Raw genomic sequence first — 72089 nt, 5'->3', positions numbered from 1 at the left:
GTGTTTAGCAGGAATAACGACACGCATACCAAGAACGAGACGTCCTAGCTGTGACGAAAGTTCACAGCGTCTGTGAAAAAACTGTTTCATTTCTTCACTGTCAACGCGCTCAGGCCACCCGTTCATTACGTGCTGCATGACTAGTCTAAGGATCGGATCTCTGGCCGTTTCGCGTGCAACGTCACGATAGTTGATTGGCAAGGACTGCAAGCGTAGGAGATAAAATTGATCATCCGAGCATTCTTCGCTTTCACGTTGCAGAGGCAGTCGAGATAAGCAGTCTGCGTCGGCGTTTTGACACGATGGCTTATACTTCAGAGTGAAGTTGTAAGCTGACAAAACTGAAGCCCAGCGTTGCGGTCGTGCTGCGGCGATAGTTGGTATGCCCGTTTTGGGACCAAAAATTGTCTGCAAGGGCTTGTGGTCCGTAACTAATACAAAAGAACGACCAAAGAGGTAATAGTGGAAGCGTTTCACGCCAAAAACTAAAGCTAGTGCCTCTTTCTCTAGCTGACTATAATTGACTTCTGCTGCAGATAAGGTGCGAGATGCGTACGCCACAGGATGACACTGACCGTTTGGCTGTACATGAGAGATGACAGCTCCTATACCGTATGCCGATGCATCACACGACAGCTGCAGGGGCGCACCGGGGTCGTAGTGAGTGAGAACTGGTGGCTGGGACAGCAGCTCCTTGATGTTCGAGAACGCTTCTTCGCACTCGTCATTCCAGGACCAGGGAACATTGAGGCGTAGCAACCTGTTGAGGGGCAAAACAACTCTTGACAGGTTAGGAACAAACTTCCCATAGTAGTTGATCAAGCCCAGCAGCGAACGCAATTGCTGCTTGTCAGTAGGACGCGGAGCCTGTGCTATAGCTTCTAGTTTGTCAGTAGCCGGCTGAATTCCGTGCGCGCTGATGACATGTCCCAAGTACTGCAGCTTGTCTTTAAAAAATTCGCATTTTTCCTTCTTTATTTTGATGCCTCTCTCAGACAATCTTTTCAATACTGCCTCTAAATTTCTTAGATGCTCCTCTTCCGTCTTTCCGGTGACCATTATGTCGTCGATGTAGCAAGTAACGCCTTCAAGTCCTTTTAATATATTGTCCATGATTTTCTGAAAAATCGCCGGTGCTGAGGCGATGCCAAAAGGCAACCGGTTAACAACATACAGGCCCTTGTGCGTGTTCAAGGTTAGGTAGGCTTTTGACTCTTCGTCCATCTCGACTTGTTGATAAGCCCGATTAAGATCAATTTTCGAGAATTTCTCACCTCCGGCTAATGCTGCCAAAAGCTCATCCAACTTAGGAAGCGGGTATGTCTCGACGTCTAGAATCGGATTCAAAGTGAGCTTGTAATCGCCACAAATTCTAATTGATCCGTCACGCTTTATCACAGGAACAATTGGTGTAGCGTACCTGCTACTGGCGACGCGAGAAATGATTCTCAACCTTTCGAGCTTTTCTAGCTCTGCCTCTACCCGTTCCACAAGAGCGAAAGGTACACTTCGTGCTTTCAGAAAACGTGGTATTTGGTCATCTTTGAACTGGAGACTTGCCTTTTCTCCCTGTATGGTTCCTAGCTCGTCACTGAACAAGTCTGCGTTTCTCCGTAGCAGCGCTTCCAATGCTGCCGGCGGACTGCCTGGTGTAGCGGACACCTTACAAAGACCTTGAATTCCACTCCAGTCTAGTCTGATATGCTGTAGCCAATTGCGACCTAAGAGCGGTGTCCCTTTTTGCGGAAGAATGTACAGCGGCAGACGTGCCTCTTGGTTGTTGTGGCGGACGAGCACATCCATTACGCCAACAGGTTTTACAGTTTCCCCTGTATATGTTTTCAATTGCATTGTTGTACGTTGCAAACGGATACCGGGAAAGCACTCTTTAGCCTGATGGTGCGACATAACTGACACTGCTGCTCCTGTGTCAAGCTCCATACGTATGGTAGTTCCTTCTACATTCACTCCAACCATTATGGGTGACGTTCTGGACACGTCGACACTATTTAGCTTAGTTAGGTCGAGCTGAGCCTTGCACTCAAGCGTGCGCATGCACTGCTTCTGTTTCTTCTGTTCCTTTCTAGCTTTGCACATTCTTCGTATGTGCCCTTGTCGGTTGCATTCGAAGCAAGTAGCTCGTACGTGCGGGCATGCTTGTGCATCATGCTTGAAAGAACCACAACGATAACACGGCTGCGATTTGCCACTTTTGCTAGCGTACTTAGGCTTCTGTTTCCCACCCTGCATTCGGTGAACGTTTTCAGCGCTATCCGATAAGTCATGTGCTGTCGCTACATTGCTCATTGCTGCCTCGGCGGCCAAAGCACGGTCAATTGCCTTCTGAAATGTTAGGTGCTTGTCCTCAACAAACAGCTGCCTCTGAATGTCAATTCGCCGCAAGCCACAGACAAATTTGTCGCGAAGCGCATCGTCCAGAAAAGTGTCGAATTCGCAAGTTTGAGCCAGCCTGCGTATATCTTCCACAAACTGGGCTATCGTCTGCGTTTCACGCTGCACGGCGCGATAAAACTTCGCTCTCTCAGCAATAACGGATGGCTTCGGTGACAGATGCTTGCTCAAAATTTCCCTCAACTCGGTTAGTGACTTCAAAGTAGGCTTGTCAGGAGCAGTCAAAGACTTTAAGAGTTGGTAAGTTTTGGGACCGATGAGACTCACGAATACGTCGACTTGAAGGTCGTCCGGAACCTTGTTCGCCTTCAAGTACGATGCGAGGCGTTCGTCGTATGACGTCCAGTCACTTGTCGAGTCGTCAAAAGGTTCCATTAGTCCGAGCTGGGAGGCCATCTTGCAGTATCAGCACCAGGGCTTAGCTCCAGGGTCCCGCAGTGGATGCGTTGATTCTCGTCGCCATTATGTGGTGTTTTTCCGTGCAGGCAGGAAACGAAGACAGCAGCCGTGAAGCACGCGGTGGGAATTTCTTTATTCCCGGAAACAAGTTACTGGCGAGCGCCAGCAGAGCTGGGTGCGGTCCGTGATAAGCCAGGGCGAAGTGCGCAGCAGCACGCGGCGCGGCGGCATATATAGCCGTTATCACTGAGGGGCGTGGCGCACAAGACAAGTAGGCGCGCAACTACTACACTGGAGCTGTTGACAAGAATGATCTGGGAAGGTATTCAAGTGCAGCTAGCTTTAAGTGATAGCTTATAAAGATCGTTTGGTTGAAACGCCATCGGCGTCATGATAGTAGTTGTCGGCACCCCGTGTCTGGAAGAACTGACGCTGGGTAAAAAAAAATTGTTTCATGGTAATTTTGGTTCTGTTGAATGATTGGAGTGTGATAGGCAATCACGAGTTAATGAAATCATTGTTTTGATAATATTAAGAAATAAGATACGAAAAAGTTGAGAAAAAATGTTCAAAGGTGTCAAAATGCTCAGAATTAAAAGCAACTGCTTCATGATGCTAATTGAAAATATTTAGTGCATAACTGATCATTCATCATCATCATCATCAGCCTGATTATACCCACTGCAGGGCGAAGGCCTCTCCCATATTTCTTCACTTCACCCGGTTCTGTGCTAGCTGCATCCACCTGCTTCTTAATCTTAACTTCTTAATTCTTAATCTCATCCGCTTCTTAACTTCTTAATCTCATCCGCCCACCTAACTTTCTGCCGCCCCCTGCTACGCTTTCCTTCCCTTGGAATCCAGTTTGTTACCCTCAGCGACCATCGGTTATCCTCTCTTCGCACTACATGTCCTGCCCATGTCCATTTCTTCTTCTTAATTTCCACTAGAATGTCGGTAACTTGAGTTATTTCTCTGACCAAATCTGCACGCTTCCTATCTCTTAATGTTACCCCTACCATTTTTCGTTCCATAGCCCTCTGGGTTGTCCTCAACTTAAGTAGAACTCTCTTGGTTAGCCTCCACGTTTCAGCCCCATAGGTGAGTACAGGCAAGACGCAACTGTTGTATACTTTCCTCTTGAGCGATACCGGTAAGCTGCTAGTCATAATCTGCGAGTGCTTGCCAAATGCGCTCCATCCCAATCTTATTCTTCTTGTTATTTCCTTTTCATGGTCTGGATCTGCGGTTACTACCTGTCCTAAGTAGACATATTCGCCTACTACTTCCAGTATTTCGCTACCTAATGCAAACTGCTGTTCCTTCCCGAGGCTGTTGAACATTACCTTGGTCTTCTGCATATTGATTTTCAAGCCTACCTTTCTACTTTTTCTGTCTACGTCATCAATCATTATTTGCAGTTCATCCCCCGAGTTGCTTAGCAAAGAAATGTCATCTGATCATTATTTATCTGAAATAATTGAAAAAAAGGGGTTTTAATGTGGCAAAATGCTCATAATGAAGAGCCTGTTAATTGATCAATTGACATAATTAAAATGAAAAATTGGAAAAGCGAGATCAAAGGTGTCAAATACTCAGAATGAAAAACTATTGCTTGATGAGGCAAATTAAGTTCAGATTGTAATTCATCAATTAATTGAGAAAATGAGAAATCCACTCAAAGGTGTCAGACTGCTCAGAATGGAAAGTGTATGTGTGCTGACTCTAATTATCGGTGTATAAAAAAATTAAAAGCAAGATTTAAAAGTCGAGAAACATTGTCCGTGAGTGTGAAACGTGATCGCACCATAACCCTTAACTGCAAAGCTGGGGTGTCCCACAAATCTTTTTTTTCCAGCTATGCAGGCCCATATCCAACCTAAGTTTCATATGTCTCTTTTGAGTGGATCTGATTGGCTGAAATGGCAAAAATGCATGCAGCAGGTCATCCATTTTTGGTGCTTCGGCCAGTTAGGTGTTACCAAAAGGGACATTTTCAGCAGGGATGCAAGTGAGCATATGATGCTTGGTGGGTCCTTGTCTCATTTAGTATCATGCTACACTGTCATTCGAATATATTTGAACTGATTCGAATATGTGGTTGTGAAATGTGGACTAGTATTAATGCTTGTTGGTTTGAAGTTACAGACAGGCTGTACAACTAAGCTTTGCAAATATATAGAAGCATCATTTTCAGATCCACAAATATGCCTGGAAGCTTTTGACAAAGACTGGGTACCCAATTTGCATTGCAAAGGCATCAGTAGTAGCGTTCTTGCAGTGACGTATGTTGCATTGGCAGACCACATGAAGCCTGTACATGCAGACACTTGCAAATGATCCTAAAAAGGCAACTAGGGCAATGTGAAGTTGGCCTGTATCGATAGACTGCAACACCCTAATCACAAAGAGCGCACTGTTATTAACCCTTTCACTGCCAAGTTTTTTTTTTTTTGTGACTGCTCCTCACTTCCTTCCAGGTTCTTTTTTCTTCTGTGTTACTTTCACCTGATTCAGAATTCGGTTTGGTTTGGTCAGGAATTCAGGAACTGTTGATTCAGAATTCATAAACATTTTCTGAATTCTTTCATCTATCATAGCATGGATGAACCTGGCACACTGACTCGCCATGACTCGCTGCTGAAGCAACAAAGCGACGTGGTGATGATAATGATGCAGGTCTAAAAATACCTAATCTATTTGTAGGCCCCGCCTTCTAAAGAATGGGTCTGCGAGTCAGGGCCTCGCCCGACTACTAGTCACAAATTCACATGAATTCCATTCTGCTCCAAAATACCAATTGGTGAAATATGAGAGAGGCCTTCACCCTGCAGTGGGTATAGTCTGGCTGATGATGATGATAAAAATGCCAGTTTATTTCCGGGTCAGCAGAGAAGCACTTTGCAAAGATACAACACTGCACGCCGCTGCAATGCGAAGCATGTGGTCGAGGCTCGTGACAGGACTATGCTTTGCTACAAAAGTAAGGGGCCAGTGCTTTTACATGGCAAGACAAAACATAGTGGGGTGTAAAGATGGCCTATGTGACATGGCAAAAGAGGCTCCGAGCAGTACAAAATACATTGCTCCTCGTCTGGTTGCAACTCAAGCAAAAAACCCAGCTCAGGAGGCATCGCTTCAGTCTTCATCCTGGTATTGCTCTGCTCCACAGTCCATTACATCAGGATGCTTCGTGCTGCTCGCCAACAGCTAACAACGTGATCGCTCCCCAAGCAGGGCTCCTGCTAGACTCCCCCGATTCTTCCATTCTGTCCCTTTATCTACACTTTCTGCCGCGTCAAGCACAATTCGCGCGCCGCGATAACTTTTGCACATGCACAGTTCAGCTGCCCCTCCATGTGCTCAGACAGAGAGAAAAGAGCACGTGCAGTTTAATTAAAAGACGAATTGAGGCGTTGGAGCCGCACATATATTTACGCTAAATGTTTTATGAATTTGTGAAGCCTCTTCGTAGACAATACGACATGTCAGCAATATTTCTTTTTAGTGGCAGGGAGTTACGAGTATACTCAAGAGGAGAGATGAAATGCTGGTGTCACCGTTGGCGACAGATTTCTCAAGTGAAATGTACATGTCAGTATTGATTTTGCGAGTGCAGATCCCAAAAGTTGTGCTGCTCGGCCATTAATTTCAGAGTGGCGGCAAACTGGCCATTTTAATGAGGTCATTGCAAGTCTGGTTCAACTGGTGGGAAGATTTTTTTTAATGCAGTTTTTTATGTGATAAAGGAGCCCTCTGTTGCAATACGGTTTTTCTTTGTCCATAGCTCATCATCATTATCATCATTAGCTGGACTATACCCACTGTAGAACGAAGGCTTCTCTCATAATCCTTTAGTTAACCCGGTCTTGTGCTAGCTGCACCCATTTGACCCCTGAAAACTTACTAACCTTGTCCACCCACCTGACTTTCTGCTGCCCCCTGCCACGCTTGCCTTCACTTGGAATTCAATTTGTTGCTCTTAGCGACCATCAGTTATCCTCTCTTTGCAATACATGTCCTGCTTGTGACCATTTCTTCTTTTTTTCGACTAGAATGCCATTATTTAGAGTTGATTTCTTGGACCCACTCTGCATACTTCCTATCTCTAGGCTACACTTACCATTTTCCATTCCTCAGCTCTATGCATCTACTTCAACTTAAGTATAACCCCTTTAATTAGCCTTCACATTTGAGCCCTATAGATGAGTACTCGTAAGATGCAACTGTTGTTTACCTTTTTCCTGAGGTATACCGGTAAGCTGCTAGTCATGGCCTGCAAGAACTTGCCAAATGCGCTCCATCCTAGACTTGTTCTACAGGTTTTCCTTCTGAACTTAATCCTAGTGCCAGCGGAAATAATCTGAGCGCCAACTGATACAATCTGCGCACCGCGTAATTTATTTTAGTGCCAAGCATTTAATAAAAGCGGCAGTGTATTTAATCCGAACACCAACTCGAATGATGACAGCGCCAAACAATTGAATCAGAGTGCCAACGCAATTAATACAAGCGCCAGCGGATATAATTCATATGTGGAAAATGAATGCGATAGAGGGCTCTAAAGCACGAAGCATGAATTCCCGAAATAAATCGAAATTGAGATCACTTCGCAGACCATGCGACGCTTAAGCATCACATCTGCATTCACTATTTTGCTTTGTTCTTGTATCTTGCAAAAACCAAGAACCACGCGCAACTGAAAAACTGCAGTTTATGACACGCCTCTTGTAGCTTTTAGTTTTAGACGCATGACAAGTGAATAAATATGACTGTCATCTTCTAATTGGCTGGTTAAGCGCTGCTTATTATGAGTGGTCATATGCACTGAATCTGCATGCTGATGGCATTTCGGCCTTCACACAACAGCCTGCTCTTTTTACGAAATGGCAACCGGTGCAGAAATGTATTTGTGTTTCTAATAATGATTCAACACCACTAGCAGAAAAGAAGGATTAGTGTAAAGCAGAGTTGGTTCAGGCGAGAAGACATGGAGCCAGAGAAACATATCTCATTTTACCGCTTTCTCAATTTTACACGGCCACTACCACGGAAAGAGAGAGCGCGTGCCGTTGCATTCAGTCTGGCTCTGACATGGCAAAGTGGCTGAAACTATGTACAGCAGAGCTTGTAACCCAAACAGCAGTGCTTAATTTGCCTGGGCTGTAATTGTAGCGGCGTAGGAAATTACAGGCTTGTAAAAGCACAGAAGCGGGAGTCTTTAAAATGCAATTTTATTTTCTGGGAGACATTAGGTTTAAAACACTTGCATCAAGGCAATGTTTGTCATAATACTGATGAAGGCTATCCTATACATTGACACTTCGCTGATTCGGCGCATTGTCTGAAAGATGATCTCAATTTTGATTTATTTCTGGAATTCATGTTTCGTGCTTTGGAGCCCTCTATTGCATTCATTTTCCACATATGGATTAAATTGGTTGGCACACGGATTAAATTTGCCGGCGCTTGTATTAATTTCTTTGGCACTCAAATTAAATTAGTTGGCGCTGGCATTATTTGAGCTCGCGCTTGAAATAGATATGCTGGCGTTTTAATTAAATGCTTGGCACTCGAATTAAATTACATGGCACGCAGATTATATCAGTCAGCGCTCAGATTATTTGCACTAGCACTAGGATTAAATTCGGGGGGAAACCTGTAGTTATCGCTCTTTCATGGTCCGGATCTGCGGTTGCTACCTATCCTAAGGAGACACATTTGCCAACAACATCCAGTGCTTTGTTACCTGCAGGGTGGAAGTACTGCTCCATTCACTCCGTTTGCTTTATTCTACTCCAAGCTGCTTTGCCTGCGCCATCCTGCCCCAAAACACAACATTGTTCCAAAACTCCAAAACTTGATGCTTTGCCATGATGTTTTGATGCCTTGGTATTTTGCCATGAAATTTAGCGAAACATGATTTTTGCTTAACAATAATTGTATTGGGCCATTAATTGCGCCAGGTACAAGAAATGCGGTTCGATGCAATTTGATTAGGTGGCTGAGAAGTGCAGCAGGGCAGTGGCATGTTGTGCTATAGACCTTTTCACGAGCCTCGGCGAAACCGGTTTGACTGGGCTGTGGGGTGGCTTTGGGAGAGATAATTCTCAACTTTTTTTATGCTAGCAGCACAGCCCAGTATTCAATATGGCAGCGCCCACGACCACTTTTCGAAAAGGTCTATAGACCAGAACAAGGAGGGTAAATTGAACACTGCCATTTTGAGAGCGTTCTAGCACCATCTATAGTTGCCGCAGCGAAACTATGCCTCTGGATTGTCAAACGAGGCAGCCGTGGGTGTCTAGCTTTTGCACTTTTATGTTACTTTGAAGTTTTCACAACTGGTTGCTGATAAAAGTGTCAAAAGTTAATTTCTGCCTCACAGCAAGACTATTCTTTACATCTTGCGAGGGCAGAGGCAAGTACAGTGTCCACAAGTGAAGTGAGTGGTTCCTATAAGCGCAAGGTACCGTTGCATGCACTGTGGCTGTGACTTTTCTGATTTGATTTGCACCCCCAAGTAATGTCCCATGTACCAGCAAAACCTTTGCAGTCTGCTATATGTTTTACCTTTGCGTGGTGACTGCAAAAAATCTGCCGCAGCCCACACCTCACATAACAGACCGCATGCCGCTACTGCGAGTGAATGCTTCTCATTGGCGATGATTCTCCGGTGTCTCTTGTGTTTTTTCCTTTCCAGCAGGGTTGAAGAATGAATCAGCATCACATCAACCAAACAGGAGATATCAAGGTCTTATTTTTGTGACTCGTTGGCGTTGCTTATCATGGCTGTTAAAAAAACAAAAAAGGCACTTCCTTGCTGAAATGAAAACGGAGACATCAGGTTTACTCGCACTTGCGGCATGCCACCTGTTTGTGCGGTGCGGACTGCAACAAATTTTTGCAGACAGAGGGTAAGATATATTGCGTACTGCAAGAGTTTTGGTAATATGTGGCATATCATTGGGGATGCAAATCAAAGTGGAAAAGTCACAACCGTAATATTTTTCGCATAGATAGGTACCATGCACTTAACCGAACCACTCGCTCCACTTGTGGACGCTGTGCTTGCCTCTGCCATTGCGAGATGTGTAGAACAGCCTTGCCATGAGGCAGAAATGCAATTTTGACGATTTTGTGAGCAGCAAGTTGTGAAAACTTCAAAGAAACGTAAAGGCGTAAGCGCTATGAATAGCCATGGCCACCTCGTTTGGTAGTGTAGAGCAGTCATTTCGCTGCAGCACCTCTAGGTAGCCTTACAGCGCCCTCAATATGGCGGCGATCAATTTACCCTCTGTATTCTGGTCTATAAGGGTCGTCATAGTTTAAACGATGGCAGCACACCGGTGGTGGAGGTACAATGCACCTTGGCTGGGCCTAGCTAACACATATAAAATTTTAATAAACTAGAAAAGCGAGCATAAGAAATATTTTGATGTCGAGTTATTCTAAAACGAGTCGCAAACGACTGGGAAGAATTAATTGCGAGAAAAATGTGTTGTGCACATGACAGCAACTTCTCCCAGCCTTTTGAATCGCTGGTGGTGAAAGAACTGAGGGCAAGGAGCAAAGCAATTGCCACAGACTACCACGAGCTGTTGAGGAAACTTTTCTGGTTACAAAGAACTACACGAGTTGTTCCAACAGTTCTGCTGTGAAAATGAGTGTGTACTTCACTATAGAATCGTTGTTAACAACAAACCTGTCAAGTCTACATAGACAAAAGCATACTTGAAGCATTATGGGGGTGATGCCAGGACGGTGTTAATTGCAAGAAATGCTTTCAAGAGTGTTGGAAGGGCATAGAAAGCCTGTTGCCGACGTGTAGCCCCAGTGTTATTTAAAAGAAAACATGAGTCACTGGGAGACAACCATGAAGTAAAGAAGCTTAAGGAAGAAAAGGCTACCCTTCAGTGCCATCGATCCTTCCTGAAGGTACTACTGAGCAGTGCCCAGGAATTTATCAGCACAGCTGCGGAATCAAAAAGTGGCGATGTGCAGCTTGTTTATTTTAATTCCAAGGTAGTGGTGGTGCTTGAGCGTGGACATGTCTAAAGCTGTCAAGTCAGAATAGGCAAAAGCTTTTGGTCAGCTGTGTTACTTTAAACATCTTTACATGTTGAGATATGCGTGCATAGGTAGTACAGCATTGAATCTTGAATAAAAAGTAATCAAATTGGATTTTTTTGTATATCAGAAAAAAAATTGCAGTTATTAAAAGTGCTTGACCCTAGAAATATGTTCCAAAGCATAATTTAAGTGCTTCAAAACACTCGTTTTACTGCTCCAAAGTGGCATTACCACTGCTCCCTGAGCTGTTCCAAAATGCTCGAGCCTGCTTCCACCCGTGTACCTATTAAGGCGCAAGCCTTCAATGGCTCATACTGTTGCTGTTTGTTCGTCCGGTCACACACAGCTGTCAATCCAATGACGCCATCACCCAAAACCGAAAGTAACGTCATCAGGAAAATGAACTTCAGTAGAGCAAGTTGTTGGGCTAGTTGGTATTCTATATTTAAGGACATAGTTTTCAGCGCAAAGGCACGTGGCCAAAAAAAAAACTATAGGGACGAACACAGCACTGTGTTCGTCCCTGTAGTCTTCCTTCTTCTTCTTTCCTTTGGCCGCACGCCTTTGCGCTCAAAACTTTGTCCTTAAATCTAGAAAAATGAAATTCCGATCTCCACCGGGAATCGAACCTCCATACCTCGGATCCCCTGCCGAGCGCTTTAACCTACTGCGCCATGCCCGGAATTGTGAAACACATCATAATTCTTCTTGTCTACAGTGAGGATGATAGTAGCGATAACAATAATGCTGCAATTAGTGACAATGACAGTGATGGAATTAACAATGATGATGCAATTAGTTGGTAATGATAATGAGAGCAAATGTGATGCACCTTGTGCACCAACAACACTCAGGCTGTCGCATTTCTGCAGTGTAGATTCCACAGTGCTCTCGGAATTTTTGTAAACTGCTGTTCTTATCCGAGGCTATTGACCATTACCGTAGGCTTCCGCATATTAATTTTTAGGCCTATGTTTTTGCTTTGCTTGCCTAGGTCATGAAGCATTCTTTGCAATTTGTCTGCTGAGTTAATTAACAAGGCAATGTATTAAATCAGCCCTTATTCATAATTGTTCCCACTCCAGGTTTCTGAATACTTCCTCTAAGCAAGTGGCAAATAGTACTGGGGTGATCGTGTCTGCTTGCCTAGCGCCTTTCCTTATGGGAATTTTATTACTTTCTTTATGGAGGACTATAGTTGCTATGCGGCCACTATTGATATCTTCCAATACTTTCACATACGGCTCATATACACCCTTAGGCAATGAATGCTGACGTTTCGACTCAGTCAAATGCTTATTCTAATCAACGAATGCTATTTATAGAGGCTGGTTATATCCCGAACATCCTTCTATCACCTCATTGATAGCATGAATATGATCAATGGTAGATTATCCTTTCCGAAAACCTGCCTGATCTTGGTTGATTAAAGTCTAAGGTTGTCCTGATTCTGTATTTGATCCCGGATATATCAAATGCACATATATCATATTCCTATATCGAACTCTCAAATCATCCCCCTGAAAATCCCACATTAAAGTTTAGCAGCGTTGTTCATGTCCATCGAATTGCGCGTCGTGCCCTGCAAAGGATTGTTTTAACAGCTCACCGGCGATCATTTTTCCTGCATAGAGCCGGGTTGTGCAGTCATGGCAGCTGCTGCCTGCCAGGATTTCTGGCGCCTGCGAAGCGGCATTTGGAAGTGTTCCCAATGTACTCTCCTTTTCGGCACTAGGTGGCAGGTGACATTCAGTGCGCGTGTACACCTTGCGGGTCATCGCCACACCCTTGGTGAGCAGTGTGTTGCCGGCAGGCAACGCACCACTGCCATACATGTACCATATTCATGCTTCTGGGTTATAGAGAGCCTCATCTGTTGGTTTGCCTTATATATGAAATTGCCTTTGTATCTAACTATTCGGTGATCCACTTCGAGTTCAATATATATATAACTGTAGTAGCAATGACTTAGTAAATTCCGTATACGCAACAGGTAGTGTGTTGATTGGTCTGTAATTTTTCAAGTCCTTAGCATCCCCTTTCTTAAGGATTAAAATAATGTCAGCATTCTTCCAAAACTCCGGTGACGATGTCCAGACATTGCATGTGCAGGGTGGCCATTTTTCAAGCACAATATCCCTACTGTCCTTCAACAAATCTGCAGTTACCTGAGCCTCTCCAGCTGCTTTTCCCCTTTTCATAGCTTCTAAAGCTTCACTGTTGCTAATCTCATTATCAGCCTAGTTAAGTGTAGAACTCGGCTACCTTGGTATGCATACATTGGATTTTCACCTACTTAATTTCCCCTTCACCTCTTTCAGGCTAGCATTGTATTTTAGAGCATGCTCGATTCTCTCCGTAATATACCCCCTTGCGTCGAACAAATTACGTTCACTGAGTACCTTTAACATCTCTGCCAGTTCTATTCTGACCCATCAGATGGAGGTTTTCATGCCTTGCCATTTCATAATCAGATATTTCGTCTGCTTAGATAGTTTACTGGTAGCCTGTCTAATTGTCCTACTGCCTACCTCTGCCATGCACTCATTATCAATGGCTCTGAAATTATCGCTCATTGCTTCTAGACTAAGATCGCCTTCGTCGCTTAAAGCTGAATATCTGTTCTGTTCAGAGATCCTGAATTCATGCACCATCCCTCATGTGGCAAACCTTATTCGTTGCCTCCCAAGTGTAGCTTGCTGCCAGGCTAGTTGATTCATGAAGTCAAGAATTTAGCGCAAAAATAAAGAGCGGGCGAAGAAGGACATATAAAATGATTGAACAGCGCTAGTCAATCGCCTTATGTGTTCTTCTTCTTCCATTGCTCTTTATTTTTGCGCTACATTCTTGACTTCGTGTAGCAAGGGGCAGCAGAAAATGAAGTGTGTGAATGAGATGAAGTTTTCAAGGATTAGGTCGCCACAGCTGGCTAAACATTAAGATAGGCATGTAGGGACCTTGATGTCGATAGTGGGACCTGGCCATTTTCAATGGGTTCAATGACCAAGATACATAGGATTGGCTTACCTCTTACAAGCGGTTAAGCGTCCACAACCAGGGAGACGACGCTGTGAAGCTGAATGACATGGTGTTTTACGTGACAGGCATTGCCAGTTTGTAGAGCAGAAACCGCAAAGCAAACTTCACCACCTAGTCTGCTTTTAAACGCGCCTTTTCTTAGATCTTTGGCTGCCCTTGCATACAAAAGCTGTGTTCGAAACAGTACTTGTGAGCCTAAGCCCAGCTGCAAGGATCCTTCACCAGTTATGCTGAAGACATTGTGAACCTGTGTACACATCTAGAAGTCTCCAGCCAGAGATGGATCGGATAAAGCACATTCTCAAAAACATCGGGGCTGACGCAGTTGTCCTAAACCCTATCACTGTTGCCAATATATTCATGCTTTGCCAGGGGCAAAGCAGCGCATTCTGGTTCAGCCACCTTCTGTGCACTTTGAATCACTTTTTCCAGCTTAGTTCCGTCAGCAGCTTGCTGCTGGACCAGTTTAAAGACTGCGATTGGGGAGGTGATATAACAGCTACTCCTAATTGAGGATATTTGGGGATCTCCATCTAGCCTGGCCATGACCCTTCAGGCTGATTTGAGAGGAAGTGACTGAAGTGCTGCCATTCATTCATCTGCAGGTTCCTGCTGCAATAACGCTCATGTATGGCAACGTCAGATCTGGTCAGACATGTTTATCCCGTTCCGCCTTCCACTGTAGCCTGCCACCTTCATTCCTACGTAACTGTCCCCTCTTTGTGTGGACTCCTGGCGCATATATGACAACCTTCTTATTTGTTATGCGTGCAGAGTTTCTGGTCACATTGTGCGTCATTGCCGCCACCTGCAGATGTGCCTGCCTTTACGCGCCCCTGAGCCTTGGCCATGTCTGTCCTGCGGACAACTTTGACACCTCCACTCACCACCTGCCTACTCGCCTCCATCCTCATAATGCCACTTGGTTTCTTTGCTGCATCTCTGCCCCAGGAAAACTAGTTACTGCCTGAGGCAAGAACTGCGAATACGTCAACAAATGTAGGGCCGTTCCTTGTTGATACTGGGGCTACTGTATCTGTGATGTGTAGGAAACTGCACAAGCTAATAAAAGTGTGGACATCATTATCTGATCTTTCGCCTTTGACTGCCTGCACGGCCAGGGCCACCATTCACAGCTCATTATGTACCATAGAATTTGTTCTCTCGTCGTTCTGCTGTGACACCATTTCAGGTTTTGACTTTCTCTCTGACCATGGCACCATCATCATCATCATCATCTGCGATAATGCTTAATTAGAACTTCTCCCATGCAGTTTGTTGATTTGTCTCCCACTTTGAGCAAACTGGCTGTGGCTGCCGACATTGAGCTCCCTGGATGCTCATCTTCCTCCTCACAAGAGAATTAAAGGAGACTTATCCTGCAGTGGGCGTAGTCAGGCTGGTTATGATGATGATGAGGAACTTGTTCGGCTATGCTCTTGCCATTGTTTTTTGCTTTGCTGTTGCACACTATTGCATCCTCTTCTACCTAAAAAAAAGCGCAAGACACCCCTACATAAAAACGTACACAATATTCATGGAAACCTACTTGTTGTGAGATGCTAGTCATTGTTGCATGGCTAGTGTTTTGTACTTGCCAATGTGCAGAAAGTGCTGAGTATTATTTTCATCAAGTCACTCTAGCTTCATTTTTTATTTATGGATTTAATTATACACTCTATCGATCCAACCTGGACGAAGATAGGAGTGGACACAATGTCAAACTTCAAATAGAGCAGCCATTTCGTATCTAAAAAAGAAAAACAACTTTACCAAAAAAATAAAAATGGACACTGCTGAGTTCTATGGTGCAGCTAGGAAGTGTTGTATGGTGCTTCATTTGTTTCTTTTCTGACATGATGGGAAGTTTTACTGAAGAGCCAAGATTTTGTTGGGAAAGCAGTTTCAGATAACAGAAATAAGCAGTTGGTCATATATGTGCTTGGTAGAAGAACATTGGTGCTATTCTGCGAGGATGAAACTGTGCGGCTTGTGTGAGTTCCTAATGTCTTTTAGTCGCCCCAGTTTTTGTGAAATAGGGGTTTGTTTCTAACTAGACACGCAAGGTTTCAGACATTTCTTGACAGATGAACATAACGCATGCCTGCAAGACCTGAAAGGCACTCTGTTCTGTTGTACCCGAGTGCATATTTGGCAAATATGGTAAGTGCAGCACATGCCCTCTCATTTTGGAGATGCAAGTTCAGGGGCTAACCGGATGGGTAGTAAGGACCTTGTAATAGTTGTAAACGTGGTGAGTACACTGAATTCTCATTTGAGGCGGAAAAAGATTGCTAGATCAAAGCAGTGCATCTTACTGTTGCATTTCATATTGCTTCCCCACAGTGGCGGCAAGTTTTAGATGCATAGGTGCGGATGTCCTGCTGATGACAGGAAAGGTGCTTGCATTACAGAACATATTTTATAAGCGTTGTGTTCATCCAGAAAAAAAAGGATTGTAGTATAAGATTATTTCAATTTGAGAGTTTCTATAGGCTCTTCAAGCGCATTATGTGCCTTTATTTGGGCAAATGCTGCATCATTGGTCATTCCTCGTTCATATCCATACAGGTGCATAACCTACAGGATTTTCATCCTGTAGTGTGTGGGCGCTCATGCATGAAGGAAAAAATGAGTGCGAGACAAAACAAACGTATCGCTTGTTTCTATGCTTGGGCCGCTTCGTTTAGTGCACTTATAAAAGATCTGTATAGCATGAGTCACTGTAAAAAGTAAAAAAAAATCATCACGGGTGAGTTGTGGTCTAGTTGATGCCAGTAGTTAGGCTGCTTGCTGTCAGTTGAGCACATCAACAAAACTGCCAGGCTCAAATCAGCCACTCGTTTTCCAACATGTCAATCCAGTTGGATTCGTAATGGGACTGCTCAGCGTCAGTGTATTCTTCCTTTTGGGTTCGGCAAAGTATTTTCATAGTCACTTCTATTTGTGCTTGGAATATTGCTTGCGAGAAGAAAAAGGAGCAAGGGAACATCTTCACATTTGCACTGGTTCCTCACAGGTCTGCGCGGATGTGCCTTGCAATCACTGCTACATGTCGTGCGTCAAATGCTTCGATGGAGCAAAGCGGCCCTTGCGAGGTCTATCTGCGCAAACATGCGCTCGTTTAAAATAGTTATTTCAAATAGGGCGCCGAACCTGCATTTGCGAGCGGTGCAGATGGCGGCACTTACCAAATTGTAACGAATCATTTTTTTTTCTCTTTAGGATGCAACATGCTCAGCTTTCTCATCAAGAATACAGTTCTAAATGTTGGTCATGTTGTTAGATGTCATTCAGAAGGGAACTTTTTTCTGTTACTGATATCTTCCATGAAGTTGTAATTTCCAGTAGTGGCGCTGCATTCGCTTTTGCATTTTTCTTCATGGCGCCGTGCTTGAAGAATTTAACGTTCGGCGTTAGAGGCAGAAATATGCGCTGTTATTATGCTGTTACATTTCCTCTTTACCGCTGTGGTTGTCATATGCTTTCCCAGTTTTTATAAGTCGGCAACCAGACCCTTAAACGCTGTGCTAGAACATTGTTGTCCTACACTTGCAACGTCGGCGAACCGAGACCACCGACCGATACGAGCAATTCACCTCATCTTGGTAAGTTCGCTCCTATTTAAAAAATGTCCGTGCATCGGAAACGAGCTTAGGAGAGTACAATGATTTCAGCGGCTTCTGCGAGGTTAAAATGGTTCAGTGCCATTTATAATGTCAATGCGTGGGGGCAAGTACAGAACTTGGGCGAGCGCACTAAAAGCATGTTCGGAATGTATCGGCAGAAAGAAAATTTATTGTTTCCGATGTAAAAAGTGCCAGTTATTCTCTGAAAAACGACAGGACCATACAGAGACGTGCACGCAAGATTTGAAGTGATCGATGGTGTGATCAGCTTTCTTTAGTTCGCGTTCTTTGACACGTCGCTCTTCGCACTACATTACCGGAGTGAAATAGATTGTTTACTAGGTGGAGGGTTTTTGCTGTGGCAAAAGCCTATTTCATTTACTTCACATACTTTACCACAAGAATCAATCTATTTTGCAGCCCTTTCTTGTACTGCTCCAGCCTTGAAAAGAACAAAGTACATAAAAACAGTTCTGTTGGCAGATAAAGATATGTATTCTGCGGCAAGTTCATGAACAAAAACAAAATGGTAATACACCCCAAGAAACTGAAGCTCCTTCTTGGCTAGAAGCAGCTGTGTCTGCACAACCTTTCAATGAACTGCCTATCGACATTACTAGAATAAACTCGTTTGTTCTAGAAATGCCTTGATACAAGACTTCGTGTGGAGATTGTGGCCCATGCAGCTTTCACTTCTGGAGCCTTGCTCTTTGCAGATCACAAGAACACTGAAGGAAGGATGGCTGCCATTCACTTGTAGCTGTTATCAGTCGGAACCGTTTCAACTCATCTTGTGGTGAGTATACAGTTCAAAATCTACAAAATGTTTCATGCATGGTAAGCAAATGATAGTAGCTTACTGATTGAAATAATAAAGATAATTTTGTTTGAAAGTGTGTTGTCGACTAATTATTTTAATTAATGAAATGCTCCGACCAGAAAACAGTTGGTTTGCTCAACTGAGAACATTCTGGCTGAGCTACATGCGTTACAGCAATATGATTAGCAGCAGGTGCACTGCTCATCTCAGGCAGAGTGCTGAATTATGCGATGTGTATCAAAGAAAGCAGTACCACGCATTGGCTGCTAGATCAGTCAAATGTATACTTAGTGGAAACAAGATAAAGTAGACTTCAAATAGAGGCTACTTACTCATTAGCACCCATATAAGTGCAGCCATACAGGTAAAAAGAAAAGCTATACAAGTTTTCCAGAAGCTTCAGTAGTGAAAAATTTGACGTGGTCCAAGGAGTGAACCCTGGACTGTTATTCATGTGGGGCAGTTTGTCTACCAAGTCATCTAACCAGGACAACCAGTGGATGGTGGGGCTAGGCTGAATTTATCAACAATGCACAGGACTATAACTTATGTTTCGATCCCATAGACACCAAAAAGGCCTTCAAGAACTGGACCTTTATGTCTGACAGTGCACAGCTACACAGTACTAGTGCTGCACTATTGTTACTAAGGGCCTTGCACTTGAATGTGCCCATTGGACCTGTAAAGGGACAAAACATCGACTAAAATGTAACAATATGTACTAAATTAGATTATGGTGTAAAGAAAAATGTCTAATTTAGTATAGATCGAGCACTACAATATCCAAGAATTGAGAATTTATTTTAATTTGGCACTGAAATTGCATAAAAACGACTGAAGGAATCTCTTGCTGTGAAAGACTGTCATCATCCCTGTAACCAAGTAACCACGTCTCGGGAAAATGTCTGATTTTTTTAATTGCACGTGCTCTCTGTTCTTTAACAAGCGCTCACCTTGTTTTATTGTATTGTTACATACGTGATCTCACTAGCGACATAACAATATTTTGAGTGCTGTCCAGTGTGCCTGTCAATAAACTGAATCCAGCTTCAGCAGAGAGTGGCCTGGACTAAATTTGGAAGTCACCATCATGCTTGACATAGCTGAACATTAGCTTGACATTAGCCTGAACGTCGGTTTTGGTCCAAATCGGACGAAGTCAAATTTTGAGGGTGGTTTGGCCCAAATTTGGGGATCATCATTGTGTTTGCCATTGCCAAATTTTGTCGGTGGGACAGCTCGATAAAAGCTTTGTCCGAGTTGGCTGACAGTGGCGTTGGCTGCTCACTTTGAAACAGTGGGCGTGTATGCTTCATTGATTCGAAATTAAAAAAAAAGAGGGCTTTCCGGATTTTCAGTGTGGGCGGAAGCCACATACTCATGAAGAGGATTCTGTCATCTTTCATGCAAGATAAAACCTGAATTCGGATAATTCAAACTTTAGCAAAGCAAGACCGTAGTCATGTGGTATTTTCTTTTCCTTTCATATTTACGCACTTTGTTTAAATGCTGGAAAAAACAATTATGCAGGAAGTATGTTAGTAGAAAGGACTGGGTCATTTGTACTTGAACCCCCTCTAAAACTTAAGGGTACTTGGGCCTAAACTGAATATAAAAAATAGAATTAATCTCAACTAATTAACTAACTAGATAAAATATAAGGAATACTCCAAACAGAACTACACGAAGACTAATAATATGTCATCGGTTGCAGTGCTCCGCCTTTTTTTTTTAAATCCTTGGTTTACATTACATAAAACTGTGCGTGCGAGTTTGGTCTATTCACCAACATCACAGTGGCCACCAATTTGCTGTTCATGGAGCGTTGCAAAAAACTGCTATGCATGTCTCATCGGCTCACAATTTACTCCGGATTTCTTAGCAAAAGCTATCTTCTGGGCAATAAAACGGCACGTGTGTAAATACCCCTCTGTAAGCTTGTCATGAATAGCAAAAAAAAGAATAAAAAACAGACAAATTATGAATAACCAAATTTATTGCTATACACAACAGCACTTGCAGTCTTAAAATGTGAAAGTGCTCAGAAAGACAAGGACAAATGCTTTTGTCTCGTCCACTTCTCTTGTCCTTGTCTTTCCAAGCACTTTCAAATTTTAGAATGCTATACTAGTTAACCCAGCAAACAACTTTGTTAAGCACATGCAATGTAGCTCTGTTATGGACCTTTTTCTAGTCACGCCTCCTCTTGCAGACGTCAGGCAAAGTATGTTTGACAGGGCGGGTGACCGGGTCTCCCTCACGTATTTTCTGCAGAAATTCTTTCACAATAGCAGGGTGGGTTTATTTTCCAAGCGGCACTTGATCTCTTAGATGGCAAGCCTGGCAGAGTCTTTTCGTTTATTGCAATAGCAGGCAGGGACAATGCATGCGGTCCTGAGAGCAGAGTACATGCTAGCAATGCATGTAATTATTGCGCAACAGCATGGTTTTCACACACGCAGTGAACTGCTGCCCTACTATGTAGAAATAGAGAAGAAGGCTTCGCACATGTGCAGTTGCATTACTGAAAATAAGTCAATTGGACTTTTTTCCATTTTATCCTGTCTCCTGCAGCCACCAATATCCTGTGCAGCCACCACTTCTGCAGCAATGAACTAGGGTCACTCAGGATTGGAGTGCCTACTGAAGAGATCAGAAGTGAATGGCCCACATACTAGGGGCAATGCCTGACACCTCCGAGTGCTGGGAACGGTTCATGAAGAGCATTTTCATAGGAAGTTTTGTTGTAGGAAAAACAAATTTAAGGACGGTTAGTTCGACTGACTGCAGACGAAATTCACTCACCAATGTATTACTACTCTCATTGTGCACTGTGGTGGCTTGGTCATTGGGTGTTTGACTACAGAGCCTGGAAACCCGGATTCGATCCTTGCCATGTTACAATGGCAAGGATCCCACGTGCTGTGCGATTTCAGAGTACATACATTCAAGAACCTCACTTAGTCATAATTATCTGCATCCCTCCACTACAGCGTCCCTCATAGCCAGAGTCAATTTGGAATGTTTCAACCAATCCAATTTTAATTCCATCGTTTTTTCACTCTCCAATTATTCCAATCACGATTATTCCAATTATTCCAATCACGAGTCGTGGCTTTTGGTTCAACTTTGCTGTATCTTTCGTGTCCAAATATCTCCCTCCTCTCCCATAAATGGAGGGCGGGAAATACCTCTTAACACCACCTGCCACAGTTAGTAGGCGAAGGCTTCGCATGGACACTGACGCCGAATGCCTGACATTCTTGACGGTCAGCAAATGCTGTCGCATCAGTACTCGTATAGTTCATTGCATTAGACGGATGGGCGCAGAGATGCCAAGTAGTGAGGAGTAGTGCAGTAGCATGCCAAGAGAGGGTGTGCATGTTCTGCCCCTTGAACGATCACCACCGCTAGCCAGACCGCAGTATTGTGACTGGCATGATTGTAAATGAAATGCTAACCTCCATTTCTTCAGCTTCTCACGGCTAAGACATTGAAGTTGAGCCCATGTCCTCTGTGGCAACAGAGGCACCATGTGTCAAATAGGTATGACTGCACAGGGCAGTAATGCTTTGTCACTGCCATTTTAATGCGTTAGCATTATGTAGGTATATCGGCAGTTTCATGTCACCAGAATTGTCATCACAATTACATTTGAACGAAACAAGTTATAAGAAAAAGAATGGTTGCATTAGATAGAGGGCCAAAAAATCTTGATGGGTAAATAATTTGATGCATGTGGGTTAACTAGGTAATTAATTAGAGGGGTAATGGCGACATCTAAACGGGTCACGTGGTACTAACTTCCAGTGGCGGGAAATTTGAAATGTTTGAAACGTGAACAAGCGGGAAAGGGCGTGATTTGCGTGCACAAATGGTAGGAATGGTTAGAAAGTGTGTAAAGAGAGGTAATCAGCCAACTGCAATCTGAAAAATTCCGAGCGCTGCAGGATCTGCAGTGGAGAAATGCGAAAGCCTGAGCATTGCTGCTGTACACAGTACATCGCATGCCCCTTGTTGAACACAACCAGTGTTCCATTGAACGCATCACAGTTCACCACCCTTCTATAATTGGTTTACAGGAAAGGAAAGGCGCAGTATCTGTTACTTTCGGAATCCCGCTGACACATCTTGCGGGCAACACAGCAATGAGCATGCTTACGCATTTCTCCAGTGCAGATCCTGCAGTGTTCTCGAAAATGTTCTGCTAAAAGGAGTGAAACAGCAATTATGCAGTGTTTTTGATGTCAGGCGACGTCCTTCAAACTTGTGTTTGAAGTGCAGCCTGGACTGCTCTTGACTGTTCTTGGTGCTAAGAAACTGCACTAGTTCTATCGCTGGATGAAAGTGTTCCAACCCTAGTTCTCCCATTCAGCACCATGAAAGGCTTCATCCCCCAGAAAAGCCATTGTCCGCATTATGAGCAAAAAATCATGGGCATGGCTCTGGCAAGTGGTAGCTGGCAGACGACATGGTCATGCATGACTAGTCATTGAGTTGTGTGATGTCATGAGATGTGGCATGGCCGAATTGGTAGGCGCTGCCAACACAGGTGTGACATGGAAGGGTGAAATCGGAATCCAGCCCTTCAGGACCCCTAGGCCACGAAGATACCTTTATGTGGCTTGGTTAAAATGGTGCTTTAGATCTTTGTCGCGGTGGTTTTATAATGTAGTATCTTGCGACTATGTATGGGACAATGCAGCCGCAAGTTAAAAGCTTCTGAACAAGTGAGTGGCAAAATGTGTCTACAAGGTCCACAAGGAAAACCGGCAACTGGTGCCATTAACGCTGGCATGCCATGACCTTAAAGGAAGAGTTTAAGTCCCCCCCCCCCTCCCCCAATATTTTTGTGAGCTCAGTATTCATTTGCAAGTTAGCGCTTTGCCCTGTGTTTCTTTCACGTCACTCTGTTTTGCACTTCAGACCTCACCAAAATGAGTAAACCCCACTAACTAGTCCAAGAAATAGCCCTGAGGAGTTATGTCTTCATTTCCTTTTTTTATATAAATTTGTCTTGTTCATGCAGAGAATACAGAACTGTAATAAAAGAATTTGTTGAATGCTGCGACAGTTATAGTACTCTCCGCTGAGTTCCAGAAATTTCACAGAGTACAGAAGCTCAACATAAAATGTGAGAAAAAATAAACTGGAATAATTGGTTAGAAAAACTACCCTTGCAGCATCCTTCTTTGGCTGTGCCTTAAGCGCGGCTGCACAAGAGGAGGACAACAAAGAATGCACTGGGCCGGAGGCACGTGCTGCCACAGCTCAGTAGTTTGGTTATGCCTTAAAATGTGTGGGAAGCTTATATTTCCCTCCGACCTAGAGCACCACATCTACAACTGATTATCTAGGACTAGAGGATGACTGAAGCCGGCACCTGCTCTACAGAGCCGCCCTTACTCTCGCAGAACGTTTCATCGTTGCAACTTTGCCTTTCACCCTTCTGACCCCAGAACCCGCAAATGTGGTTTCTCCAGATTGAGGCACAATTCGGCCCTTACCGTTAGAGGTGTGCGAAGGCTCGGTTTAGCCCAAAAGCTCGTACTCTGGCCGCTCAGAAGCCCTGTGCCTCAAGCTTGAGCGGGGCCAGGCCAGACACACCAACCCAGAGTATTCACAACTTTTTTAAAGGCACGAATATGGTTGTGGTGTGCTAGGTGTCACAATACAGCAGTGTTTTGCAGCATCCTTCCCACACAAGAGTGTGTGAATTCTCTATACAGATGTTTATGCACCTTTACACCACACACCCCTGGCATGAACAGATCTTTGCTAGCTGTCAACGACCAAGCAAAAGGGCTGCTTGTGGGCTATCGAATTTTGACTTTTGTCTCTTCCTCTTCGGCAGATGTTTAGGTATCAGTTTCCAGATTCACGGTATGGTGTCAGCTCTTCCACGTCTGTAGTGCCAGGCCTCAACAAGCCTCAGTAGAAATGGGCCGTAACACCTAGTCAAAGCATCTGCGGTCCACGACCTTGTCGGTGCCATGAAAGACACACAGTGAGCAAGATAAGCTTACCGAGTACTTGGCCACAGAATCAACCCCTTGCTCAGAGGCCGCGTGTTTTTGGTGAAGTGAGGAAACCATGTACCTAAATCTTTCCTTTCTTGCTAAGAACACATTATTCATTGCAGCCACAAGTTACAGCAGTGAAAAGAACTTCAGCGTTGCGGGATTCACAATCCAGGAGTGCCACAAATGTCTTAAGCATTCATCAATGCATAAATTGTTCTTGCATAACAACATAAAAAAATAATAATTCTATGTTGTCCTGTGCCTCTATATATTCCACAAATTTCAATCTTAAACGTGACAACCGAGCATTTCAAGGTCTTTCAAGGTCAACTCATTATTTGGAAATTATTTCTTTCAGTATCATTCTGGGCCAGACCAGGGCCTTAAAGGGCCATTAAAACGATATTTGCTCTAATATTCTAGTGAAAGAAATCCATAGACATGGTCTTTGTGAGTATTTGAGTCAAATTTAAACACTTTGCGTGGAGACAATTGACAACTAATTTTTAAAAAGTGCTCCTGGTTAAAGCTCTCGACTGATTAGGGCGACATGTTCCCCTGCGCAAACCTCCATCGGGGCTTGCTGGTTGTGCCCGCTCACTGGATGCTCCCAGGTGACCCGGGCAGAATGGAACGTGGTGGGGTGCCGTCGCAGCTTGTTTTCATTTTTTTTTCTTCCGTGCCGCCGTGCGTCAGGTTAAACGTGCAGAGGACGAGCGTCATTTTCAGTCGCCAATATTTTCGGTATTACTGACACTAGCATAAAAATTTGCGTGTTGCAAAGAGGACTGATAGGATACCTTTATCTAGAGTGCGTTTTCTAGTTTTCGTAAATAGCTCTTTGTGGGCCCTTTAAGTCTGAACACGTTGCCATGCCAGACTCGGGTCTGTAACACAGATTCCAAGCTAGTTCGGGCTCAAAATTTCCGCCCGTGCACATCTCTACTGACCACATCACCTCACAAGATGATTTAGTACAATCATGTCGTATCCGCGCTCTCTCCTGACATGATCAGTGACCTGTAGGATATTCTTATGAACTCATGGGAGATGCCCTCATCAGCACCTCAAGACCGAAATACCCAAGAGAGCTCTCAAGACCAAAGTACCCGAGAGAACTATGGCGTAAGAACGCTCTCACCTACAGCAGCTCCTTACTGGCGGACCTTGGCGACTGTCTCCTTTCACAACTGCTTCACCGGATTTGGCAGCTATTCGGTGAGGACTCACCACCCATGTTCCACTGCTTCGAGAGCTCTTCTTCAGCTCTTGCTGATGCCCAAGCATCTGCATCTTGCCTTCCCAGTGGCCAGTGACACAACCATGGAGCTGACCAACCAGGTTCATGAGGTGGCCTTCCAGCTAGGCACAGCTGTCTCACCACTGGCAGACTCTGCAATTTCCTGCCTCGAGGCATGTACTGATGAGCTTACTACCTTAGTTGACACTCAGAAGCCTGTCCCAAGAGACCATTCACCATATTCCAGTAACCACTTTCCATCGCGCACAAAGAGCCATAACTTAACACTGCTGGTATGACTGGCAATTCCTACATCCTGCCATGGAGTGCATGTCTCGTGATTGGGAAAAGTCCCTCAAGACCATTAATGGCAACTCGTGGCTCCCCAATGCGGCCATCGTTTGTGGTAATTGACAAGACCTGTCGTAATCCGTTCCTTGTCAACAATGGTGCAGAGGTCAGCGTGATCCTTCAAAAAAAGCCATCGTGCCTAGCTGGCGGGGCAATCGCAACGGGCTGCCATCTCTTCGACCATATTGACATACAGACTTCGCTCCCTCACCCTTAACTTGGTACTCTGCCACACTTTTTGATGAGTGTTCGTCATCGCTGACGTTGACCCAATCATCAGCGCAGATCTCCCATCAGGAAGACCGTTAGGGATTTTACCAGGGCTAACGATGAATCTGTTCTTGATTACCTCGAAATGGCCCTAGATAACTTTTCTGAGTGCGATGTGAATGACCTATGGAACAAATTTAAGTCCCATTGCCATTTTTGCATAGATAACTTCATCCCAAGTAAAACTAAAACTGTTCGCCGAAAAACTCCGTGGATTACACGCAAAATAATTCATTTAATTCGCAAAGTCAGACGGCTTAGAAAACGCAAGGCTAGTAATTGTGTACTTCAAAACCTAAGGCGTGCATTGGCAGAAAAACTTCGTGTCAGCAAACAATATTTTTATTCCAATACATTAGCTGAATTCATCAAAAGTAACCCTGCCAAATTTTGGCGCCACCTTAATCATGAAGGACGCAGAACCGTCGATCGTGTCAAGGTCGGCGAAAACGTTGTTCGCGACAGGTTACAAATAGCCAAGGAGTTCAATCATTTCTTTCAGTCAGTTTTTTCGAATCCCCGTCCCCACCCTAGTTCTTACAATAACACGACCAGCGTTAGCCCGGAATTCATAACATATGAAGGAATTTTTTCAATGCTCCTCAATTTGAAGCCAAAATCGTCTTGTGGCCCTGATGGCATCCCAAACGTATTCCTGCGACGTTACGCTGAATCACTAGCACACTTTCTTGTTATTATATTTCGTTCATCACTTTCTACTGGCGATGTTCCATCTGACTGGAGGCTTGCCCGTGTTGTGCCTGTTTTCAAGAAAGGCAACCGCGATCAGTTAACCAACTACCGCCCGATATCTCTCACCAGCACTGCATGCAAACTTATGGAACATATTATTTCGAACTACATATCTGACTTCCTAGATAAGAACAACGTTCTCTCCCCATTTCAGCATGGTTTTCGCAAAGGGTTGTCGACAACTACTCAACTGGTTTCCACAATACATTCCTTTTCTTCGGTACTCGATAATGCTGGCCAAATTGATGGAATATTTCTCGATTTTAGTAAAGCATTCGACATGGTTACGCATTCCGGTCTATTATATAAACTTGACGAGCTGGGTATACCTCAAACTGTGCTTAATTGGATTTCATCATATCTAGACATGCGCCAGCAGTTTGTCGATTTTGAAGGCCATTATTCAGACTGCCTTTCCGTAACCTCCGGTGTTCCGCAAGGAAGCGTGATAGGTCCTCTTCTTTTTTTATTTTATGTGAATGACTTGACTGCCTCTATCCATGAAAGTGTGAATATTCGTTTATTTGCGGACGACTGCCTGCTCTTCAGGGCTATTAATAATACAAGTGATCAAGTGGTTTTAAATAAAAGTATTAACGCTGTTTCTGACTGGTGTGAAAAGTGGGATATGAAACTTAACGTCAATAAAACCGTGTTCATGCGCATCACGAACAAAAAATCGTACCATTCTTACCGATACACTATCAAAGACACCCTTATAACTGAAACCGACAGCTTCAAATATTTAGGAGTTACAATTAACAATCACTTGAACTGGTCCCCCCATATTCAGAACATCTGCTCATCTGCCCGTCGCAAACTAGGCCAACTGAGACATACCCAGGTAGCACAGAATGTGGGGCCCCAGTAGGTCCGATGTAGGCAAGTGGGGCTGGGGCAACCATCATAAAACCTGCATCGGTCCCCGATGGGGCAAATGTGGGCAAGCCCCATTTGGGCTTGCCCCTGCTCCTCCTGCATGGGTCCCATAGCGGCGTTTCTTGGGCTAATGCAGAGCACATTCTTGCATCCAGACCACAAGGGTCCCTTGCCGGATATTTGAGGGCAATCCAACCTAAATGTGGGCTTTTTATGGGAAAGCCCTCATAGATCCGAAGTGAGGCCGCCCCCATTAAATCTTTGTGGGACCAACATCGGCCGTAGTGGGGCAAGAAAACGCACATACCCACATGCTGCCCAAATCGGCCCCTTGTAGGTTACTTGAGGGCAGGTGAAATATGAATAAGGGCTCAATTTGGGCAAGCCCTCGTGAGGCCCAAATGAGGCAGCCTTAGCTAAACCGCTTTAGGTCCCACATAGGCTGTAATGGGGCTGGAAGGCGGGCGTGCCCGCATGGTACCAAAATCGGTCCTTTGTGGGGGCTTTGAAGGCCCGTGCAACAGCAGGTGGGCTCTAGGTTCAAAAACAACGTCCAGCCCTATTGGGGCTGCCCACATAAAACTGCTTTATATCCCACATGGGCCGTAATGGGGCTGGAAGGTGGGAGGGCCCGCATGATACCAAAATTGGTCCCTTGTGGGGAATTTGAAGGCACGTGCATAGCAAGTGGGCTTTAGGTTCAAAACAGCCCAATTGGGGCTGCCCACACAAAACCGCTGTAGGTCCCACATCGGCCGTAATGGGGCTAGAAGGCGTGCGTGCAATTGCGTAATCATTGTTTCCAACTTTTATTTGCATTAGATGTTGCCCTAAATTACTGTTATAGATGATTTGTATAACAGTTGTGGCCATGTTTAGTCGATTAGAAATTTACATGACTTTAGTTCTCGCGCTCGTGCAAATTGCGCTACATATACTAAAACAAACTGATTGCTAACTGTTGCCTCTTATGTGGTTGCTTTGGACAGCCTGCAACTCGCAGTACAATATTACTGTTCAGAACACACATCTCCATAGCCTGAACTAGATGTACATGAAGTCATTTCGGCTAGATGAATGTTATGAATTATTGTAAAAATTAATATTGTGGCTGTTTAGAAAGTGCAGAAATGTATAAAGTAATTACTTAATTATGTGCCTAAATATTGATTGGGAAAACTTGGACTAGGGCTTTCCATCAATTTCCTACGTCGGACCCCTATGAGAATAATGTGGGCAAGCCCAAGTGTGGCTAGCGCTATAGAACCCGCATTGGTCCTATGTCATTTTCTGAGGGGCTAACTGAAATAAAAAAAAAAAATGTTCCTCCAAACCGGCTGCCCAAATCGGTCCAAAGTAGGACCATCGCGGGGAGTTGGCGGGATGTGCCCTTTTAACAATGCCGGAAAAATGTGGGCAGCCCCGCAAGGGCTGCCTGCATCGGCCCCTAGTGGGGCCAATTGGGGCTTTGTCGACAGCCCGCTTCGGGCCTACGTCGGCCCCTCTTGCAGCACCCACATTGAGCCCACCGGGGCTGTCCTGCATTGCCTACATCGGGCCCACCGGGGCCCACCCTTCACAGCCCACTTTGTGCTACCTGGGTAGGCTCAAGCACTGCACCTCCGATGTAAAGCGTCCAGCATACAATTGTTTAGTCCGTTCCAAGCTAGAATATGCCTGCGAAGTCTGGCATCCTTATACAAAGCAGGATATTAATAAGTTAGAGCAAGTACAAAGATCAGCAGTACGCTTCATATATAACCGCTTCCGCAGACATGATTCACCATCACAGTTGATAAGAATAAATGAAATCGAATCATTAGCATCTCGGAGAAGGCTAGCAAGAATAAAATTGCTCTTCAGCATCTATTATCGCACGCTCCGTATGAATCCTTCGTTGTATTTTCAACCCTCATCGTCCAGAGTTACGAGGCGTCATCATCCTCATAAACTAACTCCTGTATTTGCCCGCACAAACCAATTCAAATATTCATTTTTCCCAAGGACTTTAACCGAGTGGAATGGATTGCCTTCGCATGTGTTTGAAGGTCCAAATGTCCTCTCCGCAATTCAACAACTTTTGAAGCAATAACGTCTATTTTTTGTAATATATCAAAATGTGTTCTTGTTCTTTCCTTCTGCTCTCTTCTTTCCACGGAAAAATGTACTGTACATAGGTGTGTATAACGATGCTCGATTGTGCCCCGTCCCTGCCAGGGCCTTTTTATGGCCTGCAGTATTGTATAAATAAATAAATACTTTGACTTGGGCTTCATTCAGCATGTAGCCCGACAGACAGCTTCACTCGGCTATCTATATCTGGTGTCGAGTCTAACCTTGTCCCCCACTGGCATTGGCATGCTGATACCGTCACCTTCTTTGAGAACATCCTGGTGTAATTTCAGTAACTGGCGAAGCGTTGCAATCTCACCAGCCGCCAAAGCATATGGTGTGACCACCACCAGCAGCACGATCACACCTCTTGTTTGGTGGTCACCTGCTAAACGGGAGTTCAATCATGATGCAGCTCTACATTATACACCCATCATCCAGCGCATGGGCTCTGTCATTCCATCTCATATCTAAAAAAGATCCAAGTGACTGGCGTCCGTGCGGTGACTATAAAGTGTTGAATGCCAAGACTATCCATGACAGCTATCCACTGCTTCACATCACATCTGAATGGCTGCACCATTTTTAACAAAGTGGACCTGGTTAGGCACATCACCAGATACCCACTGTGTTTGCCAGCATACCTAAAACAGCCATCACAACTGCCCTTTGGACTTCAGAACCCAGCTCAAACCTTTCAGCAGTTCATTGCTAAGGTCACAAAAGGCCTCCCAGCTGTGTTCGCATACATCGATCACTGATGTATGCAAACACAGTCAGCAATATGTCTATAGATAACGAGAACTACCTTCGTGCAGTTTACAGCGCCTCCAACGGCACGGGCTGGTTGTGAATTCCGACAAGTGCGTATTCGCCATTTCCATGCTCACTTTTTGGGCCATCACAACTTATAGCTTATTTGCCAATTGCTAATATTTACTTATTTGTCAACTTTTGCAAGAGTGAAATTCTCGCGGGGACAAAACAAAACAAAAATTCCTTTGCAGAAAGTTTCTTTATTGCGGGGTTCGACTGCATGTGCTCTACATTTTGACAGGGTTGAAAATGAAACTTGCAGTGCTCCGCAACCATTACGGTCTGCTGAAGTGAACTAAAGCATAAGTCAATGCAATGGGTGCCAGAGAGGTTTATATGTGAAATACCCCTTTTTTACTTTCAAATGAGGAGTTTGACGCAGAGAGAGATGCGTGCAGACTGGTCTGGGCTTTGGGCCGTTTGCAAGCAGCCTTCATTATTCAAACGTTCACCTCTATTAAACCTATTTCATCCGCTACATTTGGTGGAGGTGCTGGGTAAAACATCCTGGATTCGCCAGTACCTCGTCGCAGCCGCCGTGTGGCAGGTTTGCCACCTTTATCTTCTCCAGAGTACCTTTTAATGGCTACCATCCAAGCGACGCAGACTTGGGAACAGTGAGCTGAAGAGACGACGACCTAGAGATAGGCAAAGTGGCTCACTTTAGTGAGTGGCTCAGAACGGCTCAGCTCACTGAAGTGAGCCGGCTCATTTGAACGGTTCATTGGCTCACTTAAGCCTGGGGCGCTCAGGAGCGAACAGTGGTCTATTGGAGAGAAAGACAACTCTGCCTCTCTCTCGTTCACTGATCCGCACCCGTTCGACCTCCCAAAACTAAACGAAAGCGTGGAAATATTTGTGTGTCCATCCTAACTCCCCTCATGATGACTACAAAATCCCAGTGAACAGCAAAATCCATATTTCTTTAGACGCGATTCTTTCTATTTAAGTCCACTATATTTACTGGAGGTGCACCCATTCCCCAAGAGAGGACTTCATTCTTTTGGTACCCTATCGTTTCAAAATTATCTGAATAACATTGACCATCATTAAACACACTGAGAATTATCCTTAATAAATACTTCGGGCCATCAATCTCTAGCCCAAAATCTCGTGTGGACTGACTGTTAATAAATACTGATAGTGACAATGTAGACAGATATAGATAGTGAATTATAAATATAGAGAAAGCAGATTACCCGATTCAAGGTCCCTCTTATATTCCCGGAGACAGTGAACTCAGGAGCCTGAAGTATAATGTAAATGCATCATTTTTTTTTAATGCAGTGTGCGCTTTGTAACTCGAGTCCGCGTTAGTCCTTTTTCACTTTCTAAATCCCCCCCTCCCCCCACATGCTTTCTCTAGCTGATTCGTTTTTCGTATATTCTTATAACCCCGTTCAACTTTGCGACAGTTTTTCTCAATGCCCACAGCTCTCAGCGCCCCGGCTTCTCCCATTGCTTCCTTTATTCCTGGCAACAGGTTTTTGGCCCAGTACCCTAACCCAAACTTGTTCAACCTTCCTGTTTTTGCCGCCACATACATACACCGAACGTATTTAATTCATTCATTCATTTTGTATCTACTTCAAGCCGAATCGCTCGCCATTCATGCTCTGAAGTGTGGTTTTAATTTTCTCAAAGCATCTGTTCCCGTTTTGAGCACACGACGCGCTGCAGTCGGTGCTGTTCATAACTGAACCAGATATTTTTTTTCTGCTGGGCTGGCTGCGGAAGGGGCTATGCATTCCACATTCGCCCTGTTGTAATGCAGCTTGAGAAAACTATGCATAGCAATCATTGAAAGCAAAACAAAAGACGCACAAAAACAGCGGCGACCACCCGAAGCATACACACATTGCGGCTGCCAGGTCACCGGCGCGGAGCCTCGACACGGCGCCGAAACAGCCGACCAACTACGTGCGAAGGATTGTGCAGACAGCGCACCTTTTTCTTTTCTTTATATGCCGGCCCAATCCACCTGTGCCTGCCCACTGGAGTTTCTTTCTCGTACTGCTAATAGATGGCGCTAAAGTAGCAACAAGCAGAAGACCTAACTCTGGCAGAACGGTTCCTAACAGCACTCCAAAAGAAACGCCGCTCACGGTTCCTGATGGCTCACTGAACCAGCGGCTCTCCAAAAGAACCACTGCTCACTAAGCGACGGCTCTCCAAAAGAGTGGCCGCTCAGTGAGTCGCCACTTATTCTCGCTCTTTTAAAAAAGTGGCTCGGTCAAAAGACAGTCGAAGGCGAGGAGATGTTTGCGAGGAAGGGCGGGAAGCATGGCCTCAGAGATCAGCCCTGCAAGCGTGGGGATGATCTCGGAAACAATATGGGACAGCAGACGCTTTCTCACAACACTAATAGTAGATGGCGCCGAATTCAGAGGATAGGGAGCCTACATGTTGCGCCGCGGCGCCCGGCTTAGGGTGGTGACATCTTATGCTAGGGTTCCCTATTTTGGCTAAAAACGGCAGTCAGGCTTGGTGGGCCGCCATGTTGGTTCCCAGTTAGTGCGGAAGCACTTAAGCAGGTATGACAGCGATACCACATCTATAAAGGATGATCATGCACAATGAAGAAAAAACACAGGACTCCGTCGCGCCGCAAAGGAGTCCTTTGTTCCCCTTACTTTTTCTTCCGTGTCAGTGACGAGACTTCCAGTGCAACAATATCAGTATTTGGTTTCTAGGGAGCTTCGCAGGACAAAGGCTATCGATCGAACGGAGCTTCAAAGCAGTGGAGAGACTGCTAGAGGTTTTGAAGGATATGCAGGAGGTGCGCCTGCCAAAGACACCCTAAATCTGCGTACCAAGCTATTAACGGAAGGCTGAAAAGAGTTGGTATACTGAATAGGGTTAATAAAATCTGTCGTGCCCCAAGCAGTTAAAAAGGCAAAGACAACATACCTCTCCCAGGCCTCAAAGAGCAGAAGCGGCTTGGTGCCTGAATATCCAAGAATGATGAGCGGACAGCACACAGGGGTGCAACAGCTGCACCAATTGCATATTTTGATACGGCCACACATTTCTGCACCAAGCTGTGCATTAAGCGTGAAATTTGCGCCATGCTGTGCCAAAATGCCCCGACTATCCGCAAAAGTTTGCCATACTCAGTGACAACTTTCTGCGGCCGTGATATAACCAATCACGATGCTTCAGACACTGTAGCATGCGTCACTGGCATTTTAGTTTTATTTTGAGATGGCGGCATGGCATTCTAATGCCTACTCATATTTTCTTTGCATCCATGTGCTTTCACCGCTTTCCAGTTCAGTCACTGTCTCTGCGCTGAAGGAACCCTATAACGCAAATGGGCTGTTTGTGCAAGGCACCACTGCTATTGCTTCCGTGGTGGGCCGTGGTGGTACTTGTGATTTTGGAGCAATACTTCAACACTGCATTTTAAGTGCTGCATGTTTTTATTGGATGTATCTTAGTTTTTTATGCGGCTCATGGAAGTTTTCGATATCCTGTTGGTTCATTCATGTACAGCAAGGTTATTTTTATACTGTCTTGTCGATAGACTCACTTTCCCATCATCAGATAGTGCAGGAGGTGGCTTTTGTGTTTCATCATCAGCCTGACTATACCCACTGCAGGGCAAAGGCCTCTCCCATCCACTTGACCTTTGTGAACTTTTCAACCTCATCCGCTGCCCCCTGCTACGCTTTCCTTCCCTTGGAATCCAGTTTGTTACCCTAAGCAACCATCGGTTATCCTCTCTTCGAACTACAAGTCCTGCCCATGCCCATTTCTTCCTAATTTCCACTAGAATGTCAGTAACTTGAGTTATTTCTCTGACCCACTCTGCACGCTTCCCATCTCTTAATGTTACCCTCTCCCTTTTTCGTTCCATAGCCCTCTGAGTTATCCTCAACTTAAGTAGAACCCTCTTGGTTAGCCTCCACGTTTCAGCCCCATAGGTGAGTACAGGTAAGATGCAACTGTTGTATACTTTCCTCTTGAGCGATACCGGTAAGCTGCTAGTCATAATTTGCGAGTGCTTCCCAAATGCGCTCCATCCCAATCTTATTCTTCTTGTTATTTCCTTTTCATGGTCCGGATCTGCGGTTACTACCTGTCCTAAGTATACATATTCGCCTACTACTTCCAGTGCTTCGCTACCTAACGTAAACTGCTGTTCCTTCCCGAGGCAGTTGAACGTTACCTTAGTCTTCTGCATATTAATTTTTAAGCCTACCTTTCTACTTTTTTTATCTAGGTCATCAATCATTATTTGCAGTTCATCCTCCGAGTTACTTAGCAAAGCAATGTCATCAGCAAATCGCAGATTACTGAGGTATTCTCCATCTACCCTTATCTCTAACTGTTCCCATTCCAAGTCTCTGAATACTTCCTCTAAGCAAGCTGTGAATAGTACTGGAAAGATCGTGTCTCCTTGCCTAACACCTTTCTGTATGGGAATTTTGTTACTTTTTTATGCAGAACTATGATTGCTGTGCACCCACTAAATATATCTTGCAGCACTTTCACATACGACTCGTCTAACCCCTGATTTCGCAATGCCTGCATCACCGCCGAAGTTTGTGCTAATACAACTGGAGGTGGAACATGTGAAATTTATTTCGAACATCAGAAGGTCGAGAAACGCACAGCAGCCTAGCTGTTGAATTCCATAATGCCGCAGTGGAGCCCAAAACTGCCAAAATTAACATTTATGCATGCTGCAACATTGAAGTACTATAAAGTATGCATTGTGCATGAAATACATAACCTAATAATCGTCCACCTCTCCTTAATCAAAATATTGTGTCAAAGCCACAGCCAGTCCACGAGAAGTATAATTCACAAGCCGAAGATGTGCTCGCTCATCGGTTTTCTTTGCTTAAAACTCGCTTTCGGCATTTGCCATTTCGCCTTTTGGTCGGCGTTTCTTTTTGTCTTTGTTTCTGTATTTGCTTTTTAATCAACATTTTGTCTTTGCACTGCGCTCGCTTCTGGACACAGGCTGATCGCAGTCACTGCTTCAAATTAAGCTCTTTCGTAGCTGCCCTCGCACGACACGAGCTGTGGATTTCGCAGAGTAAAACGATGTTTTTTGAGCCTTGCAAGCAACATAAAGTCCCATGATTAAGGTTGTCAAACCGTGCTAAATGAAAAAAAAAAAGCATATTCTCTAGCTTTTTTATTTAGCCTCTTCAATTTTATGACTCACATTTTTGTGTGTGTGATAGCATGCCTAGCAGTACAAAAAGCTTATTTACAAAAATAAATAGTACAAGCAGCATCGGTGATAGGTGGCCTTTGCTAGACTTCCTTTGGATCACATTCATACAGTCCGATATTCATACCTCTTCATTCTTTTGTGCTGAAAGTAAAGTTTCTTCCCTGTTTAACAGCTCCAAAATTTGAATTAATTTTTTTTTTCTTGTGAGCTGCTCCAAATATGAATTTTATTGCTCTAAAACGAAGATTTTGCTGCTCCAAAAATCGCTACAAATCTTATTTGAGCTTTTGCACCCCTGAGTACATCCTGTTAATGAACCACAGTGTGAGTAATCAGTAGTCTTTCTTGAATGGTTAGTAATTGTGCTGGCTCACTATTTCCTTATCTCAACATCATTCCACATTACAGCAATGTGGTGGGTTCGACTTCCACTTCCAATTTTCTCAAATGTGTACCAGCTATGGCCCAGCCTGGTGCTTGGCTTACCAGGGCTCATGACTTAGGAAAGGAGGAAAAAGGAACTGCATGTGGGCTTCTGCTGCACGAAGCGGACTTAGGGTTGTCTAATGGTAAAACGAAGCGCGAATTTTGGTTCATGACCCTTTTCCTGAAGTGAACTAGAATACCTTTCCCAAGCATCTTATCCCAGAAGAGCCCAGAATCAGGCAGGGAGAAATCTTGTACCCACCAGCACCAGGATTGAAACCGGTACCTCTTGAATGTGAGGCAGATTCTGTCACAAGGCCATCATGTCTTGGTGGGGTAGTAGCCCTTGCTCGGGTTCTTGTTCTAATGGTGTTCAACGTGGCTTTGGAAGATCTTAAAAAAGCTTAATGATCGTTCATGAATTCAGAAAGGCCTTGGTCAAAGGTGCGCTGGTGTATGCAGTACATTTTCGTCTTTTTTTTTACAGGTGTCATTCCGTGATGATTATGGTTAAAGGATAATACTAAGTTTATTCTTGAAAGAACTGACCAAGCTAGAAAAAATTTCATTGCAAGAAGACATCAGTGCTCAGCATACTTACCAATGTTCTTAAAAAAAAATAATAATATACACTGAGACGAGCTGTCTGAAAATTTTCAGGAACCTCATAACTGTGCTTTTTATTTCTTAAACTTAGCCATTGTCAAATATGTTAAACTAGCATGTAGAACAATGTTTCTTTAACACTGATAGTCTTTACCTGAACACACTCACACACACACAAAAACTGGATTGGTGAAATTTTGTGTTTTGCTCTGCACAAATTTATTAAGCGGCAACAAATTTCATGGATATATATTTTATAGACAAACAATGGCATGAAAACTAAAAGAACAGTGGGCAATTAGATTATGTACTGACCAAAAATATTTTGTCATTTGTGTTTTCTTGGGGTATTGTACTAAACTTAAATCTAACATATTGGACCAGCCAAAGACACTGGAACACAAGAAAAAGAAATGCTGCGCATTCAGAAGGTACCAGGTTTGATTTCAGGTGCCGCCAGGTACTCAACAGTTTTCCAATTGGTACAGGATTTCCTCTGACCTGATGCTTGGCTCTTTTGGGGTGAAATGCTTTGGAAATGGGTCTCAGACCAAACAGTGTTGTCCCATGTACTTCTTTGTATTGAGTTCCCATGTCCTTGGCTTCCCATGTCCATGTCCAGCAAGTTAGGTTTGCACCAACCGGTCTACATGGCCACTATGTAAAAAAATAGATATCAGGAAGCACTACAGATATGTCGCAATAATACTAGCTGTGCCCCCCCCCCCCCCCCCAACAGGGTAGGCACCTGGATTCACCCCTGCTACCGTGGTAAATATGCTCTCAATGACCTCATTGGATTTTCTCCCTGTCCATTGCCCGGACAGACTGTTTCCATATTGGGACATAGATACATGTTTTAGTGAAGGCCTCCAGAAATTTCAACAACCTTGTCTTTAAATGTGTGTCAACATCGCACAGTTCACGGCATTGCTTTTCACCTCCATTGTAAAGGGACTGCCGCAACCAGGATTTCATCCCGTGTCCTTGGGTTTAACAATTGAGCACCCTAATCCTGTGCCACCGCAGTGGCTATTACCTATGTGGGGACGGAATCAAGATGATGAACAAAAGCTGCAAATCGCCTCCAAGGGATTCCTGTTTCAGCACACGCACCAGACAGGGAAGGGCCTGGAAATCAGAGCAATGCAATAAATGCCGGCTCCTGGGAAAGGTAAGACATGAATGATCCCGCTGCAACACAGAAGGAAAGTATAATGCCAGTAGCTGTCACATGGCACTCACATGAAAACATTTAATGTTCTATCAGTAAAATAAATGGGCCTCAACCAAAAAGAGCAAATAACATTTGCCCCTAGTGTCAGCAGTGCATTTGCTGTTTGCAAGATAACATATAGGAAAGCGTGAATATGATTTGGCAGTGTAAACCAAAGAAGCACGGAGATGAAGAAATGATAAAACAAACTTTGCATTTCCATGTGCGTTCCTTTCGTCCTTGGCCTGTTCGCACAGCCAAACCACACTGCAGTGGTGTGCCAGCTAGCCCATCAAAGCATGCTACTGGAAAGCTCTTCGAGCAATTATACAATTCTATTTTCTACCATGACAGGCCTACGTGGGCACTAGTATCTCTATATGGAACAGACTGCTTCAGCCTAGTCCCACCTTGTGCACCTGAATGCCCTCTCACTGTATTTGACAGCTACTGGAAAATATGCACCAGCATTTATTTTGTTAACGCGCTACAGCTGAAAGAAGCGATTTCACCAGCTCTAGTCAGGAATACAAAAAGGATCTATACAATGGCCACAGAAATAGCACTGTCACTGAGTAGATTTGCTGGTGAACATTGAAAAACATTTTTTTTTACCGTGCCCATGAACAGCAATTACCTTGTATGGTACACAAGACAATATACAGTCATAACTAGAAACAGAATTTGAATTCACCTAGGGTTGATGCAAAAATGTCAACATTAATATTATCACGCTTAGCTAAAATGTTATACAACAATTGTAGTCACATGACCGGGTTAGTCCTCTCTAGTGGTTAGAACAATCCGGCAGATATGTACTGGCACCCCCACCCCCCTCCCCCTTTTCTACTGCTTTGGCTGTGACGGTGCTGACCGAAATGCATGCCCAGTGCCAGCTTCATAAATAAGGTCACTTCGATTTCATACAGTAGCGCTCTTGTGGAGCAACATGTTTTTGCCAGCACACATTTTGTACCCACCTTTCATGAGGCACAAGGCATTCATGGTGCAGGAGAGCCCATGAGCAGAAGCTGCGACGTAGCCAAGATCCCAAAATCGCTGTGCAGCAAGAGTATTTCGGCACACACTGAAACAAAAAATAGAAATGGTTGCTCTTGCTAAGACAGGGCTATTCGGGAGCAAAACGGAGGCGCACTCGAAAATGAGCCGCCGGCGACCGATCGAAGCACGGATATTGAAGGGACTGCTTCCTGGCGCACGGAAAAGAGCTTCGTAGATCCTCTACGCTAAGCCACCGACTCACAGCAAGATGCCGAAAAAAGAATTGAGATCACTTAGCAATAGCGCATCGATGCAGAAAAACTTTCCAGACAAGCTGTAACGTGAGAAGAGCGGCGCCATGAGCTCTCCTAAGTTGGCGAGGAAAGTACGGGATGCCGCCGTAAGTGTTTTGCGCTGCATTTTCGCTGTACTTACGAAAGTCTGAAGAAACTTGCAAGGATGGGTGCCGCCCAGTCTATTTTGCAGAATACATTCCAGTCTGGTCAATCTGAAACAACGCGGCGCGAACAAGCCTCCCGCTTGCTTGTACCACTGCGCGCCAAAATTGAAAACGGGAAAAAAAAAAAAAGCAACTGCGGCTGCGGAGGCGGCGATAAAAAAAAACGTCTGGGTACGAGAGTACACGCAAGCAAAAAACAAAAATAAGCAATTTATTACGTCACATCCGCCAGATTACAAACAAATCCTCCTCGCCTACCTTCTTTCTTCTCGCGCATGCGCAGCTTACCAAGATCGCGCGGTGGCGACCGGCAGGTCTCCATTCGATATTCGCCTTTTCGGCCATGTTGTGACGTACCCGTGACGTGAAAATTGGGGCGGCGCTAAAACGCGTATTAACAGAAATTGATGACGAAATTTAAAAAAACAAGGAAAAAAGTTACAAAAAAATAACGCCGTCGTCTGCTACTTGGCGCCGATTACAAAAATGCCAACGCCGCGATGCCAAGAAGCTGAAGGGTCGGTGCGAACAGTGTTTACGCTGCATACACGCGTCGCGCGGCAGGGCAAGGCTGAGGAGATAGTGAGATACTTACGTATACGTTGCGGCTGTACTGTACTATTATAGTAACGGTAGTTGCGACCACAGTGCATCATAGTACACACGCTGTCGGACGTCCAGCAGCAGCTAGGCTGAGCGAACGGCGGTACTCGACGCAAACCCCACAAACAGCCGGTCGTCAAGTGTGAGCGATGCCTCACTTGAGATGCCTGCATGTGGCTAGCTGTGCGTGTTTCATTTATGGACAGTCGCGCAGAGAAATCGGCGAGTATCAGGATTAAAGAATTTGTTTACGAATACTGAGAATTGGAAGCGCCCAACAGGTTTTCGGGCTGCAGTTGCCTCTAGAGAAGAGACGCACCTGTCCGACGACAACGCTGGCCTTCTCAGGGTATCACTGTCGTGGGAAAGTGCCTGCGGCAGCCCACCGTTTCCATCATGTTAGCAAGTCTGCTACGGCCGGGTATGCGTGTCGGCTTCAGTGGCGTAGCGTGCGAATATCGGCCCGGTGGAGCGGCGTAGTGAAAACACGCATAGTGGAGAGCTCGATTAGGCCATATATCTGGCGATCTTAGCATGCGCTGACATCGGACCACCTTTAGCGTGTTAATTCCATCGAAATGCGATCGCTGTAGCTGGGCTACGCACATATTGCGGGTCAGAGAGCCGAGCGTCTATAATCATTACTGAGCCATCGCGGCGGGACGTTTTCACGCAGCCGCAAAAATAAGCAGATAAGATTTTCTGGCAGCAATGAAAATGCAATAAAAAGTGTATCCAGATGCCCACTGGCAGCAACAGGTTAGCTTTCACGCTGATGGCATTTAATGTGCCCTGAATTAGACATAGCACGCTGTATGCACATTTCACCACATGCAGAGTGTCACTGTGTTGTGGCAGATGCCTCGTTAAAATAAAATAAAAAAAAACTGTCGGTATTATTCTGCTTGGCTTCTGAGCATGTTGCATAAAAACATTTTATAAAAGTAGCAACACTGCTCGTCTGATGCAGGTGCACATCACACCACAATGTCACAAGAGAAACAAAATTTGTCAGGTACAGCCTAGTTCCTTTGCTACTGTTTACCAGTTTTGCACTTGCAATAGCATCCGGCACTTTCTTTCAGTGCAGCAAGATTCCTCAGAGGAGAGAAGGGTGATGAGGTCGGCTAGAGAAATGCCTTCACATATACTATTTGACGATCAGGAAGTGAAGGAACAGACATGAAGAGTGAATATGATATATGATGCCTAATTACAATGAGCTAGATGCAGTATGGAAACCATTTTCTTGAAGCAATTGTCAATTGAATGTAGCACATGCTATATACACAAAGCCTGAACCTGTCTCTGAGTGAAGCAAGGGAGCCAAAAGGGAAAACAAGCGTGACTTTAAGGACACCGTAAGTAAAAAGTAACAGCAACAAAAAAGAAAAACAGAAGCATGCACGGAGACAATATTAGACAAAAAGAGGCATGAATTGCAAGGCTGATGTGGCCTGCAGCACATCAGGGTGGTGTTCTGGATTTTTTGGCAAAGGTTCATTAATGCCAGGTGATAATACTGTATGATTTGTATTGGCTTTGCCATCCCCTGTGTGCTCTTCCAGCAATGCATAATGTCCAACGTGCAACTGTCTAACATACACTCTCTACACTCTGACTCAAAAACATGCTCAAATGAACCTCACCTGAATACGGGCATAAATATGGGAATAAAGCATGAAATTTACTTTTTCGACATTCTGATTGCTTATCATTGAAAAACTAAACGTGATTTAAATGAGCGTATGATTTGCAGCTAGTGTGTCTTGTATGCATGGTTTTTCCAACAGGTTGCAGTATAGCTTCTGTCCTTTATTTTGGTAAAACATGCACACTTTAAGAGAGCTGCTACTCACGTAACACATTCCCTGTAGCTTTAAACAGCTCGTCGTTGATTAACAATTGGTGTATCATTTGCTTTCGGTACTTTTTGGCATTTTTTTTACATGCACCTGACATGAAGCCTTGCTTATAAGAAAACTGAAAATTACAATATACAAAACAATACAAAATTTATTTACAGCACTGCACACTCTACAATACACAGCCTAAAATGAAAGGCTGTCACACATTCAAGTAATTACAGTATTGTTGTACTTGCACAGCTCATTGCCATATCTGAAAGGTGGCACGGCCTTGGAGACCAAAGAAGAGAAATTAGTTATACAAAGCAAGGGAACACAAGATAGGGTCAAAAACCCATTCTCCAAGTGTTTGGCCCAAGATAACCCCAGCACCAGCAAAGCAAGCACCCACTGTTTTACCAATGAGTACCCAACACCACTGAGGATTGGTCCCCAAATGCTCAAACCACTAGGCTGCAACTACAGTCAAGGGATGCTATGCGTTCCGCAGTATTACCAGTATCAAAGATTATGGAACTCAACGTCATTTAAATGGTAGTGGGCACCTGGGACAGAGCAAGTATTCCCTGATTCTGTTATGGACAAGGCAAAGGTAGCTATAGTGTGTGTAAGAATGATTTTATCTGTGCATAAATGCCTGCCACACCTAGAATGTTCCCTTTATGCAGTCTACCAAAAAGCAGAAATGTTTGTCTTAGGAAGACAAGCCTTAAGCATTATTTCAGCAAGTCACTCAATGTGACGGCTATCAGGCAAACCAGCACAGCACTTGAAAACTTCATGCTCTAAAAACAATTGTGGGGACATGCAAGCTCAGCATTTACCGCTATGACACAACAGCTTTTATGGCTCCTGTCTGCAGACCCTCATTCGTGTGAATCGACTTTGCTACTGCTAACACCTAGTATTTATTCTATGATACATATCAGTGGCATATGCCTGTAAGTTATCCAATTATGTGGAAGACCACTTGTCTAGATACCTATAAAGCCCACTCTAACCAAGCTGTACGGATGCGTTTCCATGGCCTAAGGGTTGCCTGTCCTATTATCCAAAGATCCTGCAAGGTTTATCACCTCACACATTCATCTCAAAGGTGAAGCCAGAGACATCACATTGAGTACTGGGCCATGTCACCTGTCTGAAATGTGCCCAAGATTTTCCCCTCACAACGTCACATTTTGTGCAGAAAAGAGGCTTTAACATTGCTGCATCAAAAAAAGAAAGCAAGAAGCCAATAGCTGAACATCTACGCTACATTAGGCTCTGCTGGCTCGCAAGACATTTGAACACGGTGCCAACAGCCAAGTTATAGATGTAGCTGTGGCAGAGGCTGTACCACAGAAACAACAGACGAATGTGGTCAAGATAAAATGAAATCGCTTTGTTCACAAATTGTTCAATACATCATGAAAAAGAAGGGCTCACTTATGGATAGTATGACGTCTACTGTGTTCAATAGGATTGTACCTTCAGGAAGTTATCTTTTGAATGCAATCTTAAGAATATATTGTGGTGTTCAATTTAGGCTGTACACATAGCAGACGTGCAAACTATGGAACACATTCTGAGGGTTAAATGCAGAGAGGATTGCTGAAGCTGATATAATAGGAAAGCATAGCGATACTAGATAACGTAGAAAACACATGTGACAATAGGATAGGTGTAAGTGAAACTAGTGCAGCTGTCACTTATGACAGCAAAAAGTTATACAACTCAGTACTAGCACAATGGTACAAAATGTTGAAAAGTGATGATGAAGCACAAGTTTCCTTGAAAGTGCTTCTACATAAATGAAATGAAAGTGATTGGAATAAAATTTATGCCCCTTCCTTAAAATTCTCAATTTAAAGCTCACAAAGAACAATGAAGAGAAGGCTACAAAAGCAACTAACAGAAAAAAAGTAATGAAGCAGTTATACACAGCTGCAATCATTCGATAAACATCTCGAGTGATGAAGCCATGCTCCAGTGGCTTAGAGCATGAATATGTGAGCTTTACCAACCCTCTTTTAACATATGTGAGTGCCGGAGGGCATGTGGCAGCAGCAAGAATGTGTCAAGAAGCAACTGGCCCAGATAGCAGCCTCATAATAGGGGTACGGAAGGTCTACACACAACGCTATCATGGAGGGAGATATTTTATGGAACAAGATATGTAGCAATGCACAAAATGAGCAAAGCATTTTGTAGAGCTGCAGTCAAAAATTTATGAAGGACAATCTTATCAAAAAGTTTTCATTTCATTCCTGCGCTTGTGCATCATTATTGTGACTATGGGTTATATAGTGAAACATGAAATGTCAAGCAATTTATCTCGTACACAAATGAATGCATTCTTTCCCCTGCGAAGCCACCTTCAGGAACTTTTGCCAGTGGGTGCACATGCACATCAATATCACCTAGTTACAAAACAGAGAAGTCAATAGTTGCCTTTGTGAAAAACTGAAGAATACAGAAATGTTCATTGATAGCCGAGCCACACAAATGATGCAGAGGTTAAACAGGTTATCTGGGATCTTGATTAACATCACTACAAAGCATCAGGAATTGCAGTGCAAAATGAAACTGGCAAATTTTGCAAAAGTGGAATCTAAAATTGCCAAAATGCGTTGACAAGTTGGCGGGGGCCTCATTTTCCGTGCATACAACAATGAAAGACAATGACCACCAAATAGATGCACAAATTGTCCTTGGGAAAACTAGTTGATTGCTGTTCATCTACATTCAGCATATGAAGGAAGCAATAGAAAACAAGCATAAAGGCAACCAAATACAAAGAAGCACAACTCGCTTCGCTCTGCAGTTTGTGGAAAAACACAGTGGGCACCTCACGTTTCACCCTAGTAGCACACAAGATAGGTGTAACGAAATGGACTCTGCTATGGTAAACGACTGCAGATACATCCACCAGGGTGCACGTATGTCAAATATTCTCACTGAAGTAGTACATCGCAGACTGCCTGCTTGCCACAAACACCAAAGTGAATTGTGAACTATTGGTGCACGCACGTCCTACTCAGAATGGCACTTCTGGAGGTAGAAGGAGAACGTTTTTGTACCTTCCTGTGTTTCATTGACATGAAGCACTTAATAAAATGCACACTGAGTTTAAGCAGAACACAAAAAAGCAAAGTATACAACAAAGAATGACAGCTCTCAGCAAGGGCCACAGCACTTGTAGAATACACTCAGTATGTCTACAGATGGTAGACAAAAAATTATAGCACCAAGCAAAGGTTTGGTTTGGTTTGTGGGGTTTAACGTCCCAAAGCGACTCAGGCTATGAGAGACGCCGTAGTGGAGGGCTCCGGAAATTTCGACCACCTGGGGTTCTAACATCGCACTAATGTGCACTAACATCGCACAACACACGGGCGCCTTGCTTTTCGCCTCTATCGAAAAGCGGCCGCCGAGGCCGGGATTCAATCCCGCGTCTTTGGGAACAATAGTCGAGCGCCGTAACCACTGCGCCACCCCAAAGCTGAACTTGGTTCTTGCACATGCTATCAACAAAATGTACACCAAAGAGATGGTTATATTTCAAAACCACAGAAAAAATTAAGACTTGGACGGCTTTTCAGCAGTATGCTATCGAACAAGAAGCAGTAAGAATGTGCACATTGATCACTTGTGGCATATATCAAAATCATGACAGCGAGTGAAAATCTCAAGTGCAGGTGATCAAGTTGTTCCTGTCCGAGTTAATATAAATGTTGCACTTCCTCTTCCTTGTACTTGTTGATGTTCCTGCTGCGATTACCATTTGCAGGTGGCGTCAATGTCATGTGATCTGCACACACTACAAGCTGCAACGATCTTCAAAAAGAGCTGTCCATCTGCATAGCACTTCACATCTGATGTGGCCGTCCAGGGACAAGGCGTGGCCTCCCAGATTATACAAGCCTAGCAGAGAGGTTAATGATGTTGAATATGGCCCCAGGACTTCTCGCCCACATGATGACTCGGATCAGATGTGCTGCAACTGCTGCACAAGGTCCACACGATCACCTGCAAATGTTTAGTGCCTAAATTATATGCAAATAAAATATCAAACACGCATGGCACAGGAACATTCAAAATCATCAAAGCTGCAAGCTATGCTGCGGTAAAGTGTAATCTATGAATGCAAGAAATGGTCAGTGCAAAACCTAAACCTAAGTGAACCATTTCCGTAACAGGTAAAGACGGCTTGGCGGCGGAAATTGTATTGTGACGGCTAACTTTTTCTTTCTTTTTTTCTTTTTTTTGCAATTAAAGGAACGACTTGTATCAGGCGATTTCACTTGTTTTTCCTTTCTCGGTCGTCGAAACCATTAACCAAGAAATGTTGACAACTACAAGCACACTCAATTTTTTTTTTAAGTTCGTGCAGTGTAGAGAAGTTGAAGAAAGTTATAATGCGTCGTAGAAATATGCAGCTAAAAGCAACGCAAAATGCTGATTAAAAATATCGGATTCGCCGCATGCGTCCTGTGAGTATATTTCCCGCCTGCGTACAACTTGAATGCGAATGACGCTGTATGAACAGTCACCTTTACAGGTTTTCCTATTGCACTTACCTCTGTGATGCTCGACGTGCTGCACCATTTCCAGCAGATTGACTGCGTTGCCTTGCTGGTCGACACCCATCGAGAAGCCCGACACATTCCGGGAGCTTGTCGCTCGGCCGAACGAATACATTTCGTGCCATCCAACGTCAGAGGCGTTCACTACTGGCGATCACACCCGAAAAACCAGTAGCTCAACAGTTCAACACTCCAAGCGCAGGGCAATTCTCGCCTCGGAGCTTGCAAAGCCGCCACACTACACTCCTCGTCAGATGACTATCTTTCAAGACAATTTGACAGCATTGCTGTGCTGCAGCAAATCCTCGATCACTACTTGTAGACGACGAACGGCACGAAGACCACTCATAAGCGTACAAGTTCTTTTTTTCCTCCATGTAAGCTATAGACAACTATAATATATATTCTAGTTCACTATAATGTAAGCGTACCTCCCTCCATGCCTCCCTCTACGGCCGCCGCCATTGCTGGGTTATCATAACCGCGCAGACAAATGATTTCTTACCATGGGAAGAAAGGGTTTGAAATAAGAAAGCAGTTAGCGCCGTCACGCGGCCGCACGCTTCTGCCCCCATTAGAGATTGTCTCAAGCGTCCTTTATTTCATACGCGCTCATAATTTGCCTTTGTATTGCACTTAAAAAGCCATGCAAGGTGTATATAAAGTTATCCTTTTACTTTTAATGACAAGCTAAGAAACTACGGTAGGCTAACGGCTGCATAAATCAGCTTGCCTGTCGCCATAGTCTCATTAGCATAATTCGGGCACTTCGCCACAGAAGCGTTTAGGGGTAGCTCGGCTGGAAACGCTGATTGGTGGACACGTCGCGGCCTGGCGTGACGTTTTTTGCGTCGGGCTTGATGCTTAACCGGACGTGACGTAGTCAAAAATTGGGTTTGCTTGTTTTTTTTCGTCCCTAGACGCTCTAGGGAATCGCTAGGTGCCCCCCGCTCTGGCAACGCGCGCGATTCCGGCATTCGGTTCGTGGATCTCGCTGCTGCATGGCACCGGCGCGTTCGGTCACCGAGGTGCTCGACGATGGCGGGCCTGGGCGTTTACGTCAATGCGCTTTTAGCTCGCCGATCCGCGTGCTGTACGTTCGGCGGAGTGACGTTGATAATGGCGACGACCTGCGGGAGATCGCAAGCACCGTCAAGGTAAGTATAAATTGCGCAAAATTGTCTCGCCTTTTGCTTATTTATAAGTGCTGTGTCGCAATTGTCTCTCCCTACGTGCTTCCAGGACCTCGTGCAGCAGCAGCTCGTGGCATGGACGCTCCTCGAGTTCAAAAAAAAAAAAATCGGCCACGGCTATGGAGACCACCACGAAAACATCCGCCGTCGCAACTAACCGCTGCCTGACTGCTATGTTGAGGCGCACGTCTGCCTATGCTGCGAAGAGGCCGAGGATTTTCTTTGTACGCAGCAGCCCATGTCAGGGATCGCGGCATCGATCAGCTCTCCAAGATCATCGCCGCAACCTTCGTAAATGTCTACAGTAGAAGCATCGCTACAGCATCCAGGGCAGCATATAACTAGGCACTGTGTACGACGTAGTGCACCACTGTTGACGGTGCACGGCAAAGGGCCGACGAGTGCAGGGCGTTGTGTTCGCCACGCCGTCACGTCGCTGCGCATCCAAACTGCCCTTTTCAGGGCCGCCCCAATGTTTCCTGGCAGACCGCAGACCTGCACCTCCCGTACTCCTCTTCCCTCTCTACGTTGCACGTGGCTTCGTATCAATCGCCGCGGCCACCAAAATAACTTGCGCGCTAGGCCTCTTTACCAGGCTATACGTACATACAGGCATGCATAATCGTGTCAAATTTGATTTAATAAAGTGCTACAGTGCTTATTACCTGCTTCCCTCACGCATTCTTCCGAGTCTTCGTGCAGCAGCTGCAGAACACGTGGCAAGCGTCACTCTGCTGCCGCGACGAACGCTAACTAAGCCCATACAACAGGGTTAGCAGCTAGAGTATTCTCAATGTGGTGCGGCTTTGTTCAGCGATGGTAATGGAAGTATCGACATTTTATATAACAACTGCATAATCGTCTTGAATATTGCTTCATAAAGTACTGTACTGCTTAATTCTCACTTACCTCGTGCATTCCACAGCTGCTGCAGCTAGCACGTGGCCAGCGTCGTTCTCTCCAGTGCTGCAGTGACGACAAACTATAGGCCTCGCGATAGGCTACAATATACACCGCGGCTTTGTGCCGCTGTGTATTTTTTTTTATAAATGCATCACATTTCGAAGATTATAGTCGCCATCCAAGGATCACTTAACTCGAGAGCACGGGAAAAGGCAGAAGTGTACGCATCTGGATTCGATGCCATGTACGTTTTTTCTTTTCTTTTTTTTTTTACGAAAGCATCCTACGCGCTAGGCGTCCTAGACAAGGTTCAAGTGCAGTGTGCCTTTGTATAGTAACCATGTATGGGGTGAGCGGTTGTCATGTTTTCAGTTCACTTTTGTTGGCTGTTTCTTAAAAAAAATTGTCATTGGTCTCTGTGTCTGTCACTGTGTCTAAAGAGCTGCTCTAGCCGAACCACGTACGTAGCGATGGATTGCACCGCGGCAGTATGGCTTTGTTCCAAGTTTAACAAAACAGTTGAGGCCAAATCAAAATCGGAAATGACCATTTGCAACTTGGATATCGGCCCCCAGTGAACAATTTGGAGTCCAATTCAATGGCAACACTTCAGCTCTGTGCCAACATTTCGTACAATTAATGGAGTCGAAATTATGGAAATGGCATGCATTTGTGAACATCAAACATGCTTCACATCCAATTAACATGTCATGCAATGCTAATATAAAAGCTCAATATTCTATCGGGGAACTCTATGAAATCTGCTAGAGCATGGAGCACACGCTCGTAGAGATATTTTTTTAATTACCAGCACTCGCAAAGGTCTTGGAAATAGTTGAATCAAGTCCCATTCAAGGAATCAGATGAACCGTAACAAAAACAAATCATCCCTTATATATTTTGTTTAGTACCTCAATGAAGAGTATTAGGCGCACTTTTGCTGAATTTGTACATAAATGACATAATTTATATTGACAACAGTGTTCAGCTCATCATGTATGCTGAAAATAGTGTGTTTATTACTGGCTTTGATCTCAATGAGACTGTTTTACATTGAAATTATTTACTTGAAAAATCGTTTGCCTGGTCCAATTTCATGAAGAAATAAACACAGAAAAACTATTTTGTTTTGAGTCTGAAATAAGAAAATGATGTAAGAGATGGCTACCGATCTATAATAAAAATATTGACCTTGTAGAAACTCGCATAAGTCTTAGTGTGAATTTTTTTCATTTGAGATAGGAAATTCGTATAAACAACACTGCAAATAAAAAAAAGGTTTCTTCAATGAGTGAGCTTTACCTTGATGTGGTACTGTCCTTGCCTTTAATGATTCAAGTCCCCACAGATAAGGTATTGCAGTTTTATGTGGGCAAGCAGCACAAGAGCAAATATCAATAAAATGATAATTCTCAGTAAATTAAATGTGTGTTTCTTACATAACCGATATTGACTGCCGCTTTACGACATGACACCTCCGTGAAGAATACAGTATAATTATCTTTAACTATGAATGCCACTTGTTGCATGTTTCCTATTTTTCTTGGCAGGACAATAAAAGCTTTCTTTGCTCGATGGCACTGCTGCAATTTAGAGCCACTCCATTTTTAACTCAAAACTCCAACCTGTGGTTTCTCCCGCACTTTCACACTTGGTGCAACCTGCAATCAATAAAACACAGTCTAATGGTCTCACTGAATGAACTTAAACAGGCATTCCTGAAATTGTGAAAACAGCTATGAAAACACTTTTTAGGGTTGTAAAATCAGAAATGTTGAAAAGTTAAAGTGCACTGCAGAATCTGCATTGGAGCAATGCAAAAGAATGGATGCTGCTGCAACATTACATCACCCTCCATCGATTGACACCACTCATTAACCTCCACCACTTCTCAATTACTCACAACTGCTGCGGACATGATTTTGCAGACACGTTCTGCGGATGCGGTGTGCGGACGGGGTCTGCGGACAGAAATCTGTGCATTTGCCAGCGCTGTGTTATTGTATTTTATGTTATCACTTATACTACTTGAGAATTCATTTAGTGTTCTATCAGTGTGTTGTGTTACCTTGCTAATAAGTTTCTTATATCTTCTTTGCATGTGTCATTGTGTGTAGTTGTATCCCCCCTACAATAATGCCTCATGGGCGCTGTAGGTACTTACAATAAATAAATAAATAAATAAATAAATAAACATAGCGAAGTAATACTTTCGCATTAATAGATCTTCTAGACATAGGGTCTCTAATTCTTGCACTTTTTTTTAAATAATGTGTAAATATTTTTATCCTGCTCTGCAGCTAACGTCTGCTGCTCCTTTGTAAATGGGTCCAGGACCTAAGTGCATGAGTTGCTCTCTGAAACATTTAATTTAGCTCTCGAGACTATCTAATATGCTTGAATTGAAATCATTGACTCCAGATTGGACTTTGAATTAGTTGCAAAATTTTTAACTGCAAAGCCTATTGAAATATAATATGTTTGGGTGTATTTTTAATAGAGAGCGAAATGCACCAGCTTCCTTTAACATCTTAGCCAGCGCACACACAATGCATCATTGAAATGTAGTTTGAATTCCAGTTTCACCATGCATAACAATTGTCCATTCAGTTTGGATGTTCATTAGGAATATCAATTCTAATCCGTAAGATGGCCATAACTTAGCAGCCCATAATAAAAATAAATTGCTTCTTTACAGAGAGTTAAAACTATGCAGTTGGGACTAAGTACTTATTCCAGCTGGGAAGTCATCTGGAAACTGGAAGACATTTGATTATGGAAATTCAATTAGGACTGAAAATTCTAATTGGAAAGAATGAAAAGATGCCTAAATGGAATGAGGGCTTCTAGAGAAAGTGAAAATTCTGGAAACTCAATTGGATAATATAAGACTCTTTAGCAGGATCTAGAACACATCTTTTACAAATGAACACTTGAAACTTAGAGCACTGGCTGATGCTCACCGCCGCAGCTCTCAGAATAACTGACAGCATGGTCAAAACTACAGTAGGTGTTAGTGCAGTATACACCAGTGTTGTCACTGCGAAGTGAAGAGCCCCAAAGCAGAAGACTGCCATCCTTACTACTGCCAATATAAAAGTCCTTCTCAGAGCCACCCCATTGTTTCCTGGCAGATCATGGGCCTTCAACTTCATCATCATGTTTTCTCATTTTTAGTCTTTTGTAGAATGTATTGGGCCTTCGGTGGTCTGTCATGCAACACCGCATGACTAATCCACTGAGTGCAAAGCCGTTAACCAACAGAGATATCTTTTCACTTCATGTGGGGCACAACAAACATCATGCATAAAAGAGGCCACAAGTCACTATCCATCTTTCTTTACACTTTCTTTCTTTAGCACACTCTAAAACCATTCCTGTAAAAAGCTAAAGCTTGTTTTACGCAAAGTGACATGGCATGATCAAATCAGTCGATATTGTCGACCATAAACCCTGACTGCTCACTGGAGGGTCAAATTCTAAAGTTAAAGCTCAGCTACTTTGGTCATCTGATGAGAAGAGAGGAAGCGCTGGAGAAAGATTTGATGTTGGGAAAGGTTAAGGGTCACCGGAGAAGGGGTAGGCAGCGAACGCGATGGTTAGATGGCATCCTCGAGGCACTGCAGATGAAGTTATGTGATGTTAGGAAGATAGTGAGAGACCGAAAAACGTGGCGTGACATGGTCCATAGGGTCACGAAGAGTCAAACACGACTGAACGACTGAACTGAACTGACTGACATGGCAATTATTGTAGCTTGAAACATTTTCAAAATGAAAAAATAAATGCATGAGGCGGCTCACAACCATTGTTTTTTTGTAAAATTGTGTTGCTTCATAGGCAGTAACTTGAACAACACTGACAACATTTCTACATTACTTTGAAACAACCCAGGCAAAAATCCTAATTGATGTAAATATTTTAAGGAACAAACTTCCAGTTCATACCAATTGGATAACAATGGATCCCCAACTGGAATTCAACTGGGATCAACGTTCATGCGTATAAGGTACCCGTTGCATGGGAGCCTTGCTGCCTGTTGATGGTTCACAACTCAGAAAGAACACAAAAACGAGGGCACAAGTGCAGATAAGGTGCATGTTTGCAGTCTCCATGACCGGTTGTATGGTTGTATTCGTTCCTCTGTATCCCATGAGAGCACTCCATTTCTAACCCCCAATGCGTAGGTCTGCGACATCCGGTGCAAAAACGTGGGGTAACCCCCCCCCCCCCCCCCCCTTCTTCGTGAACACACCTGAGCGCAATACCATCAACTACTTTGTCGTCAAGGCTTTCTTCGATTGGGGAAGTTCGTTTTTCGTATCGCACAACATGGTGCAAGCCGAGGCATTTTCTTTTTCATTCATTTCTTAACGTAACAAGCATACCCCACAACTGATAATAAGCTATATTACGAGGGGCATATGTCATATTCTTTCTTTTCTTAAGAAAGGTGCATTTGTGAAGAGCTAAGTAGAGGTTTTTGACAGATGAATTTTTAGATTGGGACCACTCAAATAAAAGGGCATATAAAAACCACAAGAATTGCAAACTTTGAGCATGTAGAAATACTTGGTAACACGCACAGTAACTAAAAAGTGGCAAACTGGCAGATGCGACCAGGATTATAACACGGTGCCATTGTGAACAATTTTGTTTACATCAGGCATAACGCAGTGCCAGCAAAAGCCTTGAGAACTGGCCAATGTGCTGTATTGTAGTTCATATTTTTTATGCTTCCACAAACTCTTCATAAGGACTGTTGAAAGCTTTGAACATGCACAAGACAACTGCAATTACATCGGCCACAGTGACAAAGAATAAAGTAAATACGAACCAGCTAGAATGTTAGACTGAGCGTTCACATGCAAATATGGGCGTAGAAATGCCATTTGAGAAGTAAGCATGCTAATAGTGAAAGGACAACTCGAACACACAGAAGAGAACTGAAGTTACAAAAACAAACAAGCAGTCATAATTGAGGCCTTCAATAACTACGCTGTAAAAGACAAATTTTGCAGAGGGACAAGTTGCATAATTAATTATGCCGCACAAATGAAATAAGCATACCCCTCGATAAATTATAGAAATCGCTTGTGTACAAAAAGTGGGAAACACTGAAGTCATCTTGCTTTGAGCAACTAATTTCAGATATTATAAATCTTGTTTTGAAAGCTGGTATTGATCTAAAGAGCATAAAGCAAAAAAAAAAAAAACCCGACATGCCAACATTTTCATTTTCCGATATTTAAGGCTTCAAAGCTGCTACTCGGTTTGTAAAAATCAATGTTTTTTACCAGCTCACCTACGAGAAATGATAATGCAAGATCTGAAAGCGTGCACTGACCCATCATATTTCCTCTTCCTCACAGGACGCAACCTCCTCCTCCCACAGGATACAATAGACACTCATATATTAGGAATAGTTGCAGGCTGGCGAGAGGCTCTAGAAAATCGCAATCTGGGGAACTCCAATGCTTCCCAACTGTTGGCCTCTTCGAGTCCAATTCTTGCCACTTTAATTTGAGGTGTCTCCTCAGCCAAGGCATTTCGATGAAATGTGTTCTATCAGACAGCTTTTCGTAGAAGGATGTCAGCTTCGGAATACATACTTTAAGTCTTGAGAGCTCCATCAGTAGAATAAAGAAATCTCTTCACTTCAAGAGGACCAGATATGTTCTGCGGCTTCTAAAATCGCTTTTGATTTAATGCAGAGCTCGGCATAAAATCTACCAGTGCACTCAAGCATCGCCCCTTTTATTTTCTTCCTGCAATGAAAACCCTGAACATCAGAAACATTCCCCTACCATACTCTTTTTGAACTTCTGGCGCCTGTCTACTGATATTCTGAGCTCATTTGATTTTATGAATTTCTGCTCAATAGCCTTGCACACTGTGGCCACACATCATCTTTGAGAAAGAGCTTTAAATCATCCATCTTTGCCACTACTTTGTCAAGGTATAGGTGCTCTGTCTGCAAATGAAGTTGTACAGCGCGCGCCGCAAGCAAACGGCAGCTGCCCAGCCGATGGCCGTCGGCGGAGAGGCACGAGGCCTAGCTTGCATGCGGTGCGGACACCGTGGAAACGGCAGCGAAGGCACGCTTCGAGCCGCGAAGAGGTTTCCGAAACAGCTTGTCGCACCACACGAATTGCCGGGGAAATCACAGTTTAATTGCTTTTCCTATATCTAGATCTGTGTGAGACCTTTCGGCGACAAAAACAATCGAGGTTCGCCAACGCAGTGTGACCTGATCGTAGGCCGGCCGGGCGAATTTTCCAGTGACAACAGCACACCATGTTTGCGGTGATTCCGCTCGTCTGCAAATTTCGTATATTTGCAAAACGTTTCCTTGCAAAATAGCTTTCTCGGTGCGACGTTTTTCAGGCGCGCAGGCTGTCGGCAACGGTCGTCCGTCCCGTTGCCACGCGTCCCGATATAATTCGGTCTTTTTCTAAGCGAAATAGTTCATTATGAATTGTTTTAACCAGAAATGCGCTCGGTGACCGCTCTTATTGGCTAAGAAGGGCCTAATTTCCTCACTCCAAACTAATGCGCCGGCGAATGCATATGATGCCGGCCGGCAACACCGCGGCGCCGGCGCTATTATAAGCACATCCTAGCTGCAATAGCTAGCTAGTCGATGACTGTAGGGGGCAAAAAAAAAAAAAAAGGTTTGAGGACAAAGGGAATAGAGATACGTACTAGGTCATTCGACTCTACAAATTTTTTAGGTCAGAATTGTGATGCTTGGAGTGATATGTTGATTAGAAAAAAAAAAAACTAAATAAGCTGTAGTATTAAAGGATGACCTCTCACTTTTTTGGTTACCCTGTTGTTAAAAACAATTAGGTGCCTAATGAATATCCTATTCTCATTTGGGCTATGATTATTATAAAACTATGTAAGTCATTTCACATTGATCAGGGCTTGTTTTAGATTAAGTTTAATAAAGCAAATCCCCATCTTGCACTTGGAGCATAATGCCTTCATACCTCAAATAAAGTTGATGGAGCATATCATAAAGTCGCAAATAACACAACCGGATTTCAGAACATTCAGCCTCAGGATTTCAGGCTATCAAAAAGAAATGTTGTACATTGTTACTAAGGAGGTCATGTTATATATGGGTAACTATAGGAGCATTATAAGATAATTACAGAACTGTGCGTAGCCTTTAGAAAACATGAAAATATTGCAGCGTATATCACATGAAGAGTAATGGCATTGTATGTTTTGTAAGTGTCAGCATATGTTTGCTGTCAAATTGAGATCCATGTGATGCATGCATCTTTTAATGACTTAGTGCTTGTTCTAATGCAATGCATGGACCATTTCTGCTTGTCATGCCTTCGCATGTCTAACATGTAATAAACAGCGTCTTACGTCTTCTGCATTTCTTTCACGGCAACAAGTTTTGCATCCGTCATATGTGTCAGTTGTGATTTTTAAGTGGACCTGTAGCCTGAAACAGACTGCTGACTGCCATCACAAATTTGTTTGTTCTATATTCAAACACTGCATTTATTTTTGTTCATAAAAACATTGAAATGCTTTAATAACTTTCATTGCCTTGAGTAAATGTTTGTCATTTGTTACATTGATTGCTTGCAGTCCAGAAATTCTTTACATTCTTATTTGGCTATACCTTACACTTACAAACACATATAAAGTTATATATGTGCTACACTATTTCTCCTTCCATTTAGTATCTCTTTCACACAACCTCAGAGTTTAAAGACAATTATTTATCAAACAGCACTTGTGAATATATCTAAGTGGACACTTTTTAATTGCACAATGATGGCATAATGCAATGAAGAATAAGCTAATGTGGTCCACCATTTCAGTTTGCAAAAGACTTATGAAAGAGAAAGGTAGCATGCACTATAGCCAATCTTTAACAAAATGTTCGGGGCATATGCTACCTTTTATGCAACTAATATGTCAACAGCAAGAAAAAAAAATCCTTTCTTATGCATTACTAAGGTGTAAAGATGAGTAAAACGAGTATTTGCTGAATTTCGGGCTGTCCAGACATTGTGGGATTGCTTTTCAGAATATAAAAAGGCATTTTTCTAGCATAAAGGAGGGGTTAGAAACCTTGCTGTTCCCATAGGGGTGTGAGGACTGCACTGGGTGCAGTGCTCAGGAAAGTGTGGCTGGGAATGGGGGGGGGGGAGAGAGGGTGGTAATGCAAAGAGTGCAGTTAGAGAAATATATGCAAGGCAATTCACATGCTGCAATACTGTGGGCCTTAAGTTCTTTTCCTCAAGAGAATGCTTTCTCTCTTTTGCTGCTGTAAGAGATGGTTATTTTTAAAAATGAGAGATACAAGTCAGTCCATCATGAAATCGAACCTGACGACCCCTACTATCACTCTGCTGCTGAAGACCACTTTGAGACTAAATGTATTCTGTTAGCAAGGCATCACTGCTCATTGGTACCTTTTTTATTTGCAAGGAGGCTAAAGTAGTCTGTGTCATTGCTTTTCTATGTTGCTTGCACCTATAGCATGCAGTACCTGAAGTAATAAATGCTGTACAACTTCATTTGCAGACAGAGCACCTATACCTTTACAAAGTAGTGGCAAAGATGGATGATTTAAAGCTCTTTCTCAAAGATGATGTGTGGCCACAGTGTGCAAGGCTATTGAGCAGAAATTCATAAAATCAAATGAGCTCAGAATATCAGTAGACAGGCGCCAGAAGTTCAAAAAGAGTATGGTAGGGGAATGTTTCTGATGTTCAGGGTTTTCATTGCAGGAAGAAAATAAAAGGGGCGATGCTTGAGTGCACTGGTAGATTTTATGCCGAGCTCTGCATTAAATCAAAAGCGATTTTAGAAGCCGCAGAACATATCTGGTCCTCTTGAAGTGAAGAGATTTCTTTATTCTACTGATGGAGCTCTCAAGCCTTAAAGTATGTATTCCGAAGCTTACATCCTTCTACGAAAAGCTGTCTGATAGAACACATTTCATCGAAATGCCTTGGCTGAGTAGACACCTGAAATTAAAGTGGCAAGAATTGGACTCGAAGAGGCCAACAGTTCGGCAGCATTAGAGTTCCCCAGATTGCGATTTTTTAGAGCCTCTCCCCAGCCTGCAACTATTCCTAATATATGAGTGTCTATTGTATCCTGTGGGAGGAGGAGGTTGTGTCCTGTGAGGAAGAGGACCTATGATGGGTCAGTGCACGCTTTCAGATCTTGCATTATCATTTCTCGTAGGTGAGCTGGTAAAAAACATTGATTTTTACAAACCGAGTAGCAGCTTTGAAGCCTTAAAGATCGGAAAATGAAAATGTTGGCATGTCGGGTTTTTTTTTTTCTTTATGCTCTTTAGATCAATACCAGCTTTCAAAACAAGATTTATAATATCTGAAATTAGTTGCTCAAAGCAAGATGACTTCAGTGTTTCCCACTTTTTGTACACAAGCGATTTCTATAATTAATCGAGGGGTATGCTTATTTCATTTGTGCGGCAGGATTAATTATGCAACTTGTCCCTCTGCAAAATTTGTCTTTTACAGCGTAGTTGTTGAAGGCCTCAATTATGACTGCTTGTTTGTTTTTGTAACTTCAGTTCTCTTCTGTGTGTTCGAGTTGTCCTTTCACTATTAGCATGCTTACTTCTCAAATGGCATTTCTACGCCCATATTTGTATGTGAACGCTCAGTCTAACATTCTAGCTGGTTCGTATTTACTTTATTCTTTGTCACTGTGGCCGATGTAATTGCAGTTGTCTTGTGCATGTTCAAAGCTTTCAACAGTCCTTATGAAGAGTTTGTGGAGGCATAAAAATATGAACTACAATACAGCACATTGGCCAGTTCTCAAGGCTTTTGCTGGCACTGCGCTATGCCTGATGTAAACAAAATTGTTCACAATGGCACCGTGTTATAATCCTGGTCGCATCTGCCAGTTTGCCACTTTTTAGTTACTGTGCGTGTTACCAAGTATTTCTACATGCTCAAAGTTTGCAATTCTTGTGGTTTTTATATGCCCTTTTATTTGAGTGGTCCCAATCTAGAAATTCATCTGTCAAAAACCTCTACTTAGCTCTTCACAAATGCACCTTTCTTAAGAAAAGAAAGAATATGACATATGCCCCTCGTAATATAGCTTATTATCAGTTGTGGGGTATGCTTGTTACGTTAAGAAATGAATGAAAAAAAAAAATGCCTCGGCTTGCACCATGTTGTGCGATACGAAAAACGAACTTCCCCAATCGAAACAGCCTTGACGACAAAGTAGTTGATGGTATTGCGCTCAGGTGTGTTCACGAAGAAGGGGGGGGGGGTTACCCCACGTTTTTGCACCGGATGTCGCAGACCTACGCATTGGGGGTTAGAAATGGAGTGCTCTCATGGGATACAGAGGAACGAATACAACCATACAACCGGTCATGGAGACTGCAAACATGCACCTTATCTGCACTTGTGCCCTCGTTTTTGTGTTCTTTCTGAGTTGTGAACCATCAACAGGCAGCAAGGCTCGCATGCAACGGGTACCTTATACGCATGAACGTTGATCCCAGTTGAATTCCAGTTGGGGATCCATTGTTATCCAATTGGTATGAACTGGAAGTTTGTTCCTTAAAATATTTACATCAATTAGGATTTTTGCCTGGGTTGTTTCAAAGTAATGTAGAAATGTTGTCAGTGTTGTTCAAGTTACTGCCTATGAAGCAACACAATTTTACAAAAAAACAATGGTTGTGAGCCGCCTCATGCATTTATTTTTTCATTTTGAAAATGTTTCAAGCTACAATAATTGCTATGTCAGTCAGTTCAGTTCAGTCGTTCAGTCGTGTTTGACTCTTCGTGACCCTATGGACCATGTCACGCCACGTTTTTCGGTCTCTCACTATCTTCCTAACATCACATAACTTCATCTGCAGTGCCTCGAGGATGCCATCTAACCATCGCGTTCGCTGCCTACCCCTTCTCCGGTGACCCTTAACCTTTCCCAACATCAAATCTTTCTCCAGCGCTTCCTCTCTTCTCATCAGATGACCAAAGTAGCTGAGCTTTAACTTTAGAATTTGACCCTCCAGTGAGCAGTCAGGGTTTATGGTCGACAATATCGACTGATTTGATCATGCCATGTCACTTTGCGTAAAACAAGCTTTAGCTTTTTACAGGAATGGTTTTAGAGTGTGCTAAAGAAAGAAAGTGTAAAGAAAGATGGATAGTGACATGTGGCCTCTTTTATGCATGATGTTTGTGTGCCGCACATGAAGTGAAAAGATATCTCTGTTGGTTAACGGCTTTGCACTCAGTGGATTAGTCATGCGGTGTTGCATGACAGACCACCGAAGGCCCAATACATTCTACAAAAGACTAAAAATGAGAAAACATGATGATGAAGTTGAAGGCCCATGATCTGCCAGGAAACAATTGGGTGGCTCTGAGAAGGACTTTTATATTGGCAGTAGTAAGGATGGCAGTCTTCTGCTTTGTGGCTCTTCACTTCGCAGTGACAACACTGGTGTATACTGCACTAACACCTACTGTAGTTTTGACCATGCTGTCAGTTATTCTGAGAGCTGCGGCGGTGAGCATCAGCCAGTGCTCTAAGTTTCAAGTGTTCATTTGTAAAAGATGTGTTCTAGATCCCGCTAAAGAGTCTTATATTATCCAATTGAGTTTCCAGAATTTTCACTTTCTCTAGAAGCCCTCATTCCATTTAGGCATCTTTTCATTCTTTCCAATTAGAATTTTCAGTCCTAATTGAATTTCCATAATCAAATGTCTTCCAGTTTCCAGATGACTTCCCAGCTGGAATAAGTACTTAGTCCCAACTGCATAGTTTTAACTCTCTGTAAAGAAGCAATTTATTTTTATTATGGGCTGCTAAGTTATGGCCATCTTACGGATTAGAATTGATATTCCTAATGAACATCCAAACTGAATGGACAATTGTTATGCATGGTGAAACTGGAATTCAAACTACATTTCAATGATGCATTGTGTGTGCGCTGGCTAAGATGTTAAAGGAAGCTGGTGCATTTCGCTCTCTATTAAAAATAAACCCAAACATATTAGATTTCAATAGGCTTTGCAGTTAAAAATTTTGCAACTAATTTAAAGTCCAATCTGGAGTCAATGATTTCAATTCAAGCATATTAGATAGTCTCGAGAGCTAAATTAAATGTTTCAGAGAGCAACTCAAGCACTTAGGTCCTGGACCCATTTACAAAGGAGCAGCAGACAGCTGCAGAGCAGGATAAAAATATTTACACATTATTTAAAAAAAAGTGCAAGAATTAGAGACCCTATGTCTAGAAGATCTATTAATGCGAAAGTATTACTTCGCTATGTTTATTTATTTATTTATTTATTTATTTACTGTAAGTACCTACAGCGCCCATGAGGCATTATTGTAGGGGGGATACAACTACACACAATGACACATGCAAAGAAGATATAAGAAACTTATTAGCAAGGTAACACAACACACTAATAGAACACTAAATGAATTCTCAAGTAGTATAAATGATAACATAAAATACATTAACACAGCGCTGGCAAATGCACAGATTTCTGTCCGCAGACCCCGTCCGCACACCGCATCCGCAGAACGTGTCTGCAAAATCATGTCCGCAGCAGTTGTGAGTAATTGAGAAGTGGTGGAGGTTAATGAGTGGTGTCAATCGATGGAGGGTGATGTAATGTTGCAGCAGCATCCATTCTTTTGCATTGCTCCAATGCAGATTCTGCAGTGCACTTTAAATTTTCAACATTTCTGATTTTACAACCCTAAAAAGTGTATTCATAGCTGTTTTCACAATTTCAGGAATGCCTGTTTAAGTTCATTCAGTGAGACCATTAGACTGTGTTTTATTGATTGCAGGTTGCACCAAGTGTGAAAGTGCGGGAGAAACCAGAGGTTGGAGTTTTGAGTTAAAAATGGAGTGGCTCTAAATTGCAGCAGTGCCATCGAGCAAAGAAAGCTTTTATTGTCCTGCCAAGAAAAATAGGAAACATGCAACAAGTGGCATTCATAGTTAAAGATAATTATACTGTATTCTTCACGGAGGTGTCATGTCGTAAAGCGGCAGTCAATATCGGTTATGTAAGAAACACGCATTTAATTTACTGAGAATTATCATTTTATTGATATTTGCTCTTGTGCTGCTTGCCCACATAAAACTGCAATACCTTATCTGTGGGGACTTGAATCATTAAAGGCAAGGACAGTACCACATCAAGGTAAAGCTCACTCATTGAAGAAACCTTTTTTTTATTTGCAGTGTTGTTTATATGAATTTCCTATCTCAAATGAAAAAAATTCACACTAAGACTTATGCGAGTTTCTACAAGGTCAATATTTTTATTATAGATCGGTAGCCATCTCTTACATCATTTTCTTATTTCAGACTCAAAACAAAATAGTTTTTCTGTGTTTATTTCTTCATGAAATTGGACCAGGCAAACGATTTTTCAAGTAAATAATTTCAATGTAAAACAGTCTCATTGAGATCAAAGCCAGTAATAAACACACTATTATCAGCATACATGATGAGCTGAACACTGTTGTCAATATAAATTATGTCATTTATGTACAAATTCAGCAAAAGTGCGCCTAATACTCTTCATTGAGGTACTAAACAAAATATATAAGGGATGATTTGTTTTTGTTACGGTTCATCTGATTCCTTGAATGGGACTTGATTCAACTATTTCCAAGACCTTTGCGAGTGCTTGTAATTAAAAAAATATCTCTACGAGCGTGTGCTCCATGCTCTAGCAGATTTCATAGAGTTCCCCGATAGAATATTGAGCTTTTATATTAGCATTGCATGACATGTTAATTGGATGTGAAGCATGTTTGATGTTCACAAATGCATGCCATTTCCATAATTTCGACTCCCTTAATTGTACGAAATGTTGGCACAGAGCTGAAGTGTTGCCATTGAATTGGACTCCAAATTGTTCACTGGGGGCCGATATCCAAGTTGCAAATGGTCATTTCCGATTTTGATTTGGCCTCAACTGTTTTGTTAAACTTGGAATAAAGCCATACTGCCGCGGTGCAATCCATCGCTACGTACGTGGTTCGGCTAGAGCAGCTCTTTAGACACAGTGACAGACACAGAGACCAATGACAATTTTTTTTAAGAAACAGCCAACAAAAGTGAACTGAAAACATGACAACCGCTCACCCCATACATGGTTACTATACAAAGGCACACTGCACTTGAACCTTGTCTAGGACGCCTAGCGCGTATGATGCTTTCGTAAAAAAAAAGAAAAGAAAAAACGTACATGGCATCGAATCCAGGTGCGTACACTTCTGCCTTTTCCCGTGCTCTCGAGTTAAGTGATCCTTGGATGGCGACTATAACCTTCGAAATGTGATGCATTTATAAAAAAAAATACACAGCGGCACAAAGCCGCGGTGTATATTGTAGCCTATCGCGAGGCCTATAGTTTGTCGTCACTGCAGCACTGGAGAGAACGACGCTGGCCACGTGCTAGCTGCAGCAGCTGTGGAATGCACGAGGTAAGTGAGAATTAAGCAGTACAGTACTTTATGAAGCAATATTCAAGACGATTATGCAGTTGTTATATAAAATGTCGATACTTTCATTACCATCGCTGAACAAAGCCGCACCACATTGAGAATACTCTAGCTGCTAACCCTGTTGTATGGGCTTAGTTAGCGTTCGTCGCGGCAGCAGAGTGACGCTTGCCACGTGTTCTGCAGCTGCTGCACGAAGACTCGGAAGAATGCGTGAGGGAAGCAGGTAATAAGCACTGTAGCACTTTATTAAATCAAATTTGACACGATTATGCATGCCTGTATGTACGTATAGCCTGGTAAAGAGGCCTAGCGCGCAAGTTATTTTGGTGGCCGCGGCGATTGATACGAAGCCACGTGCAACGTAGAGAGGGAAGAGGAGTACGGGAGGTGCAGGTCTGCGGTCTGCCAGGAAACATTGGGGCGGCCCTGAAAAGGGCAGTTTGGATGCGCAGCGACGTGACGGCGTGGCGAACACAACGCCCTGCACTCGTCGGCCCTTTGCCGTGCACCGTCAACAGTGGTGCACTACGTCGTACACAGTGCCTAGTTATATGCTGCCCTGGATGCTGTAGCGATGCTTCTACTGTAGACATTTACGAAGGTTGCGGCGATGATCTTGGAGAGCTGATCGATGCCGCGATCCCTGACATGGGCTGCTGCGTACAAAGAAAATCCTCGGCCTCTTCGCAGCATAGGCAGACGTGCGCCTCAACATAGCAGTCAGGCAGCGGTTAGTTGCCGACGGCGGATGTTTTCGTGGTGGTCTCCATAGCCGTGGCCGATTTTTTTTTTGAACTCGAGGAGCGTCCATGCCACGAGCTGCTGCTGCACGAGGTCCTGGAAGCACGTAGGGAGAGACAATTGCGACACAGCACTTATAAATAAGCAAAAGGCGAGACAATTTTGCGCAATTTATACTTACCTTGACGGTGCTTGCGATCTCCCGCAGGTCGTCGCCATTATCAACGTCACTCCGCCGAACGTACAGCACGCGGATCGGCGAGCTGAAAGCGCATTCACGTAAACGCCCAGGTCCGCCATCGTCGAGCACCTCGGTGACCGAACGCGCCGGTGCCATGCAGCAGCGAGATCCACGAACCGAATGCCGGAATCGCGCGCGTTGCCAGAGCGGGGGGCACCTAGCGATTCCCTAGAGCGTCTAGGGACGAAAAAAAACAAGCAAACCCAATTTTTGACTACGTCACGTCCGGTTAAGCATCAAGCCCGACGCAAAAAACGTCACGCCAGGCCGCGGCGTGTCCACCAATCAGCGTTTCCAGCCGAGCTACCCCTAAACGCTTCTGTTATGATAGCCGGGTCGCGCCCGGGGTCTGAAAAGCATGGGGAATCCAGGGACAGTCTAGGGAAAACACGTGCTCCCTACATCCGGACATGACATCATAAAATATCACGTGACCCATGACGTTAATTATGACGTTATATATGACGTTACAAATTTTGGGCCAATCAGCGTTTCCAGCCGAGCTACCCCTAAACGCTTGTCTCGCCACTCGGCGAAATTATGGCGGCCAAACGTCAGCATTTTCGGTAATGGCGGCACATCAGTTACGTCATGACGCGTCAATTTGACGTAATCTAAATATGCCTGCGTATCACGTGTTTCACGTGACATAGCTCCAGCCAATCAAATTTGAGCATCCGCTCCTTCCCAGTATGCCATTATTTTCATCACATTGGTTAATCGAGCGTAAGTGTTCTCCAAACCACCATCAGTAACTTTGTTTCCACTCCAAAATCATTCGTATTTGTCATCCAGGCAACAAGGATAGCTCCGGTTGAAATCAATTTTCACGGCTACGTCATTTTGACATAACCGCTAAAAGTGCTTGCCTCAACTGATGGTTTCGCGCCACTAGTTTGAAGCACGTGACTCTTTTCAGAGCCAATCAGGAAGACAATATGGCGCCGCCAGGGGAAGGCGAATATCGAGGATCGGGCCCCTGGAGTCACGCCCGTGGCAGCAGCCGCACCACACACGTTTCACCTGCTGCCACGCACGGAAATACGTCACACTCACGTGACCCGTGCATGATGACGTCAGTGGATGCGCGCTTTCGTTGAAAATGGCGCTCTGCAAGTGTTCTGTACCAAGACAGGATGGGGCTGGTACAGGTGGGTCACCGCCGCTTGCGGCGGGGGCTAGTCTGGCACCGAATTTTTACCTGTTCTAGGCCGTCATTGCACACGCCACCGCTGGTGGTGGACGACGGCTGTTGTTGCGGCGCGCGTCTTTCTTTCCCTCTTCCTTTTCTTTCTTATCTATATTCTCTTCTATCTGCACGAGGCAGCGGAGGTGGCTCAGCTACAGAGCCAGTAGCAGGCCCGTGCATTTTCTTTTCTTTCTTCCTACAGCCACAACAACAACAACAACACCAAGACAAGCCATCACAGAGTCTGCAGCTCTCTACCCAATCTCAGTGGGAGGCCGCGCTGCTCAGCTCCGACCCGGAGGTTCAACTCGGAGTCACGGAGCGAGCCGAAGAGGTCGCCGAACGACATCGTCGGTCGGCCACCTGGCGTCCGGCCTAGAAGAGGAGCCCACCGCGGGGACGGGAACGTCAACCCACCCCGCGCCTACGACCTCTTCTTTAATAAAGTTTACCTCCTCCTGTACCACCGTGGTACTAAGACCGTAGCCGAGTAGCGTTTCATCTGTGTGAAATTTGCTCGTTGTCATAGCTTTAAAGGCGTTAATTTTGCTGCGGCGGTGTTAATTCGTGCTATTGGTACGCATGAGCTATTTTGTGTTGTGAGTTGTGCGGCGAAGTGTGACACGCGCGCAGCGAGAAAAACAGTCAATTGCTGCGTTCCTGCTTCGTGTAAGTTGTACTACATATTTTGGCGACGAGGATGTTAGTTTAAACCAGGACCTCGGCGTGGAGTGCTGGCCGTCCATCATGAGCTTTTCAGGTCTTCAGCCGCCTCCGCCCTTCCGTGGGAGTAATGGAGGCTGGCGTTCCACAACTATATGCTGGCGTCTGGTGCCTCCACTAGATACCTCTGCTCTTCTGCTAACCGGAGAGGGCTATCCTGCCAGCGAATTTTCTACACATTGTCGCCGTCGTCCCCTTCAGTGCCTACCGCTGCTCCCTCACACTCCGGTGACGGTGCTATCTTTATACAGGCGACGCATTACAAATCTTCCGTAAATGTGATCGCCGCATGCCACCGTTTTCACTGCCGAGTACAAACTGCCGGAGAGATAGAATATGAGTACATCGCTGCCCTTCGCAGCCTTGTCGGCGACTGCGGTTTTGGGAGCTTCGCGGACATCATCAGGGACTAGCTGGTGAAGACCATTAGTCACTATTTCAGTAACCGCCATCTCCTTCTTGACTGTCGCGCTAGATAGTGCCAGCAAGCTTCATGTGAAGCAAAGGAGCTGTCAGAAGAGGTCGCTCCAGTACAGTGCGTGGGATGCGAGTGCACATCAGAACGGGTCCTTCAGGTTCCTTGCATCAAATGCAGTTGCCACGTATGTAAATCTTCATCTGCACTTCCGGAGTGTTCGTGCTATCGCTGCGGTTCTCCTGCCCACTTGGCGAACGACTCCACATGGCAAGCTCGCAAACGAAAGTGTCGTCGGTGCGGCAAAGTGACCCATTTGGAATCTGTCTGCAAGTCGTCTGATCGTTCCAGTGAAGTGCAGAAAGTCGAAGATGATTCTTCCAGCAGTGCTGCTATTGTACAGGTCTCTACTGTTCCTCTGCAACCTGTTGCTTGGCCAGGCAAGCTTTGGCATAAGCCTGCTATTGACATCGTGGGGCGTTTCGACCAAGCTCCTAGTAACTGTCGCTTTGCAATAACACTCATTGACTAGGGTTGCCAGGTCCAAAAAATGAAAAGTCGCCACAAAAATGGGAAAAGTAGCCAGAAAGTAGCCAACCAGAGGAAGAGCAATAAAAAGTAGCCAAAAAGGAGCCATGGGGCCATGCATGGGGCAGTAAATAGAGCGCTCACTGCAAATAGACAACCAAAGACATTCGTTTAATAGTCGTTTTATTCCAACGCTCGTGAAGAAACAAATGCCAGTTGCGTCTTATAACAACTAAATCACATATAAAAGTTTTCCGAAAAAAAAACTGGCTGCGTAACACTGCGATATTGTATAAACAGACATAAAACTAAACTGACCAGATAAACACATATGTTATCAGAAACTTCTCTGTGATGATTAGAAACAGTAAAAATGCATAAAATTATGTCCACGAAAATGTAAGTATAAAATGTTAGTGGAGTTGGACGTCTCAAACAATGGCTACGAAAGGAGAACACGACGAAACGAAACTGCAACCACTTAGGTGCGATTTTCAGGCCTGCTGTAAATGGTTGAGTTGACCTTCTCAATCATGGTTTGGGTTTATCAAGGATACGACCAATGTGCAGGGGGTGTTCACATGATCACACACACTTCTTTTTGATCATGACTACTGCCCAAGCAAAAAAAAGTGTGTGGCAAAAGGTAGGGCCGACCTTTCTCGCCGACCAAAAAGTGGCCGGCCGACCTTCGGCACCCGAATGAGGGCCGGCGTCGGGGATTGACACTGACCTAACGTCGGCCGATTTTCGGCAATCGACTACGGCCCGACCTTTTGGCCCGACGTGATCGACCACCTGCCGCACGTGGGCCTGCCGTCTGCCAGCGTTACTGAATGGTCGGCCGCTCGTCTGCCCTAGCATTTTGCTGACGAAAGACCGTACGTCGGCCGGTTGTTTCCCGACGCTGGTTAGTGGCCGGCATCGCCCCTCGTGCAGGTATCATGCCATGCATTTAATATATCGCGGCCCATGCATATATAACGGGGTAGCACATACAAATGCATCAAGAAAAGCAGTAGCTTTTCTGATGCCATGAAGAAACAAAAGCTGCAGTATTTGGTGAAAAATTTATTTGTCAACAGCGTTCAGAAAAAGCTCGCGATTTGCTTTTTAATAAGCGTGGATATATGACTGCGCGTGTGCCACATATGGAAGACGGGCTTGAGGCTTGGTCTCCTTCTTTTGGCAGCCTGTCGATCACTTGATGTCTGCGACTGGTCGGATCTGCGGCAGGTTCCATCTTGGTCAGCTGTATGAAGAAAAGTGTTTTAATTAAATATTTCCTTTTCGCCTAGACTTTTACATTGCAGGCAAATATAGGGTGAAAAGGTAGAAAAAATAATGTCTGCTCACTGCCACCAACTGCACTATCACATCAATATATTTTATGCTCTTGACTTCATGCGACCCTACTGAAAACGCATTAGCGCAAAGCCGCAATAGGTAATCAGGATCCGTGAATCCGCGAGAAAGGCGCGATCACTTTGTGTTTCTGGAGTCATGATGTTGCAATTTGCAACCGTAGCGCACTCAAACCTTATCCTCCCGAAGCGCGTTCTTGCATGCTAATGCTGCAATTTAATAATTCTAGCAAAACCAAGTGTCCGCGCTTGTCATAGAGCGCGTATGAGGGATTCCAACGCGGCAGAACAAACAGTTTCCGCGATATTTACTTGAAACCTACAATAAGTTTATTCCGTAGAATACAGCTTAATTTTCTCAAACTAGACGGAACCTTTACAGCAAAAGCGACCGGATATTTAACGATAAGTCATCTGATTTATTTTCGTTATTTAACAACCGAGCATTATTTTAAAAATTGTCTCATCAGCCAAGACGGCTATTTAGACAGCCCAACTCTTAGAAGCTTATAGAACCCGTTCTAGATTTTTAAAGCTTGAAACAAGTTAGCTGAACACCTCATGAGCATGTAAGCACCAGGAAATAATCCGCACGATGAAAATACAACTGCTTGCCCAGAAAGCAAGCGCACAGAGCAAAATCAATGTGAAACGGCTCAGATCTGTGTGCATCACATATATAATTCCAAAATCTACAAAATGAACGCACTGGCTCACTTACCTTGCCAGCATACCGCATCACTCAATCATCAATTTTCACGTATATACATCATTACAGCAGCAAAAAAAATAATAATAAACACGGCATAAATCTTGTACTCAGTCCTGGCACGAGCTTGCTTGGCAGTAGCGATGATGCTAGTACAGCTTCTGATCGCTCCTATGGCGAGGGGTGCTGCAATATTTACAGTGATAGCATTTGACATTTAACTGGGTTGCATGCGTCCCATCGATGTGAGTCGGATAATCGAATTTTCCGAACAAAATCAGCGCTAATACCTGTCCGGCAAGTGCACCGCCATGAAGAAGCGAAAGACCAGCGTTTTAGTGTAGAGGAGACCAAGGACTTCGGGCTTCGGCGAAACGAGCTTCCAGTGTCGAAGCCAGTTTCCAGATCAGCTGATATCGCCTCCCTGCACGATCAGCGCAAGGCGCGCACACCAATTACAAAATATGCATTTACAGTAACAAGATGCGCATAAGTCTCAAAATAATACATAATTAGTTGCAGTACATTATCGTATAGAAGAAAATCAGTGATAATTTGACTTACCTGGTCGGTAAACATGTCAGTGCATGCACTTCGATGTGAAGAAGTGAAAACGGGCGTTTTGGGGCAGAGGAGATCGGACCTCGGACTGCAGCGAAAAGAGCTAATTCCACCGCCGCAGCATCGTTTCCAAGTCGGCTCAGCACGTCTTCCTGCGCAATCAGAGCGAAATGCGCACACATCGATTATAAAAAAAAAAAAAAAATGTACGTAGTAATAAGATGCGCATATATATACGCGCTCCAGAAACAGTTGCAGTATATTGTCGCTGGCACTTGAAGAGGGTGGAGTAGGCCAGCTGGTTTTACAGGGGGTGATTTACGGCGCTGGCAGTCAATGCACGTACGTACATAGCGTTTCACTGTCGCCGGCAGTTTTGGCCAGTAGTATCCGTGCTGTACTCTAGCCAACGTGCGGGTGTAGCCTAGGTGACCGGCGGTTGGCTCGTCGTGGCACGCTTGCAAAACTTCAGTGCGGAGAACCGATGGGACGACGAGCAGAAGACTGTTTCCCCCAGGACGGAAGTTCTTCTTGTAAAGGACGTTGTTGCGAATAAAAAATGAAGAGATTACTCGGGCGAAAATCTTCGGCACAACCGTAGTTCGCTTCTCCAAGAAATCAATAAGAGGGAGCAATTCCTGATCCTCTCGCTGCTGTTGGGAAAGCGTTGCGTCATCTATGACACCTAAAAACGCAGTGTCTTCATCGGTCATAGTGGAAGGTTCGACCGGCGCTCGCGAAAGGCAATCTGCATCTGTGTGCTTCTTTCCAGATTTGTAAATAACTGCCATGTCAAATTCTTGCAATCGAAGGCTCCAACGCGCGAGTCTCCCTGAAGGGTCCTTTAAGTTCGTCAGCCAACAGAGAGAGTGATGGTCGCTGACGACTTGAAAGGGGCGAGCGTACAAATAAGGGCGGAATTTCATAACCGCCCATACCACTGCAAGACATTCTTTTTCGGTTGCCGAGTAGTTCGCTTCTGCTTTAGATAGGGTCCTGCTGGCGTAAGCAATTACCTTTTCCACACCATCCTGGCGCTGCACTAACACAGCACCTAAGCCCACGTTGCTGGCATCCGTATGAAGCAGTGTAGGGGCGTCGTCATCAAAGTGCGCCAGGACAGGTGGTGTCTGTAGACGCCTCCTCAGCTCATTGAAAGCTTGTTGCTGTTCTTCACCCCAGCGAAAGACAGCGTTGTCACGAGTCAGTGAAGTTAATGGCCAGGCTATTCGTGAGAAGCCAGCAATAAACCGACGGTAATAGGCGCAAAGACCCAAGAAGCGCCGCAATGTCTTTTTGTCCGTAGGTGTTGGGAACTTGGCGACTGCGGAAAGCTTTTCAGGATCCGGCCGAACACCTTCTTGGCTGACGACGTGGCCTAAGAACTGCAGTTCCTCGTAACCGAAGTGGCACTTCTCGGGTTTTAATGTGAGGCCCGCAGACTGTATGGCCTGAAACACAGCTAGCAAACGGAGTAGATGCTCTTCAAATGTAGCCGAAAACACTATCACGTCGTCAAGATACACCAAGCATGTTTGCCACTTAAGTCCCGAAAGCACAGTGTCCATCAGTCTCTGAAATGTTGCTGGCGCCGAGCATAAACCGAACGGGAGGACTTTAAACTCATACAATCCGTCGGGAGTGATGAATGCTGTCTTCTCCCGATCCCTCTCATCCACTTCGATTTGCCAATATCCACTTTTCAAGTCCATCGACGAGAAGTAACGTGCATTTCGTAGGCGATCCAAGGAGTCGTCGATGCGAGGGAGAGGGTACACGTCTTTTTTGGTCACTTGGTTGAGCTTGCGATAGTCTATGCAAAATCGTAAGCTGCCGTCTTTCTTTTTAACAAGTACCACGGGGGAAGCCCAGGGACTCTGTGACGGCTGGATAACGTCGTCTCTAAGCATTTCGGCCACCTGGCGCTGAATGGCTTCACGTTCTTTCGGAGCCACACGGTAAGGATTTTGTCGAATCGGGCGAACCGAGTCATCCGTGATAATTCGATGTTTTGTCAAAGGCGTTTGGCCGATCCGCGATTCTGAAGCAAAACAGTCTCGAAATTGATCTATGAGATCCAAAAGGCGGTCCCGCTCTGAAGAAGACAGATTTGGGCTCACATCAACGATAGTTACGGGTGTCTTGCACACTGATCCTCTCTGTTGCAGTAAGCAACAGTGCTGCGCATTTGGGAGGCTGTCGAAAAAGGCCACAGTTGTGCCTTTCGGAATTTGCTG

The 72089-nt window shown here is 44.2% G+C and overlaps 2 long non-coding RNA genes across 2 annotated transcripts; both read right to left on the bottom strand.

The window, feature by feature from the left end:
* Positions 1-37740: 37740 nt before the first annotated feature.
* Positions 37741-39826, bottom strand: LOC146210104 (uncharacterized). The gene is made up of 3 exons (XR_014703511.1): positions 39693-39826; positions 39236-39342; positions 37741-38170 (listed from the first exon to the last, which is right to left on the bottom strand). It is a non-coding gene; the product is annotated as an uncharacterized LOC146210104 (long non-coding RNA).
* A 5192-nt stretch (positions 39827-45018) lies between these two features.
* On the bottom strand, positions 45019-46983 carry LOC146210103 (uncharacterized). Its single transcript, XR_014708265.1, has 2 exons — positions 46751-46983; positions 45019-46199 (listed from the first exon to the last, which is right to left on the bottom strand). It is a non-coding gene; the product is annotated as an uncharacterized LOC146210103 (long non-coding RNA).
* Between the last annotated feature and the right edge of the window lie 25106 nt (positions 46984-72089).

The sequence above is a fragment of the Amblyomma maculatum genome, chromosome 1, assembly GCF_055883805.1.
Source record: "Amblyomma maculatum isolate TAMU_Amacu chromosome 1, ASM5588380v1, whole genome shotgun sequence".
NCBI lineage: Eukaryota > Metazoa > Arthropoda > Arachnida > Ixodida > Ixodidae > Amblyomma > Amblyomma maculatum.
Note: the sequence above shows the minus strand (reverse complement) of the source record. Positions and strands in the feature narration are given on the sequence as shown.